The 70,779-nt window shown below is 50.5% G+C and overlaps 2 protein-coding genes and 2 non-coding genes across 4 annotated transcripts in view; 2 read left to right on the top strand and 2 right to left on the bottom strand.

The window, feature by feature from the left end:
• LOC120381458 (zinc finger protein 345-like) overlaps nt 1-7,152 on the top strand; it is a gene marked incomplete at both ends in the record, with an annotated part of 24,078 nt that extends 16,926 nt beyond the window's left edge. Inside the window, one exon of the mRNA XM_039499664.1 lies at nt 6,288-7,152. Within this exon, the coding sequence (XP_039355598.1) occupies nt 6,288-7,152 (865 nt within the window). The remainder of the gene's footprint in view (nt 1-6,287) is intronic.
• Nucleotides 7,153-15,614: 8,462 nt separating this feature from the next.
• Nucleotides 15,615-15,686, top strand: TRNAG-UCC. Its single transcript has one exon. It is a non-coding gene; the product is annotated as a tRNA-Gly (tRNA).
• Nucleotides 15,687-17,078: 1,392 nt separating this feature from the next.
• On the bottom strand, nt 17,079-17,151 carry TRNAV-AAC. The gene has a single exon. It is a non-coding gene; the product is annotated as a tRNA-Val (tRNA).
• A 14,501-nt stretch (nt 17,152-31,652) lies between these two features.
• Nucleotides 31,653-66,517, bottom strand: LOC120381403 (zinc finger protein 16-like). The gene is made up of 4 exons (XM_039499593.1): nt 66,491-66,517; nt 66,179-66,400; nt 46,333-46,498; nt 31,653-32,419 (listed from the first exon to the last, which is right to left on the bottom strand). The coding sequence occupies exons 1-4, from the start codon at nt 66,515-66,517 to the stop codon at nt 31,653-31,655; spliced, it is 1,182 nt and encodes a 393-aa protein (XP_039355527.1).
• Nucleotides 66,518-70,779: the final 4,262 nt, after the last annotated feature.

The following is a 70,779-nucleotide window of genomic DNA, read 5'->3' as shown; positions in this document are numbered from 1 at the left end:
GTCTAAAGTTTTGAGTTTAGCTATTTTTTTTTTCAAACGAGCCCTGCGAAGGTAAGTACAAGCAAAATGTACAGTCTGTTATTTGATTGTAAATATTGTAAATAGCAAATGACAAAGCACAATACGGCAATAACAGTAATAATGATAATTACTCCAGCCAGGCCAGGTGAGGCATTTTAGAACTTGTTACTCAAAGAACTGAATTTAAGCATAAGACAGAAATAAAATGATGAAATTCAGAGATCAGTTAAAAAGCTAAACTACCAGCACTGTCATCCTGACCGAATGTGAAAGAATAAAATTACAGAGACTATATGTACTTTGTGCATTTTGACAGGAGGTAAAAGGAAGTAACAACAGTAACTGAAGTGTGTGTGGTGGGGGAGTGTGAGACACACCCGCTGTCACTCCAAGCCCAGCGGCACTCACTAGTCCGAAGGCTCGTTCACACGGCAGCAGGGGCCAGCAGCTCCCACTCCTGACCCAGCAGCACAGAATCTTGTCCCCCCACCTCAGCTCAGGAGAGACTGGGCACAGAGGCAGGAGGGTGGGGCCACCACGACATCAGCAAAAAAAAACCCCCACCCCCGCACAGCACAGGAGGCTCCTGGGAGCAGCTTGGTCGGGGCAGCTCCAAGTGGGAGGGGGGGGGCAGGGCTGCAGGAACAGTTGCAGGGGAGGCAGGTGAAGAGAAGTGGGGGGAGGAGAGACAGGACACCCCTGCTGGAGGACCCCTTCAGCACGGCCCCCCTGGACCATCGTGTCATCCATAGGCGCCGACTTATATGGGGCTCTGGGGCTTTAGCCCCATGAATAAATCCCAGGCAGGGGCTCTGCCCCACCAATATTTTTTCTCCCCTGCTTCGAGCGCCGCTGCCACCGCCGCCGCCAGGGCTGCCCAGAGCCCTTTAAATCCCAGCCGCTGCGGGAAATCAGAGGGCTCTGGGCTGCCTGCTGCAGCTGGAAGCCCAGAGCCCTCTGATTCCCGGCCGCGGCTGGGATTTAAAAGGCTCTGGGCTCCCCGCGGTTGCAGGCAGCCCAGAGCCCTTTGAATCCCAGCCTCTGTCCGCTGATTGCCCCCTCCCCAGACCCCTGCCCCAACTGCCCCCCAGAACCTCCACCCCCTATCTAAGCCCCACTGGTCCTTGTTCCCGATTACCCTCCCGAGACCCCTGCCCCTAACTGCCCCTTGGGACCTCAGCCCCTATCTAAGCCTCCCTTCTCCTTGTCTCCAACTGCCCCCTCCTGAGACCCCACCCAACTTCCCCAGGACCGCACCCCCTACCTGTCCCCTGATAAACCTCTTAGACTCCCATGCCTATCCAATTGCTGCCTGTCCCCTGACTGCCCCTTCGAACCTCTGCCCCATCCAACTCCCCCTGCTCCTTGTCCCTTGACTGCCCCCCGGAACTCCCTACCTCTTCTCCCACCCCCAAACTGCTTACTGTGCCACTCAGACCAGCGTATCTGGCTCCATGCAGCTCCAGACAGTTGCTGCCATGCTCCCCATGGAGCCCACAGCCCTCTCCACCCCAGCACCTGCCTTCCAGATTTGAACACCTCAAAATTCAGGAGTGCTCATGCTCGGTTTGGGCAGCTTTTACTTCATTTCTCCCAAATCAGTTTCCCCTGCAAGGTGCCAACTGAAGGTGTTGGAGAACAGAGAGATCAGGTGGCCTCCTAATGCCTGGAAAAGAGACAAAGGCCGGAGGAGGGAGTGTCAGTGCCTGTGCGGACTTCTGGGAAGTGCACTGTGTGGAAGGGGATGCTGTGATGCTTTGGAACAACTCCATACAAAGCCAGTCAGGACTCTGGGGGAGCCTCCTCTCTCGGAGCAGACTGTCTCCAGGGCAAGAAGCTTACACCTTCCTGGGTCTGACCTCGGAGCATTCAGCATGCCCTTCCACGTCATGCACTTTCCAAAGTGAGTCTGCCCAGGCTGGTCCTGGGGCAACCAGAGGTCGCTGCACCCCAACTCTGCAGTCAGATGTGACTCTCAGCCAGACAGTAAAACAGAAGGTTTATTAGATGACGGGAACACAGTTTAAACAGAGCTTGTTGGTACAGAAAACAGAACCCCTCTGTCAGGTCCATCTTGGGGGGTGGGGAGCCCAGAACCAAGTTCTGGGTCTCTCCCAATTTCCCCAGCCAGCTCCAAACTGACACTCCCTCCTCTGGCCTCTGTGTCTCTTCTGGACAAGGAGGCCACCTGATCTCTTTGTCCCTAACACCTTCAGTTGGCATCTTGCAGGGGAAACTGAGGCACCCACACAGTATTCAGAGAAAATATTAAGAACATTCCCACTTCATCACAACAGATGCAACAAAATATAATACTGTATATTGAAGTAGGCAAGTGCTGCTTCTGACTTTCCACTTTTAATTGACCCTTGTAATCTTGTGGCACTGACGCGTTGTAGCTTCATTTTATATCGGCTTACAGGGCGGGAGCAGGGGGGCACCACCATTTTGGGCCCCACCAAAAATTATACAAACCTGCCGCCTATGGTGTCATCTGCCCCCCACTGAGTCTGGCCCCGTCCAGCTCTTCACAATGAGAACAGCACTGGGCTCCCTGCCAGCGAGCTCTCCCTGCACCCTGCCAGGGCCTCCATCTCCTGTGTCCGGCTGTGGCTAGTGGGGGGGGGATGGATCTGCTGGGAGAGACAAGGGGCTCTCGCTTCGTCCCTCCCCCTGGCGTTTCCTGGCTGCTCTGAGCGGGGTGGGATGGGACTCTGTTAACTATCATCCACCAGAGCTTCCATTTGATGGAAAGTGTGAGTGATGCAGTAGGTACTGAGTGTTGGACTCTTGCTCTTTCAGGGGCCGGTGACCTTCGAGGAGGTGGCTGTGCATTTCACCAGGGAAGAGGGGGCTCTGCTGGGCCCCACTCAGAGAGCCCTCTACTGGGATGTCATGCAGGAGAACTATGAGACGGTGACCTCGCTGGGTAAGGGTTCCTGTCCCCTTGGTTCTTGGAAGGGGAAATGAAGAGATAAGGTTCACGCCAGCCCCACAATGCTACCTCTACTCTGTCCTGTTTCAGCATCACCCCAATATGCCAGTGACACACACACACACTGCCACAGACCCTCCCCTGCTGCAGAACACTTTGGGAACAGAGCACAGGAGCCGTATCACACAGTGTCAAATAGCTCCTCTTTACTCAAGTAAAACTGGGGGTTAGGTCCAGCATAACGAACAGAAGCTTCCTACCCCCGGCCTTCTCTCAAACCGTGAGCCTTCTCTATCCAAACCAGAATGTGCTTGAAGTGTAACAAGCAGGCAGCTGGAGTCAGAGCTGCTGGTCCAGAGTTACTTATCACACAAACACTCTGTGCGTCCTTGAATGCTGGCTGAGGGTATCCAGACAGGGGATCTCCAGCAGCAGAACACTGAATCTCACCCAGGATTACAGATGACACAACTCCTCACTGCTCTGGATTGCACCCCAGCATGTGAAAATGTCCTAGGTTGGTAGTGACGTTTCTTGAGACATGCAGAGTCTTGCTCCCATATCACCAGGTGTAATAACAATAACAGGAAAGGCCGAATATGGAAAACTGCTTGTTCAGCTTGCTTTTGACCTGCATCATATTTTGCAATATATTCCAAATAAGGAAATTAACGTGCAACGTATGTGTCATTGTTTGGGGTTTTAAGCTTTAAAAGGCTTGTGTGATTTTTAGCTCAGGGGGACAGTATTCCAATAGCTGTTGCCCCCTGCGCACTTTTAACCAAGAAAAGAACCTCAGGATGAGCTGATTCAAAATCAATCGTGTGGTCGTTTTCCACAACAGCTTCAAGAGGTCCCTGTGATGGAATGTAAATGTCTTCTTCACACCTTCCCCCTGCAGGAGAATGGCTGTTTGACCAGCTGTTTGCCTTGCTGTCTCTGAGGAACTGCTCTGTGGGTGTTCCCCAGAATTGTAACTTTTTCAGTAATCTCATACTGTAAAATCTCATAACTTTACATACAGTGTTACTACACATTTTAACAGGAGGATAATATTCAGTAGATTATGCATTTTCAAATGATACCTCACAAGCCATACTGTGTACAAAATTGATTATAATTTTCTAGAAGAGTGAACACAGGGGTATAGACTGACACAGTGTCTGTGTGTGTGTTCCCAGCAGATATGTGGGTATTTCAATCCCTCATAAGCACAGTGTTCGGCATCTTCAAGGACCTGGGGAACTGGTCCTGGGAATTCACTGGTTTACCAAGTGTGACACTGTATGGAATTGTGAGACACTTTGGTATTAATAATAAAAATAATAATATAATCTGATAAATTTGCAATGAATTGTGCTAGATATGCCATGCCAGGTGTCAGTGAAAATGTTATGATTTGCCAAGTATGGTAATTTTGTTTCTATGTTTGTATCCCCTTTGTATTGTGAGTTATAGATATGTGGGGTATATCTGTATTTCCAGATTTGTGCAGTATTTCTGGGTGACACCCCCAGACATATTGGCATAAACACTGCTTAGCCTGTTTGATGGCCCATTCAGGGTCATCAGCTGTACAATGAGCCCATGGAAAGGACCAAGGGGATACACCTATTGAGTCAGCAAGACATGCCGGGGTATGCCTATGTAATGAGAACTCCAAGGCTTTTCCATGCCACGTGCTGTGAAGCTTGTGTTTGGGACACAGGAAGTACAGGCCACATGGCAAAAGGAATGTAAAGGGCAGCTGCATCATCTCCATTCTGTCTTCAATCCCCCTTCCTACATCTGGAGCAACTTCTCTACAAACTGAACCCTGGAACAAAGGACTGAATGACCCATCCAAGCTATGGATGTGTTCCAGACGGACTTTCAAGCCAGCAACTCACCAATACTGCTAAGAACCTGATATATCCATTTTGGAATGTATCTGACTGCTTTCCCATTTAACTTCTTTCTGTCTTTCTTTCCTTTAAACCTTTAGTTTAGATGCTAAAGGATTGTCTGGAAGGATGGAAATTTGGGTAATATCCAAACCTATACTGACCTGGTGATGTGGCTGAGCCTTTGGGGTCAGAAGAACACTTTGTTTATGTGAGCAGAGTTTTTAAATAACCTCTCACTGTACTGGACTTAGTTGCTGATTAGGAGCCAGAGAACTGGGATGGAATAAAGGGGGCTGCGTGATTTCTTTTTTCAGCTTCTCGATAACCCATGTGGGGGATCAGAAGCACAGTTGGTGACTGGTCGGTGAGTTTAACTTCAGTGTTAACCAGCAGTTTTGGGAGCATCTGCTCTCCCTTTTTCAGCCTGCCCTAACTTTTTGGCATTTTCAGTGAGAACTGCCCCTGGCCCACCAAGTCACACTAAGCACTGAAGTTAAATGAATAGAATGTTTTTTTATGACCAAGTCTTATGAAATCAACTGAACTCCTTTGTTTTCTTTCATCTGAGCAGGGTTTCTAGTTTTCCAGCGTGATGTGATCTCCCAGCTGGAACAAGGGGAAGAGCCATGGGTCCCAGACCTCCAGGGTTCAGAGGAAAGAGAGATTCTGAGATCTCCCTGCACAGGTGAGGAAACATTAAATCACCTCAGAATCTGTAAGTGCCTGAAGGAAACATCTGGGATACCCAACAAAGCCCATGGGGAGGTCTCTCAGTTCATTATTATCCCTAGCAGGGGTCGTATCCTCAGGGTAAATATAGTTCATGGATTCCTACAGATCCTAGCAGACACCAGGCAGTGGCTTCCTCCCTTCCCCCTGCGTATTTGGATGGGATGTGAAGGCTGAATTCATCCCCCTCCTCTCTCCTATCTGGCGGAAGAGTTTGGGGGAGTTCAGCTCCTGATTTTTATTTGACCTGTCCTCAGCACTTGTTTCTGTTTGGTCTTCCCCTTTCCATCCCTGTTTGAGGTTTCTGTCTCTGTCACAGCAGGTGATGCAATGGCATGTGAGAAAGAGGAGCAGAATTCTCAGCCTGAAAATGTTGAGCCAGTGGGTAAAAACAGAGCATTATCTCAAAGATCGAAAAGGAATGTGTCCAGGAGTCATGAGCAGGGAAAATCCTGGGAGATTCAGCACAGACCAAAAACAGATCAAGGAAACCAGCCAGGGAAGAAAGTGGATACATTTATTTCCTGTTGGGGAACTCAGAAGGTCCTCATGGAAACCACAACACAGCAGGATATTCTCAGGCAAAAGAGAAAAAATACATGCAGTGAGTGTGGAAAAACCTTCTCTCACAGCTCAGCCCTTTCTGTACATCAGAGAATCCACACAGGGGACAGGCCCTATGAATGCAGTGCGTGTGGGAAAACCTTCAATCGCAGTTCGCACCTTATTAGGCATCAAACAATCCACAGAGGAGAGAGGCCCTTTGAATGCCGTGAGTGTGGGAAAAACTTCACTAGCAGCTCACAACTTTCTAAACATCAGAGAATCCACACAGGGGACAGGCCCTTTGAATGCAGTGAGTGTGGGAAAACCTTCAGTCGCAGTTCGCACCTTTTTAGGCATCAAACAATCCACAGAGGAGAGAGGCTCTATGAATGCCGTGAGTGTGGGAAATGCTTCATTAGCAGCTCAAACCTTTCTCAACATCAGAGAATCCACACAGGGGAGAGGCCCTTTGAATGCAGTGAGTGTGGGAAAACCTTCAGTCGCAGTTCGCACCTTATTAGGCATCAAACAATCCACAGAGGAGAGAGGCCCTATGAATGCCGTGAGTGTGGGAAATGCTTCATTAGCAGCTCAAACCTTACTCAACATCAGAGAATCCACACAGGGGACAGGCCCTATGAATGCCGTGAGTGTGGGAAAAGCTTCACTAGCAGCTCACACCTTTCTCAACATCAGAGAATCCACACAGGGGAAAGGCCCTATGAATGCAGTGAGTGTGGGAAAAGCTTCACTAGCAGCTCACACCTTTCTAAACATCAGAGAATACACACAGGGGAAAGGCCCTATGAATGCCGTGAGTGTAGAAAAACCTTCTCTCACAGCTCAGCCCTTTCTTTACATCAGAGAATCCACACAGGGGACAGGCCCTATGAATGCTGTGAGTGTGGGAAAACCTTCAATCGCAGTTCGCACCTTATTAGGCATCAAACAATCCACAGAAGAGAGAGGCTCTATGAATGCCGTGAGTGTGGGAAATGCTTCACTAGCAGCTCACACCTTTCTCAACATCAGAGAATCCACACAGGGGACAGGACCTATAAATGCTGTGAGTGTGGGAAAACCTTCAATCGCAGCTCAACCCATGTTAGCCATCAGAGAATCTGCAAAGGAGATAAACATTGTAAAAATCTCTAGGGCTATCAAGACTTTCTTTTCTTTAATACTTTTCCTGATTCCCACATAGTAACTTTTAAAACTCTTTGAACTGTGTGCAGAACCATTATCCCTCAATTTGTCCAGATGAGTGGCCCATTTTTGCCTTTTGCAGTTCACCCTCTTTTGAGATGGACCTATTTGTCCTTTCTATTGTCCCACAAGTAATTGGAGTGTGCCCTTCCTATGAGGAACCAGGGAGCATCACGTTTATACCATTCCTCCTATTGCAAAGTTATTGTTAGAGTCACCAGTGATCCAGATTGTATCCTTGCCAGTTGTTCTCATGTTGCTCTGGGTTGTGCTGAAGAGCAGATATATTGGGAATTTTTCAAATTATATGTAAATGAAGAGGAGCAGGGGCAGGAAAAAAGTATAATTTCAGCTTCTGTGACACTGGAAGGAGATGGGGTGAGTCAGAGATTCCTTCCTTCCCCATCACTGCAGAACTGTTACCTTTTGCCTGAGCCAGGCAGAGTTTATCTTCATCACATTCTATCCATCCACTTCATAAGTGTCATGTGATGAAGCATTCTCCATTGTCTGTGCTTGCAGATGATGTTTTGACTTCTTTAATCCTATATCAGAGTCGCTATGACTGGAGATGAAAGTGTCAAAGACCTGGGAGGGGAATTCAAATGGATTCCAAATACAGTGTTATTGGAGTTTAAATCCCAGGTTCCATCTATTGTAAAGCCACTTTGGCAAGGTGGCTGTTTTTCCCTCATTATGGGGATCCTAGGATACTAAAAATGTTGTAAATAACATAACTGACTATTGAGACAGGGATGAGGGAAGCAGTTTTGAATGGATCAGAGGAGAATGTGATGGGAGAATCTCTTGTCCCGATACTGAATAATCAGATGTAACCTGCTCTTGAATTTCACTTGACGCTTTCTTTGTCATGTATTGTCTCTCTGTGATGTGGGTTTCTATCTTTCCTGAAGGCTGTTTGGTCACCCAATTGGATATTAGTTCAGTGTGATAGGATGTAGCTCAGATTTATTGAAGAATTTAAGACAATGACCCTTTGCTAAAGTCCTCATTTATGATTTCTGCTTTGCTTTTTCCCCATCCCTCCATGATGACATGGAGAAAGCTGAAGTGCAGTTCTATCAACAGGAGAGACCTCTCTAATTTACTGGACAGGCTAACAAAGAAATAGCAGTGATTTAAAATCTCCACTCAGAAATGGTGAACAACAGCAGAACCCCAACTAACTGAAGGAAGTGCATCTGATCACAGTGTATTTCAGTTGTTTAAGGCAATATTGTCTCCGATGATCTGGGAAGAGAATTCCACGGTAAGTGGTTTTGAACTAGGCAAAATGCCCATGTGTTTGGTTCTCAAAGCATTTGTAACCCAGGCCCTACAGAAGATCTCTCCTAGCTAATCCTATGCTATGGGAAATGCAGCCCCTCATGACACAGATGTTGAGGAAATAGAAGTGGAGTTTTTGGTGGAATTTATCCTTTGTAGGTGCTAAAGATGTGTATAAAATGAAACCAGTGTTGAAAATGTAATATCGTCAGAAAAATAGCCATTTTTTAATAGAATCTCCAGCTCTGGTAACTAACGAAGATTCTGATCCAGGCCTGTATCCAGTCCCTTCCCTGGACCTGTGCCACCGAATTAAAGAAAAGCTGGGCATGTTTCAGGAAGCCATTCCTCATTCACACTGCTGAGATTTTAAGTGGTTTTGTAAAGTATTCTACTTCAGAGAACTGTAACTTTACCCTATCCAAGACCAAGGATTTAGAAAGAGCTGAGGTTGAAAGAGTCCACACCCAGTTCTTGGTTTCTACCCCAGTAAAGGAAGCTATGGTGACCCAAGGAAAATCGTTTGTACAGCTCCACTTCCAAGTTCAGTGTCACTGATTACACTTCCAAAGTATGCCAGGGTTAGATTGAGAACAGTCATCCTTCACTGTTTGGATGCAAAGAGAGAGTGCTTCATAGGACAGTCCTTCCCTGTGGATCCCAAACTGGCTGCCTGGATGGGTAACAAGGACTTTCAGGCTGTAGAAATTATGGTAACCAATAAGGCAAAGAATGTGTCAGCCTACAATTTCAGATTTTCAGATACACGCATGTTGAGTCCTGAGACTATGGTTTTGTGTCTGACGCTGTGGCTACACAATTAAGTTGATGTTGGCACAGCTCCACCAATGTAGCTGTGCTGCTGTAGCACTGCAATAACAGATGCTGTAAGCCAATGGGAGAGATTTCTCCCATCAGACTTGATTAGTCCAGCCCCTGCAAGCGGCGGTGGCTATGTTGAGAGGAGAAGCTCTCCTGCTCATGTAGCACTATCTACACAGGGGGTTAGGGCTGTGTAACTACATTGTTCAGCTGTGTGGATTTTTCACTCCCCTAAATAATATAGTTATCCCAATAAATGTCTTTAGTGTAGACCAGAGAGGTTTCTCTTGTGTTTTATGCATTTACCTTACTTCTCTACCTCCTCCTACTTTGAAAGATTAAAAAGTGTGAAAAGAGAGGTATTTTTCTCCATGATGCAAACATTCCGACATAGAAGACCCCTTCTACCAACACACATGGCAGAAGATCCTGAGATACGTGAACTCACAGAAGTAGTTGGGACCTATGTTGGGACAAACCACAACAAGAACCAGGGTTCAGTTGTTGGCAATGGGGATTAAAAGAAAATTAACATATGACAAGAATGTGTGATCTTTGAATATGTTATTGTTACCAATTAAGAGGAAATTATACGTGAATTTATTGGTTAAAGAGTAAGAGACTGTGTGATAATCTGAATTATTTTGGAAAACTTAAAGTTGTCTTGTTTTTGTGTTCTGTTAGTTGTACAGGAAATGATGGCTAATCTTGAAAAGTTAATTAGATTTAACTTACCCTGGTTCCTCAACTGTTGCTACAGCTCTAGTACCCATCAATCCAAAGACTGAGAGAAATGGAGAGTTCCAATCATTGTCCTATTAGTATATTATTGTTCTTCTCTCTGTTTTTTGTGCTGGCCTTTCTATACTATCACTTTCTGCATTTGTTTAGTGGTAACAGTTGGTTTCCATCACTCATGTACATTTGTTTAAATCTCTATCCATGGTTAAATAAATGTTTTGCTTTTTCGATAACTGTACTCACGTGCTGTGTGAGATACAGTAGCAATGGTCCACAGTAAAACTAGTAACCTTGGGATACTTGGGGAAGAGAGGATCTGGGATTTCACTGAGTATCTGGTGATCCAAGCTGGACCCCAGAGGGGGACACATTGAAGGAACTCAGGGTTAGGGTGGCTGCTGTAGCTCAGAGGAGGGTGCTTGAGTTCCAGCAGGCTGGTGAGTTTGGTCACTAACATCCAAATGGAAAACTCCCTCTTCCTTGTGGCAGGTGGCAACAAGGAGACTCATAGCCCTCAGCACCCTGAGAAGGGTCATAATGTGTCTCTATGTTGATCCACCTGTCAAATTCACACAGGGAAAGCTCTCTATAGCATAAAACTCTGCCCTATGAAATCATGGAACATGTGCTTTTCGCTCTGTGGGTACGTCTAGACTACCCGCCGTATCGGCGGGTAACGATCGATTTCTCGGGGATCGATATATCGCATCTCATCTAGATGTGATATATCGATCCCCGAAAGTGCTCCCGTTGACACCGGAACTCCACCACTGCGAACAGCAGTAGCGGAGTTGACAGAGGGAGCCGCAGATGTCAATCCCACGCCGTGAGAACGAGAGGTAAATCGATCTAAGATACTTCGACTTCAGCTACGCTATTCACATAGCTGAAGTTGTGTATCTTAGATTGACCCCCCCAGTGTAGACCAGCCTTGTGAAAGCATGTAAAGAATCCCAAGCGCTGGAGGACAGGCTTTGGGTCCAGAGCGACCTAGACAAATTGGAGGATTGGGCCCAAAGAAATCTGAGGAGGTTCAACAAGGAGAAGTGCAGAGTCCTGCACTTAGGATGGAAGAATCCCATGAACTGCAACAGACTGGTGACTGACTGAGTGAGGGGGGTTTGATAGCAGCCTTCAACTACCTGAAAGAGCAGCAGTGTGGGCTTTCTCCTGGCCACTTTTGCTGGGCTGGGCAGGCATCCTGGAGGCCTTTCTAGAAGAGCATTGGGAACTGAGTTAGAAAAACCAATGTGAAAACCAGAACCTCAGGTTTAGACTCATTTATTTATAATATTAAATCTTCAATTCTAGTGTAACAATCAATACAATTGCTTCAGCCTGATAAGTCTTCCCTTTGGGAAACTTAACTTCTCTCCAAGGGGAGTGGAGAGAAAACACTTTTCACAGTCCAAGAGAGACAAGGCGGGTGAGGGTAAGAGCTTGCAGAGGACCAACCTCTGTTGGTGAAAGAGACAAGCTGTGGAGATAACCCCACACACTTCTTCAGTTCTGGGTAGCCTCCATAACCAGCAGTTAGAACATAAGAACAGCCACACTGAGTCAGACCAGTTCATCTAGCCCACTCTCCCGAAAGTGGCCAATGCCCGGTGCCCCAGAGGACCCTGGGACCATCATGGATACACCACCACCACAAACAAGGTTAAAAGTCAATGCACAGGGGAGAAGAATCTTGTGTTTCATTCCTTATGTTCTAGGCCCACCGTGTGGCCATTTCCATTTCTTCCTTTCTGTTAAAAGCTTTGGTGTTTTGCACAGAAACATTATTTCCCAGGAGAGACCCAGGAGTGGGGCTGCATTCCTGTGCCAAACAGTCACTGGAAGGGGGCAGACCAAGGCCTTTAGGATGAGGCATCCGTCACTGTCAAAAGATCATCTCCCTCCTGCAGGTCACTGGCAGCCTGAATTTGTTCCTTATCCTCCCAGAGTCTGGGGGCTGGAATCAGCACTACCCAGCCCCTCCGTATGTAGCAGGAACAAACACAAACCTGGTCTTTAAAACAAGCTGTCCCCTTCCTTCTCAGGGAAGATTTTTCTGTGATTGAAGTTGAGCTTCAGTTCCCCTCTCCTAGGGGTGGGGCCAGCTCCCAGTGAGATCTGTTTTCACCTTTGCTCCCTTTCAGTCACTCTGGGATGGTAACTCTGCTCCCAGCTGTCAGGCAGCTTCCAGCCCATCCACCCTGCTCACTAACTCTGTGGTCATGTGTCACCCCCTTTGCCAGCACACAGAGCCTGCAGGAAAGCGACTCCTGCCAGATGCATTGGTGGTATAGTGGTGTGTGTAGGTTCCTTCCACGCAGTTGATCTGGGTTTTATTCCCAGTCAATGCAATAATGGCTTTTCTCTTCTGTTGTTTCCTCATCTGGAAGTGGTTTAATTTCAGTCCCATTGTGTTACAATCACATTATCTATAGAATGAGACAATAAATGTGTCGAAGTCCAGCAGGTCATATAGGATGGAGGCACACAAGGGGCGGGAATGTGTCATCTGAGAAAGACAGAACCCTTGGAAACCTGCATCTCCCATCCCCTGGCCTTGCATGTTATGATTCCAGCTGTGTGAGCTGTTTGTAGGATGTTCCAGCACGATGGGGAAATGAAGTTTTGAGTCAGTTTTTCCTCCTGCAGATTCCTTTGCTGTTATAATTATAATGACATGAACAACAGGGAGGCAAAATAAACATAAACCCCAAATTGCAATACAGGTGGGGAAAGAGACGATCACGGTTAAGCCAAACACATCAAAATAAAAATTAATACTAAAAAAGGGGAGAGGGAAGAGATCAGGTATGTGGAGATCCCCTTGATATTTCAATGCACATTGTTAGAATCAAAGTTCATACTTGACACTGGAAAACCCACAACTACCTGTCTCTCTGAACACCTATGATGAGCAAGATGGAGTTGGGACACCTGTTCTGCTTCAATCATTTACTGTCTCTCTGTTCTCTCCTTCTTCTCCCCCCAATTCCTCATCTCCAATGTCTCTGCCTTTCTCCTCTTGCTCCCTCTCCCCTGCCCTTTCCCAGGAACTCACACTCTACAGCATTTAGGACAAGCCAGAGCTCCCATGTTCTGCACATGAGCCTGTGTCAGAGGACGTGTGACCCCGGTCAGAACCAGTCACCAGATCAATATGACCCTTTATGGGCGACTTCTCTGCCTGCTCTGCAATTTACATCTCCCCTCTCCCCCCCCCCCCCCCGCACACAGGGTGGGGTACAGCTCTGACAGAGGCCTAACAGGAGAAATTTCAGCCCAAAGACAAATTTGTGTGAAATGCTGAGAAGTGAAGAGCCCCCTACCCCTCCCCCCAAATCCCCAGAATTCTAGTGTCACCCCCATGGCACCAGCACCGGGAACCCAGTGAGATGGGGTTACAGAATACAAGGGGGGAGGCAGCAGGGAGAGAGGTGACAGGGAGTCTCTCTCTTTCCTTCTCTCGTCACTTTCTGTTCTTCTCTTTCCTTCCAGGAACTGCAGTCACAGCAGGGAAGGGTTTGTCTCCGTGTCTATCACGGAGGTGGTGGAAGTGATGGATTCTGTGACTTCCTGCAACCTCCGTGACTTCTGCAGTGGGCACAGTGGCTGACTCCAGGGCCACTCAATCAAGTGGCTCCAGGGACCGCCCAAGCAGCGGCCAATGCGGCTGGCCCGGGGACCACTTGACCAGTGGTCCCGAGGGCAGCAGGAGCAGCCACAGCTTGGTGGCCTCTGGCAGCACTTCTGGGGTGGCCAGAGCAGCAGCTGGCCCCCTGGGGCTCCCCCCTGCCCTAGCAGCAGCTGGAGTGGCAGCGACTCTCAGGGCTTCTCCCCTGGTAGCTGGTGCTCATTATCCATCAAATAAATCAAAACACTTCCCCCTGCAAGTGGATTTAGCCCGGGACCCTCAGAGTCAGCATCTGTTACACCCCCACTGAGCTCTCTGGCCAGGTATCCTAGTGCCAGGAGCCTCCGATGTAGATCCTAAAATAGCGTTTTTGCACCAGGGGGGCTGAAATTTTGGACCAGACATTGTAGCTCCACTGTTATTTTACTGAATTGCTTCAAAACAGCAAGTGTAGAAAGTCTCCTAAGTGCCAGGCTCTCTGCCATGGAAACAGCTGCCCCTGCTCTGCAGGAGTCTGTGCGTTCCACCCAGCAACGTACACACCTGCTCCACACTGAAGGGGGGTCAGACAGTGACGGTAACGCAAATCTTCAGACTATTAACCCAGGTCCCTTTCTTTAACCCAGGACATGCCAGTCACCTGTTAGCCATGGCGTTATCTTCATCTTCAAATACCTCTCAGGACATTGAACAGAGGGAGTGAACCCCCCCGAATGGCTCCCTGTTGAGGCGTTGTACCGAACCTGCCCCTGTAGACTGTCTGGTTTTATACTCTTAGAGCTTTTTCTCTTCAAACCCCTTATCCCAATCTCTGGGCCAACCTCCGCATTTCAGAGTTTAGAATTTACTCTCATCACCCTCCTATGGCACTTTCCATGTGAATTGGGCAAAGCAAGTGGGGGAAGCTCTGTGGCTAATGGAAACCAATGCTCTGGGTGAGGCCTGAACTCACACCCACAGCTGTATTTCCCCCTGCATGAGCCACTATAGGTGCTTCTTAGACAAACTTGGGCTGTCGGTGGTTATGTGTGTCTGTGCTTCACCACTTTGGCTGCTCTGTGAAAAGCTGATGGTTCAAACAGAAGCTGGTGGGTTTTTGTTTTGTTTTAAGCAATTAGAGTCTAGTACATTTTAACAGGCAGAAAATGTCCTATTCTGGTCTAGCCCCATTTGACTCCTTCTGTCCATCTTCTTCCTTCCCCCTCAGTGTCTTTCCTTCCCCATTGGGGACATGCAGAGATGAACCCCAGTCAGTCTGTGTCACAGAGAGTCTGTATCTCCTAAGGAATGTGGGTGAAGGATTCCAGCTGAATTAACGCCGCTCACCTGGGTTAGAAACATTTGTTTCTTTCGAGCAGATAGTGGGAAATGGGACATTAATTCAGACCCAGGAGGCAAGGCAGAGGCTTCATGCTCTTGATCTCCATGAAGGGAGAGAGGATCCCCAGGAAGGAACAGAGCTTCCTTTAGACTCAAGTTGGGTCACCTGGAAGTTGGAAAAGACCCTTGGTCACTGAGGATCTCATGGGATCGTGCTGCTCCAGAGGCTCGAGAGTCCTGGGTGCGGGGAGGGTGTCACTGCACAGTCTGAAATGGAAGGGAGGACCCTGGAAGGGAAGGGGAGGAACAGAAAATGGAGAGGAATGAAACAGAATAAACGCCTCTTCTGTCTCCCATCCCCAACCCAGCAACAACTGTTATCAGTGGGGAAACTCCCCACGATGAATGGCAGAGACCACAGAGACATTCGCCTCATGCTGAGAAGTAAGGTGACCAATCACCAAGTGTGAAAAATCAGAGACTTTCACCAGATGCATTGGTGGTATAGTGGTGAGCATAGCTGCCTTCCAAGCAGTTGACTTGGGTTAGATTCCCAGCCAATGCAATGATATGATGATTTCTCCACTGGGAACTGGTTTAATTTCAGTCATGTTGTATCAGTTTATCAATGGAATGAGAGAATCAGTGTCCCAAATCCCAACAGGTCATTAAACACCCAGTGGAGGAAGAAAGGGGTGGGACTATATAATGAGCAGTTGGAGTCATCCTGGTATTACAATGCTTAGTTTATTTTTTTTTTAAATTCCTTTACTTCCCTCTCCCTTTTAGACTCAGAGCCTTTAAGGTCAGAAGGGACCAGTGTGATCATCTAGTCTGACCTGCTGCACCTTGCAGGCCAAAAGACCCCACCCACCCACTCCTGGAATAGACCCGGGAGGGGAGGCAGCTCTGTGCACTGCCCCTACCCCAGGCAGCACATGGAGGCCCTCTGCTCCCCTCCCCAATGGGTGTGCAGAGATGTGCCAGCAGCACTAAGGTGGCTCCATGCCCACTCTACCTCCGTCCCTCCGTGCCGCTCCCAGAAGTGGCTGGCATGTCCCAGCATCCCCTGGGGTGGGGGGAGTGTCTCCACGTGCTGCCCCTGCCCCGAGCACCGACTCTGCAGCTCCCATTGGCCAGGAACTGTAGCCAATGGGAGCTCTGGAGGCAGCGCCTGCAGACAGCAGCACATGGAGATCCCCTGGCCCCACTCATCTAGGAGCTGCTGCCAGAGGGTTGTGTGTACCGGTCACTTTGGGAGCTGCACCACCCCTCCTGCACCCCACCCCCACCCCCAGCGCAGAGCCCACACCCAAATTTCCTCCCAGAGCTTTGCTTGTCTTTCTTTCACCAGAACCATCCTTCTTCTCCTGGGCTGCAAGTAGCCACCCCTGGGAAGCCAAGAGGCAGGCACAGGATTCTGCAAGGTAAGTGTCCCACAGCGCCGCGATGGACAGTGCGATGAAGGTAAGTCTTCCTGAGGCACAATGAACTGCAATGCAGCGAACCACTGGCCAGGCAGTCCGGGCGAAGGGCATTCACTGGAGGTACAAGCTTGTGAGTGACTCCTGAGCACAGGGCCCCTTCCCCTTTTAAGGACCTGCTCCTCATGGCCTGCGACTAGAGATGACTTGGCTGCATCTGGTGGGTCACACTCCACCTCAGCCAGTGTCCATGCTCTGGGTGTGTGATCGCTGCCTAATGAGAGTCCCAGACACCTTGTCTATCTAGGAGCTCTTCTGATCTTCCAGCTGTTCAACCAGCCCCTTCATCCCACAAGCATTGCAGGAGGGAGCGGGAGGGGGAGGGGGAAAGCCACTTCACAGGCATTCAGAGAGGGAGAGGAGACAAAAATGGGAATGGGGGAAGTATAACAGACCTATTGAGCATAGAAATCACTGCTGCTCCTACAACAGCAGGGACAGGCCACTAGGAGCTGGGAAAAATTAAGCCATCATGTTTCTGCCTGGTTTTGAACCAGGGACCTTTTGCGTGTTAAGCAAATGTGATAACCACTACACTACAGAAACTCTATTGCAGGGCTCTGCCCCTCCCTTCATAAGAACAGAAGAATGGCCAGACTGGGTCAGACCAAAGGTCCATCCAACCCCATATCCTGTCTGCCAACAGTGGCCAATGCCAGGTGCCCCAGAGGGCGTGAACCTAACCGGAAATGATCAAGTGATCTCTCTCCTGCCATCCATCTCCACCCTCTGACAAACAGAGGCTTGGGATACCATTCCTTACCCAGGCTGCCTAATAGCCATTAATGGACTTCACCTCCATGAATTTATCTGCAAAAATAATGAGGAGTACTTGTGGCACCTTAGAGACTAACAAACTTATTTGAGCATAAGCTTTCGTGGGCTAAAATCCACTTAATCAGATGCATACAGTGGAAAATACAGCAGGAAGATATATATATACACAGAGAACATGAAAAAATGGGTGTTGCCATCCACACTATAATGAGAGTGAGCAGTTAAGGTGAGCTATTATCAGCAGGAGAAAAAAACCTGTAGTGACAATCAGGATGGCCCATTTCCAACAGTTGACAAGAAGGTGTGAGTAACAGTAGGGGGACAAATAAAGATGGGGAAATAATTTTACTTTGTGTAATGACCCACCCACTCCCAGTCTTTATTCAAGCCTAATTTAACGGTGTCCAGTTTGCAAATTAATTCCAATTCAGCATCTCTCGTGAGAGTCTGTTGTTGAAGGTTTTTTGTTGTAATATTGCGACTTTTAGGTCTGTAATCGAGTGACCAGGGAGATTGAAGTGTTCTCTGGCTGTGTTTGAATGTTATAATTCTTGATGTCTGATTTGTTTCCATTTATTCTTTTATGTAGAGACTCTCTGGTTTGGCCAATGTACATGGCAGAGAGGCATTGCTGGCACATGATGGCACATATCACATTGGTAGATGTGCAGGTGAATGAGCCCCTGATGGCATGGCTGATGTGATTAGGTCCTATGATGGTGTCCCCTGAACAGATATGGGGAGAGAGTTGGCAATGGGCTTAGTTGCAAGGATAGGTTCCTGGGTTAGTGTTTTTGTTGTGTGGTTGCTGGTAAGTATTTGCTTCAGGTTGGGTGGCTGTCAGTAAGCAAGGACTGACCTGGCTTCCAAGATCTGTGAGCGTGAGGGATTGTCCTTCAGGATGGGTTGTAGATCCTTGATGATGCACTGGAGAGGTTTTAGTTGGGGGCTGAAGGTGACGGCTAGTGGGGTTCTGTTACTTTCTTTGTTGGGCCTGTCCTGTAGTAGGTGACTTCTGGGTACTCTTCTGGTTCTATCAATCTGCTTCTTCACTTCAGCAGGTGGGTACTGTAGTTGTAAGAACGCTTGATAGAGATCTTGTAGGTGTTTGTCTCTGTCTGAGGGGTTGGCAAATGCGGTTGTAGCTTAGAGCTTGGCTGTAGACAATGGATTGTGTGATGTGGTCTGGGTGAAAGCTGGAGACATGTAGGTAAGTACAGCGTTCAGTATGTTTCCGGTATAGGGTGGTGTTTATGTGACCATCGCTTATTAGCACAGTAGTGTCCAGGAAGTGGATCTCTTGTGTGGACTGGTCCAGGCAGAGATTGTAGGTGGGATGGAAATTGTTGAAATCATGGTGGAATTCCTCAAGGGTTTTCTTTTCCATGGGACCAGATGATGAAGATGTCATCAGTGTAGCACAAGTAGAGTAGGGGCATTAGGGGACGAGAGCTGAGGAAGCGTTGTTCTAAGTCAGCCATAAAAATGTTGGCATACTGTGGGGCCATGTGAGTACCCATAGCAGTGCCGCTGACTTGAAGGTAAACATTGTCCCCAAATGTGAAATAGTTATGGGTGAGGACAAAGTCACAAAGTTCAGCTGTGACATTATCGGGGATACTGTTCCTGACGGCTTGTAGTCCATCTTTGTGTGGAATGATGATGGAGCGTCTACACAGCCAGACAATCCTGCTGTCAGGGTGCCAATGCCTGAGATGATGGGGCATCCAGGATTTCCAGGTTTATGGATCTTGGGTAGCAGATAGAATAACCCTGGTTGGGGTTCTAGACTGTCTTATTGCCAAGGGACGGAGAAACTCAGCCAGCCGCAGGGGGTGCAGAACACCGCCCTAGTGTGGGGGTGACAGCGCCTCCAAGATCCTGACACCCCTATTGGTTCCACTGCTGGTTGTTTTCCTTTTCCAGTGGGACTTTGGGCAAGTTGCTCCCCCCTCTAGGGCTCCGTCCCCAGCAAGCAAATGGGGATTTAATACTTTACCGCTATTGGAAACTGCTGGGAGAATCCCCCAGCCAAAGCTGCTCTGACAGCGCTAAGCAGCATCTGACCATTCAAGGTCAGAGCGCACTGCCCAGGAGGAGGAGTGTTTGGCTCTGGGGTTTCACTTCAGCCCAGTCTAGAGAGAGGGGCCTAGCCATGGGGTTTGGATCAAGAAGACCAAGTCTCCAATTCATTAAGGGAGTTTTGAATTCCAGTCCTGAGCTCCAAAGTGCTTGGTGTCATTTGCACATTTTAGAAGCATGATCTCCACTCCATTTTCCAAATCATTCATGAAACTATTGAATAGTACTGGACCCCGGACTGATCCCTGCCGGAACCACGAGGTGCCCCCTCTCCGTTGGGCAGCCAAACCTGGAGAAGGGCCCTTGGAGTCTGGGCTTTCAACCAGCTCTGCACCCACATGACAGTGATTGCATCTAGACCGCATTTCCCTCGTTTGCTTGTGAGAATGTCCTGCGGGACTGTGTCAAAAGCCTTAGTAACCCCAAGATAGATCCCATCTACTGTTCACCCACCTCCACTAGGCCCGGAACCCTGCCAAAGAAGGAAAGAGGCTGGGTTTGGGATGATTTGTTCTTGACAGATCCATGCTCACTCGTCCTAAGAACCAAATTCTCCTGTAGGTGCTGCTGACAAACTGTTTAAGAATGTATTGCAGTATCTCTCCAGCTATGGAAGTGAGGCTGGCTAGTCTGTAAGTCCCAGGGGTCTCTTTGTTCCCCTTTGAAAGATAGGTCCTGTCTTGTTCATGGATGGGAAGATGTTCTTTTTCAGGGATCTCAGATGAGAACTGGGGCACAACACCTGGTTTGTTAAGGCCACAAAAATGGAGGCAGGAACCTCTTCTCTCCTGCTGGCAAAGAACCCCAGGTACCTGAAAGACAGGGACTCACACCCCTGAATGGGCTTTAGAAAAGGCAATGGTTAAAAAGTTTGGCCCGGCCATTTCTTGTTTCTGCAGACTAGACATTTTAGCAAACTTTAGAATTCCTTGGTGTTAAACACCATGAAACTCCCCTTTCTCCTTCACAGAGGGCTTTAACGCCCCTTATCTCACTCAGGCTCACGACTGCCCAGAGTTTGAGAACTGTCCCTGTTCCCATTGGGCAGATGGGGAGGAGCCTGAGGTATAGAGAAGGGAAGTGACCCGTCACCAGATGGATCAGACTGAACAGGTTTCAAACCTCCAGGAGGTTCTTACCTTCTAAACAGGGATGGCTGTTTTCTAGTAAAATCACTAAAAGGGAAGGAGAAAACGCGAAAGAGGTTCCTCCTGGTGCTCACGTCCGTGAACCCGAATACTCTCCCAGTCCTCAGAGAGAGACCTGGAGAAGGAGACTTGCTGCAGCAAAGCCACAGGGGTCTCTGAGGTTTCCCTGGCCCCTCGCCCCTGTCCTGCCTGGCTGATGTCAGCATCTCTCTGTGAGGTCACCACCTCCCCACCACCTTGGACCAATAGTCTGAGGTCCTGCAAAAGGCCTTTGTGATGTCACTGCCACACCCCTCCCTTGCTGTGCCAATGTCCTGCCCCTGGCCAGGCACTTTGCAGGTTTGAGCTACTCCCTGGGGATCACCCCACTCAAGGAGCGTTCGTTCTAGGCAGCAAGCCGGCTAGACAGGGAAACATCAGACGCTGCTCCCAATGCTACACTCAGTTTTTCAGAAATTAGTCGACTTTATGGCCAGAAGAGACCATTAGAGCATCTAATCTGACCCCCTGCGTATCACAGGCCTCCTGTAGGACACAAGAGCTACTTTTGGGGCAAACACATTCCAGAAAGGCATCTAGTCTTCATTAAATGACATCAGGAGATGGAGAATCCACCACTTTCCTTGGTAGCTTGTTCCTGTGATGAATCATCCTCGCTGTTGAATATTTGTGCCTTAGTTGTAATATGAATTTGTCTCTTTTCACCTTCCAGCCATTGGGTCTTGTTATGCCTTTCTCTGCTAGATTAAAGAACCCTTTAATACCCAATCTTTTCTCTCCATTAAGGCACTTCAACACTTCAATGAAGTCACCTTTCAATCTTATTTTGATAAGCTAAACAGGTTGAGCTCTTTCAATAGCTCACTAGAAGGCATTTTTCTCCAGCCCTCAGGACATTTGGTGGCTCTTTGCTGCCCCAGCTCCAGTTTCACAACATCTTTTTAAACTGAGGACACCAAAACTGGAGGCAGTATTCCACTATCAGTCTCGCTGATGCCATGTCACCTCCTGTGATGTTATTGACATAATCTGTAACTGTATAGATCACCGTTGCGACCACTGTGCTATATTTGCAGCCAATATTGTAGAAAGGTTGTCATGTAAGGGGTCTATGGAGAGGTTCTGATCGGCTGATTATAATGATGCTATCTCTAGATGTGTATCATTTTTGTAGTTGACGTTATAAGTATTGGCTCTGTTCTGTCCATATTTCAAACTTGTGCTCTGCTTCCGGGGAACACCCCAGACAAGTTGGAGTCAGTTCTGCCTAGCCTGCTTGATGGCCCATTAAGGACCATCAACTATACAATTGACCCACTGAGAGAAGGCAGATACGCCTTGTGACTCGACTCAGCAAGGTATGCAGGGACCTGCCTATGGACAGAACTCTAATATTTTTCTATGCTACGTGCTGGATAGAGTGTCCTTGGGACAAAGAAAGCAAAGACCACATGGCAAGAGACTATAAAAGGCTGATGCCTCGTCTCCATCTTGTCTTCAATCCTGCTTCATACCTCTGGAGGGACTTTGCTACAAACTGAAGCTCTAGACAAAGGACTGAATGACCCATCCCAGCTGCAGATTGACTCCAGAGACTTGATTTGAACTTGCAGTTTATTCCATCATTGCTACAAGCCTGAACCAAGAACTTTCCCATTACTGTATGTGAAGGGTTCAAATCCATGTGCATTTTATATAACAACCTGGTCTAAGGATTGTGCCAGCTCTTTTCCAGACCCGAAGTCCAGACTATGGTCTAGCCCACTATGACTGTTTTGATGGTTTAAATTACACTCACAGGCACTGATGATATTACTGAAAGTTTGGGAGTTAGGAGCTGGTAGGTCAGTGGCCCAGTCCCCTCACAGATGACCCCAACCCTCTGGGACAGGGGCAGGTCTGAGCTCTCACACCAAATGCTCATTGTGGTTGCCAGAATCTATGGGCGGCTCATTTAGTTTACACTGAGGGTTGAGTCCTGCTTCGTGCACCATGTGTGAGAATGAAAATCCTAAACCGCCCTTTGAAATAACGAATGCAGCAGGATGTGTTATTGTCCCTGCCCCAAAGCAGACAGACCGATGGAGAAATGCCATTGAGACTAGGGTAATACTCCACTGCCGTTCTACCTTTTTTACTTGCTACACTCCCTCCCAGCCTTGTGGGGTCTCAGAGCCCGTTATTGAGCCTGAGCCGAGATGTCTACACTGCAAATTTACCACCCCACAGCCCAAGCCCTGGGACCCTGAGCTGGTATGGGGCAGCCCTGGGTGTTTCATTGCAGTGTGGACATAAGCCTATTGTGTTTCATTTCTTAGATTCTGCTGCCATCGTGTGGCCATTTCCTTCCCCTCCTTTCTGTCAAAAGCGCAGAGCCCAGTTCCTCCAGGGGGAGAAGGACGTCTTCCTTCTTCCCTTCCTCAACAGCCCCCTTCCCTGGAGAGCCCTTTGCTGGGGTATGGGTGGGGAACAGCCGTTTCTTAGGATTAATTTCATATTAATGGTGTTGATCTATAGATTTTACAGCCAGACTAGATCACTAGGTACCTCTGCTCTGACCTGATTCAGAACAGAGTCCAGAGATTTTTACCCAGTGACTCCTACATCCACCCCAAGATCTTCTGGCTGAACGAGGAGGGTTCATTCAGAAAGTCATCGTGTTTGGGTGTAAAGGTGTGAAATGATGGGGAAATTGGCCCCTCTTTCAAGTTTAAACGTTGTAACTTCTACACCTAGACCGGGGTGGCCAACCTGAGCCTCAGAAGGAGCCAGAATTTCCCAGTGTAACTGCCAAACCTGCACCTTTGTATGCAACTACTGAGTCAATTGTGAACCTTCCCATCATTGTCCTTTGCTCTTAATCCTTAATCCATCATGGGCCCATTTCCCGCCTCTCTTTTCATACAGAAGCACAATTTTCTTTGCACAGACACAGGAACAGCAAGATCTTTCTCTGTCCCTTGTGCAAAGCAGGGGGCCAAATTCCATGGAAACAATGGACAAGCAGGGGGCTCTGGGCACATCCAGCCCTGGCCGTGAGATGTTCCCTCCCACTCTTTCCCTCCCACTATGGACCCTGCACCATAGTAACTCTATCTCAGGAACTAATCCATGCAACAAACCTCGATGCCAACTCTGCCCACATATCTACACCAGCAACACCATCACAGGACCTAACCAGATCAGCCACACCATCACCGGTTCATTCACCTGCACGTCCACCAGTGTAATATATGCCATCATATGCCAGCAATGCCCCTCTGCTATGTACATCGGCCAGACTGGACAGTCTCTAAGGAAAAGGATAAATGGACACAAATCAGATATTAGGAATGGCAATATACAAAAACCTGTAGGAGAACACTTCAACCTCCCTGGCCACACAATAGCAGATCTTAAGGTGGCCGTCCTGCAGCAAAAACTTCAGGACCAGACTTCAAAGAGAAACTGCTGAGCTCCAGTTCATCTGCAAATTTGACACCATCAGCTCAGGATTAAACAAAGACTGTGAATGGCTTGCCAATTACAGAACCAGTTTCTCCTCTCTTGGTTTTCACTCAACTGCTAGAACAGGGCCTCATCCTCCCTGATTGAACTAACCTCGTTATCTCTAGCTTGCTTCTTGCTTGCATATATATACCTACCCCTGGAAATTTCCACTACTTGCATCCGAAGAAGTGGGTATTCACCCACGAAAGCTCATGCTGCAAAACGTCTGTTAGTCTATAAGGTGCCACAGGATTCTTTGCTGCTTTTACCTTCCCTCTTTCTTTATGCTGCTGTTGTTATTTCATGGATTGTCTGGGATGGGGAAAAGCTGAGTTCACTCCAGGTGGAGGGGAAAAGAACCCTGAAAATCTCAGGACCCAACCCTGCTACCAGGATCACTGAGGTGCTGGGAATCTGCCTGGGAAAGGGACTGTGTGAATTGTCAAGGTGGGGAATGAATAACAATCTACAACTAGATCCACCTCATTAACCACCGACACAGGCTAATCCTGCTGCCGATAGAAGGGAAACTGGGAGCCATTCTTTGCTCTTCAGCCATGGAAACTGACCCAATTGAACCGCAGTGAATGTGCTGGGGAAAGCTGGAGTTTACAGGCAGGTGGAAATAGCAGATCCTAGAAACACCTGGAGCTCCGCACACCACTTCTGCCACCAGGGTGAGGTGTTGAGCTGCTCACAGCATCCCCGACCATGACCTTGCAGCAGGCGATTGCAGCACCCCCAACCCAATGCAGGGGAGATGGCTGAGTGTATCTCTGCACCCTGAGACCAGGGCATCCACTCTCTCTGCCCCACACATAGAATCTGGCCCTGCTGAAAAGTGACCCCTATGATCAAGTCACCTCCAGGAGAGCAGGATTGGTCCTCAGAGAGGGGAACGGGCTTCTCGTGAAGCTTATAGGTCACTGGATGCTCTGGAAACAGGAGGGCTCTGAGTGTAACCCATAGCAAACACAACCTGCTAGGGGATGTAGCTCAGTGGTTGAGCACATGCTTTGCATATATGAGGCCCTCGGTTCAATCCCCAGCATCTTCATGATCATTTTTTCACCCTGCTGCTTTGCTCATGCCCAGAGGGGATGTGGCCCACTAGTCTCCCTGCACCAGTTTCAGTCCTGCTCAGTGAGGGGCAAGTGACAATTGCATGGAAGGTCTGGGGGGGGGTTCTGCTCCTAAGTCACCTCGGTACGTTTAAGATTCCCACCCGCTGTGCTGCTTGGGACAATGGTAGATGAGAAGGGTGAATCCTCCAGCACTGGAGGGAAAGGTCCCATCTGCACAGCCTGAGAGGCAAGGAAACAGAGGGGCAGTCAGTGCTCAGGGAGGAGAGGGGTCAGTGATTTACTCCCAGCAGGGGACACTGTCTTTTTGAGTATCAGAGGGGTGGCCATGTTAGTCTGGATCTGTAAAAGGCAACAGAGTCCTGTGGCACCTTCTAGCCTAACAGACGTATTGGAGCATGAGCTTTCATGGGTGAATCCCCACTTCGTCAGATGAATGGAGTGGGAATTCTGTGCCTGGCTAGCCAACTACAAAAGCAGTTTCTCCTCCCTTGGTGATCACACCTCAACTGCTAGAAGAGGGTCTCATCCTCCCTGATTGAACTAACCTCCTTATCTCTAGCCTGCTTCTTGCCTGCATACGTATACCTGCCCCTGCAAATTTCCACTACATTCACCTGACGAAGTGGGTATCCACCCACGGAAGCTTATGCTCCAATAGGTCTGTTAGTCTGTAAGGTGCCATGGGACTCTTTGTTTTTTTGAGGCGAGTGCTGCTGGCTTGGGATGGTGCTGACGATGGATAGAAAAAAGGCTGGAGTCAATGACAGATGGGACCACAGAAGGGGAAGGGGAATGGCAGCCCCACAGAAGGTCCTGGGTGCTCAGATGCCCCCAGTTATTGCACCCAGGCCTGTCCTAGAGAGAGAAAAGACACAGAGGGACCCAGCCCCCCTACAGTGATCCCATGGACAAGAACCTGGTTAGGAGTGGGGTGAAGGTTCCCTCTGGGCAAAGGGGAGCTGAAATCCCTCTGTGTCCTGGAATTTAAGCAATGAAAGCTTCAAACACTGCACGGTTGTGGGCTGAGGTGCATCAGCAGAAGATTGGGCTGGACAGGGGTGGCAGGTTTGTATAATTTTTGGTGGTGCCCAGAATGGGACCAAGTCCTGCCCCACCTGCCACACACACCTGCCTAAGGCTCTGGGAAGGAGTTTGGTTGTGGGAGGGAGAGGGGTTGGGCTCTGGGAGAGTTTGGGTGCAGGGTCTGGGCTCAGTCAGGGGGTTGTGGTGAAGGAGGCAGTGTGGGGGGCAGGCTCTTGGAGGGAGTTTGGATGCAGGTGTGGGGTCTGGGCTGGGGCAGGGGGTTGGGGTCGCAGGAGAGGGTGAGGTGCAGCATTTACCTCGGGCATCTCCCGAAAGCAACCCGCAGCCCCTAAGCTGGAGGGCCGGGGGCGTCTCTGCGCACCGCTGCCCGCAGACTCCACCCCTGCAGCTCCCATTGCCACAGTTGGCAGAGTTGGCAGTTGGGGCGGGGGCAGCATGTGGAGACCCCCCCACCACCACAGCTGTTCTTCTCACAGCTGGCTGATGGGGGGCAGCAGGGGATCTCCCCAATCTGGGGGGATCTCTCTGTGCCCCACTGTTAGTTCTCCATCCTGTCTCCCCCTAACCACGCACACCACTCCCCTCCTCATTATCAATGTTTTAGAGAGACCCCTCCCTCCCTTTATGGGATACAGACTCTGTGACAGAGACTGACTGGGGCTCCTCTCTGCATGGCCCCAGTGGGGACGGAAAGAGACTGGGGAGGAGAAGATGGGCAGAAGGAGTCAAAAGGGGCAAAGCCAGAATAGAGGAGATTTTCTTCCTGTTAAAATGTACTGGAGTCTCATCGCTGAAAAGCCGCATCTTGAGTTAAGTTTGAACCAGCAGCCTTTCAATTACCAGGCAAAGGTATGAACCACAGAGACTGATAACTGCCTGCTTCCCAAATGTGTTTAAAAAACATCTACAGGGGTGCAACTGGTTAGTGCAGAGGGACCATCTGTTGGGGTTATGAGTTCAAGCTTTCTCTCAAGACCTTGTTTCTCTTACTTGTGTAGTTTGTTTTGCCTAATTCATACACAAAGTGCTATGCTAGAAAAAGGAGAGTAAGTTCTAAAATGTAGAGGTGGGTGCATACTTTAGAAACATCGCCCCTGTGCTGCCATTAGTTCCAGCAGATTGTTCACTGGAAGGGCAAATTCATTTCTTTGCTGCTGAGAAAGATGCCAGGACAGGTCTGTGGGCACCAGATCTCTCTGCTTCTTCCAGCTCCTTCCCTGCTCCAGTCACTGCTGTAGGAGGATCCTATATGCACTGAGCCTAAACATTTTCCTGGGCCTTCTTAGCATAGTTGGCAGCATGTCAGTCTCGTACTCAGTAGGTCCTGAGCTCACACCTCAGAAAAGACAATGGTTTTCTGCTCCCTGCTTCAGATTTTCTAAAGGAAATCAGACAAAAGAAGCTATAGGAGAGTGGTTCCTAGACACTCTAACACACACAGATTTTTCTAAGGCATTAACTTTTCCTTCTCTGTGGAGTTTGTATTCTCCATAGAGCAAAATAAAACAAAAACATGCAAGTCTAAGACTAATACAGTATGAAACTCAATACAGATAAAATCTCACCCTCAGAGATCTTCCAATAAGCTTCTTTTGCAGACTAGACTTATTTCTTGTCTGGGCCCAATCTTTTCACCTGGTATAGTCCTTGTTCCAGCTCAGGTGGTAGCTAGGGGATTTCTCATGACTGCAGCCACCTTTCTTCTGTTCCACCCCCTTATACAGCTTTGGTACAAGGCAGGAATCTTTTGTCTCTCTCCTGGGGAAAAGCCCCAGGTTTAAGATGGATTCCTGTACCAGGTGACATGGTCACATGCCCTGTGAGACCCCAAGCCTTCATTGCTCCTGGCCTGACTCACAGATGGTGCAGGACAGAGCCATCTCCAGTCAATTGTCCTGGTTAATGGGAGCCATCAGGAGTCCAAACCACTATTAATGGCCCACACTTTGCATCATTACAACAGGACCTCAGAGTTATAGCTCATATTTCTAGCTTCAGATACAGGAATGATCGGTTCATACAAATAGGCTGAACACACACAGTAGATAATAAGCTTTGTAATGATACTGCACAAGAGACCTTTTGCATGAAGCATGTTCCAGTTACATTATATTCACACTCATTAGCATATTTTCATAAAATCATCAACATCACAGCAGGGAAAGGGTTTTACTGCGGCACCTGGGAGCAGTTGAGTTTCATGTTCAGGCTCTGCTATGAGTTCCTCCAGGTTTCCCATAAGCACACAGGGCCCTTAGTGGGTACTCTCGATACAGGAATGGCCCAGATACAATGAAGTGATGGGAATTGCATTTTCCTTTTTAATTTTTGAATTTCCAATGACATTTCTGTTTGTGATTTTGTTTTGCTTCATATAACTGTGTTTTCTCAGGGACTTGATATTTACCAGGCTAACTAACAGCTAATAACGGGAGACTTCCAAGCAGGGCGTGGGTGAGCAGAAAAGAACTGTAAGAGATGCTGGTTTTCGACCTTGTGTTAGATAAGAATAGAATGCAGATTGTAGCAGAAATTGCTGAGAGAAGTAAGCTATCAGAAAGGAATATGTACAAACAAAATGCAGTTGTTGCTCCTCAGTGTATGTCGCAAGAGGTATAAATGCTTGCCTTAATTGTTTATCTAACCGAGACCTACCTCGGGAGGAAACTCTGCCTGTCTGTACTCTCCCGAATAACTGCAGTTGCTCGAAATAAACGGCATAATATAATAACATTTAACATCCCTGTGGTGGGAAGAACATCTCAACAGCCCAACACTGTGGCATTTGATTTCAAAAAAGGAGAACTATACAAATATGAGGGGGTTAGTTAAACAGAAATTAAAAGGTACAGTGACTAAAGTGAAATTCCTTTAAGCTGCATGGACACTTTAACGACACCATAATAGAGGCCCAACTTAAATGTATACCCCAATTTAAGAAACACAGTAAAAGAACTAAAAAAGACTCACTGGGGCTTAACAACCATGTAAAAGAAGCAGTGAGAGACAAAAAGACTTCCTTTAAAAAGTGGAAGTCAAATCCTAGAAAGGAGCATAAACATTGCCAAATTGTAGGTGACAAATCTGAGGAACTGTCACAGACTGAAGTGTCACTAGAGGAGGTTTTGGAATTAATTGATAAACTCAACATTAACAAGTCACCAGGACCAGATGGCATTCACCCAAGAGTTCTGAAAGAACTCAAATGTGAAGTTGCGGAACTATTAACTATGGTTTGTAACCTGTCCTTTGAATCGACTTCGGTACCCAATGACTGGAAGTTAGCTAATGTAACGCCAATATTTTAAAAGGGCTCTAGAGGTGATCCCGGCAATTACAGACCAGTAAGTCTAACATCGGTACCGGGCAAATTAGTTGAAACAATAGTAAAGAATAAAATTGTCAGACACATAGAAGAACATAAATTGTTGGGCAAAAGTCAACACGGTTTCCGTAAAGGGAAATCATGTCTTACTAATCTATTAGAGTTCTTTGATGGGATCAACAAACATGTAGACAAGGGGGATTCAGTGGACATAGTGTACTTAGATTTCCAGAAAGCCTTTGACAAGGTCCCTCGCCAAAGGCTCTTACATAAATTAAGTTGTGATGGGATAAAAGGGAAGGTCCTTTCAAGGATTGAGAACTGGTTAAAAGACAGGGAACAAAGGGTAGGAATTAATGGTAAATTCTCAGAATGGAGAGGGGTAACTAGTGGTGTTCCCCAAGGGTCAGTCCTCGGACCAATCCTATTCACCTTATTCATAAATGATTTGGAGAAAGGGGTAAACAGTGAGGTGGCAAAGTTTGCAGATGATACTAAACTGCTCAAGATAGTTAAGACCAAAGCAGATTGTGAAGAACTTAAAAAAAATCTCACAAAACTAAGTGATTGGGCAACAAAATGGAAAATGAAATTTAATGTGAATAAATGTAAAGTAATGCATATTGGAAAAAATAACTCCAATTATACATAAAATATGATGGGGACTAATTTAGCTACAACAAATCAGGAAAAAGATTTTGGAGTCATTGTGGATAGTTCTCTGAAGATGTCCACGCAGTGTGCAGAGGCGGTCAAAAAGCAAACAGGATGTTAGGAATCATTAAAAAGGAATAGAGACTAAGACTGACTATATTATTACCCTTATATAACTCCATGGTATGCCCACATCTTGAATTCTATGTACAGATGTGGTCTCCTCATCTCAAAAAAGATATACTGGCATTAGAAAAGGTTCAGAGAAGGGCAATTAAAATGATTAGGGGTTTGGAACGGGTCCCATATGAGGAGAGATTAAAGAGGCTAGGGCTTTTCAGCTTGGAAAAGAGGAGACTAAGAGGGAATATGATAGAGGTATATAAAATCATGAGTGATGTGGAGAAAGTAGATAAGGAAAAGTTATTTACTTACTCCCATAATACAAGAACTAGGGGCCACCAAATGAAATTAATAGGCAGCTGGTTTAAAACAAATAAAAGGAAGTTCTTCTTCACACAGCGCACAGTCAACTTGTGGAACTCCTTGCCTGAAGAGGTTGTGAAGGCTAGGACTATAACAGGGTTTAAAAGAAAACTGGATAAATTCATGGAGGTTAAGTCCATTAATGGCTATTAGCCAGGATGGGAAAGGAATGGTGTCCCTAGCCTCTGTTTGTCAGAGGATGGAGATGGATGGCAGGAGAGAGATCACTTGATCATTGTCTGTTAGGTTCACTCCCTCGGCTTCTTCTGCTCTACAGCTATAATTGTCTTTTTACACCAAAATCACTAACTTGAGCACCCAATTCCATGTACAGTCCTAGTGGATGTAAGGCACAGGTAACTTTTGCCTCAGGGTAGCTTTTTGGCATCAACCCTCTCTCCCCCACATAAAGCTGATGAAATTCCTGGCTGGAGGGACACACGCTCCTACAAGTCAAAAGGAAAGGAGCTGATAGAAAAGATCACAGGACTGACCCCAAAGACGGGTGAGCTGCAAAAGGCAGAAGCAGGCAACTCATCTGGCAGAGCTGAGAGACCACAGTGAAGATGGTGCAAAGATCACTATATTGGAATTAGCAAATGTGATTTTTTAAAAATCACATTTGCTAATTCCAATATAGTCTGCTTGCATCCGAAGAAGTGGGTATTCACCCACGAAAGCTCATGCTGCAAAACATCTGTTAGTCTATAAGGTGCCACAGGATTCTTTGCTGCTTTTTAAAAAACAAATCTTTGGGAAGCCCCAACAAAGGCATTTCTTACAGTTCTCTCCGATTTGGATTTTCTGATCTCTAATAGGGAATGACATCTGACTGAAGCTTTTCCCAAATGCAGAGCATGTGTAGGGTCTCTCTCCACTGTGGATTCTACGATGTCTGACAAAGTCTGAGTGCTCAATGAAACTTTTCCCGCACTCAGAGAATGTGTAGGGGATCTCTCATGTGTGGATTCTCTGATGTCTGATAAGGTGTGAGCGCCGACTGAAGCTTTTCCCGCACTCAGCGCACATGTAGGGTGTCTCCCCTGTGTGGATTCTCTGATGTCTGATAAGGTGTGAGCGCTGACTGAAGCTTTTCCCGCACTCAGCGCACGTGTAGGGCGTCTCCCCTGTGTGGATTCTCTGATGTCTGATAAGGTTTGAGTGCCGACTGAAGCTTTTCCCGCACTCAGCGCACATGTAGGGTGTCTCCCCTGTGTGGATTCTCTGATGTCTGATAAGGTGTGAGCGCCGACTGAAGCTTTTCCCGCACTCAGCGCACGTGTAGGGCGTCTCCCCTGTGTGGATTCTCTGATGTGTAATAAGTTTTGAGCGCCGACTGAAGCTTTTCCCGCACTCAGCGCACGTGTACGGTGTCTCCCCTGTGTGGATTCTCTGATGTGTGATAAGGACTGAGCGCCGACTGAAGCTTTTCCCGCACTCAGCGCATGTGTAGGGCGTCTCCCCCGTGTGGGTTCTCTGATGTCTGATAAGGTTTGAGCGCTGACTGAAGCTTTTCCCGCACTCAGAGCACATGTAGGGCGTCTCCCCTGTGTGGATTCTCTGATGTGTGATAAGGTTTGAGCGCTGAGTGAAGCTTTTACCGCACTCGTGGCCTGTGTAGTTTGTCTCTTCCAAGTTGATTCTCTCATGTGTAATAACGTCTGAGAGGCTACTGAAGTTCTCCCCTGGCCTCTGCTGAGTCTCAGAGGCTTTTACTGTTTCTCGGAGTGCACAACTCCTGGAAACATTCCCTTTGGGTCTTCCTGATAACGTCCCATGTGGTGCTCCTTGCTCAACATCTTCCTGCTGGGGTTTCTGCTCCTCATTCTCACGCACCATCCTATCACCTGATGGGAGACAGAGAGAATCCAGACATAGGTCACTCCCTGTGCCTGAGAAAAGGAAATCTCAGAGACAGGAATTTTAAAAGGGATGAACAAACCAAAATATGTGCCGGAGAGATCAAACCTATCAGGAGCTGATTTTCCCCAGAGAAGAGAGGAAGGGATCAGTTTTGGTCTGCATTTCACCAGAACATGCAGGGGAAAGTGGGATCAGGTAGGGATCTGCTGCCAGTTGTTAGTCAGGATAGGTGGGAAGCCATGAGTGACATCTGCCTAATTATTCCACATCTGCAGGGAACAATCCTGAACTTGGAGAGCTCACAAGGTCTTTATGCGGCATCCCAAATGTTTCCTGTATTCACGGACAGTTTTTGACTTGCTTTAACCAAGTCCTCACCTGTGCAGGCAGCTCTTGGAAGCACTTCTTTCTCAGAACCCTGGAGGTCCAGGACCCACGGCTCTTCCCCTCGTTCCAGCTGTGAGACCACATCAGGTTTGGAATTTAGAAACCCTATGTCAGACAAAGAAAACAAGGGAGGTCGGTGGAATTTGTGGGATACTTGTCACAAAGAATATTCCATGGTTTTAAGCTCAGATCATTTTTAAGCAGTAACATCCCAAGACCAGCTTCCTTGGCTCCAAGTGGCAGGAGAGTTATTATTATTATTATTAATCATACGCATTACCTTAGTGCCTAAGGACCAACTAACAGTGTGTCTCCGTTGTGCTAGGCACAGTACAAATGCAGAATAGTAGATGACCCGTGCTCTGAAGAATTTACAGTCTAAATAGACAAGACAGACACAGCATGGGGGAGGGGGTAGAACCCTCTGTTAGAATAGAGATATTCAGGCCTGCCTGCAAAGCCTAGACTTTAAGAACTTAGGGGTATTTTTATCACTTAGCTAGTTACAGGAGTATGAAAACAAAGAATCAAAATCACAGTGTGCCTGTGTCTGGGCCTTCTCTCACTAGGATAGCCTGAGGCCTTGTTCTTAGGCTAAGGCCTTTGGCTAAGCACCAGGGGCAGCCATAAGCTGGGAAGTGAAGGGTCACATCCTCACATCCCAAACCAGTCACACTGAAATAAGGTGCTATTGGGCTCTTAGGAAGATGATCCTGTCTGGATCTTAAGATGGTTAAAGAAACCTTAATTTGATACTAGCCTGTCTGGCAAGAAATCACTTATCAATGGTTGTGGTTGTGAAACCCTCATTTCTGTATTGCTTTATCTTTATGGCCACCACTTTTACATTGTTAATCAGTCTGGTTCTCTAATTGTTTCTCTCTCCTGTATAATTAATGTTGCCAGGTGTAAGTTAATTAGGGTAGTGGTTTATAATTGGTTAGAGCAGGAGTAGGCAACCTATGGCGGCACACGAGCTGATTTTCAGTGGCACTCACACTGCCCAGGTCCTGGCCACCGGTCCAGAAGGCTCTGCATTTTTAATTAATTTTAAATGAAGCTTCTTAAACATTTTAAAAACCTTACTGACTTTACATACAATAGTTCAATTATGTATTATAGACTTATAGAAAGAGACTTTATAAAAACGTTAAAATGTATTATTGACACATGAAATCTTAAATTAGAGTGAATAAATGAAGACTCAGCACACCACTTCTGAAAGGTGGCCGACGCCTGGGTTAGAGAATTATGTCACAATATGTTAGAATTGGTTAGTTAAATTTCAGCACAATTACTGGTTAAGGTATAGCTGAGAATATTACTCTATAAATGGGGTCAAACAGGAGGAGGAAGGAAATTGGAATAATAGAATATCAGGGTTGGAAGGGACCTCAGGAGGTATCTAGTCCCACCCCTGCTCAAAGCAGGATCAATCCCCAACTAAATCATCCCAGCCAAGGCTTTGTCAAGCCTGATCTTAAAAACCTCTAAGGAAGGAGATTCCACCACCTCCGTGGGGAACTCATCCCAGGCCTTCACCACCCTCCTAGTGAAATAGTGTTTCCTAATATCCAACCTAAACCTCCCCCATTGCAACTTGAAATCATTACTCTTTATTCTGTCATCTGCTACCACTGAGAACAGTCTAGGCCTGGTCTACACTGGGGGGGGGGGGGGAGTTCGATCTAAGGTACGCAACTTCAGCTACACGAATAGCGTAGCTGAAGTCGAATACCTTAGTTCGAATTACTTACCTGTCCTCACGCCACGGGATCGACGTCCGCAGCTCCCCCATCGACTCCGCCACCACCGTTCGCGGTGGTGGAGTTCCGGAGTCGACAGGAGCGCGTTCGGAGTTCAATATATCGCGTCTAGATGAGACGCGATATATCAAACTCCGAGAAATCGATTGCTACCCGCCGATCCGGCGGGTAGTGAAGACGTACCCCTAGATCCATCCTCTTTGGAGCCCCCTTTCAGATAGTTGAAAACAGCTATCAAATCCCCCCTCATTCTTCTCTTCTGCAGACTAAACAATCCCAGTTCCCTCAGCCTCTCCTCAGAAGTCATGTGTTCCAGTCCCCTAACCATTTTTGTTGCCCCCCGCTGGATGCTTTCCAATTTTTCCACATCCTTCTTATAGTGTTGGGCCCAAAACTGGACACAGTGCTCCAGATGAGGCCCCATGAATGTTGGTTAGGGGGCGAACGGGAACAGGGACACAGGCCAGGCTCTGCGGCATCAGAGCTAGGAAGGGAACACTGGGGAACAGACGGTATTGGCGTATAGAGATAAGCCCGACTGGTGTGAAGGGCTTCGGAATATGTAATCTTATAGGAGTAAAAATTGTACAGACTATACCAGCCTGTGACATCATCAATGAAGTGCCCATTTGTGCCTGGGTAGGGGCCCTGCTCTGGGAGGGAGGATGCAGCAAGGACTCAGGATCGGTGGCCGGGGTCGCTGTGCATAGGAGATGGGGAGGTTATGTGAGGAGGGGGGTAATGAGTGGGAGAGGGAGGTCAAGAGTTAAAATAATAATATTTGGGGAAAAAAATGTATAATAAAGTGAAACTGAACAGAAATAAAACTGGAGTGGAGGCTCTAAAGCAACAAGGCTTCGGTAGGGATTTGGGGTTAAAGGTCTGGGATCCCCCACAGCTCCAGATCCCCAAACCTCTCCTCCCTCCCACTGACCCACCCACCCCACTTCCTGGGTGCCCTTCCCCCACACTTCCCTCCCCTTCTTCCCATTACTCTCAGTCAGCACCACCTCCCGGCAACTTGAGAACTTCTTGTATTTTCTCCTTGTCTCTCACAGTCTCCTACCTCCCTGCTGCTTCTTAGCTCTAAGCCTGCACACACCCGCCCCATGTCCTGGCATATCTACTACCCCCCGTCTCCGTCCCTCCCACGGCTCGCTTATCCCTTCACCCATGGGATCCTGAATGGTAACATTACACGCTCTCCTAAAAGAGCTCATCTGACTGTCACACAAGCCATGCATGAGTCACACACCTATTTACTCAATTTAGAATTCTACAGGCAGCATATTTTCCTCTTAAAATGAGGAAAAGGCATGAAAGCGACAGTTATTAATGTAGTTATGAATGTATTCAATAAGGATACATTCAATGCAATTTTAAAATGACTGACGGCACCAAAAAGGCACATGTCCAAAAATGATACTAGTGGGTGGGAGATAAGGCAAAAAAAGGGGGGGCAAGGAAACTTGTCAAAACTTGTATGATGAACAAATGTATACAGTTATTACTACTCAGGTTCTTCAGAGACCCCACAGCTTCTAATAACCCAGGGGACAGGACTCCTTACCCAGCGAGGTCACCGTCTCATAGTTCTCCTGCATGACATCCCTGTAGAGGGCTCTCTGAACAGGGTCCAGTAGTGCCCATTCCCCCTTGGTGAAATACACAGCCACCTCCTCGAAGGTCACCGGCCCCTGAAAGAGCAAGAGTCCAACACTCAGTACCTGCTGCCCCACTCACAACCCCACTATTCACGGAACAGCAGCACCAGGTAAATGGAAGTTCTGGGAGGCACATGTTAACAGAGTCCCACCCCACCTTGCCTAGAACAGACAGGCGGCATCAGAGGGTAGAAAGAGAGAACCTTTGTGTCTCCCAGCTGACAGACAGAGGCAGGGTCTTCACGTTTATCACATACCTACTAGCCAGAGCTTGATATAGGAGATGGGGCTGGCTCTGGACCCTACTAATGGCTCCCTGGTAGGAAACACTCTCCAAATAAAATATAAGAAAGAAAAGGGAAGTCAGTAGTAAAGAATATTAGTTAGAACAGGGGTAGGCAACCTATGGCATGAGTGCTGAAGGCAGCACGCAAGCTGATTTTAAGTGGCACTCACAATGACCGGGTCCTGGCCACCAGTCCGGGGGGCTCTGCATTTTAATTTAATTTTAAATGAAGTTTCTTAAACATTTTAAAAGCCTTATTTACTTTACATATAACAATAGTTTAGTTATATATTATAGACAGAGAAAGATCTTCTAAAAATGTTAAAATGTATTACTGGCACTCAAAACCTTAAATTAGAGTGAATAAATGAAGACTTCTGAAAGGTTGCTCACCCCTGAGTTCGAAGGTCAGAATTGTAGAAAATTGGTAAGGGAAGTGTGACGTTATTGATATAAATTGGGACCATATAGAACATGGGTTGCAACCAAGGTCCTGTAGTGGCACCAAATCTGATGTAAAGGGGGTCGATATGAGGTGTCTAAGACCAGGTTATGGGTTGCTGGTTATGATTATGCTGTCTGTATGTATGTATCATTTTGTAGTTGAAGTTATGAATATTAGCTCCATACTGTCTGTATTTCAAGCTGGTGCTGTGCTTCTGGGAGACATCGCAGACAAGTTGGTGTTAGCTCTGCCTAGCCTGCTTGATGGCCCATTAAGGACCATCAGCTACACAACTGACCCATGGAGAGAAGGCAGACACCCCTTGTGACTCAGCAAAGTATGCAGGGACTGGCCCATGTGACCCCAGACTCCATTTTGCTGTAATTTTCCACAGTAAGGACAAAGAGGTTCTTACACCTGGAAAAGCCTATATAAGGCTAATGCCTCATCTCCATCTTTTCTTCAATCCTGCTTCTACCTCTGGAGGGACTTTGCTACATGCTGAAGCTCTACACAAGGGACTGATGACCCATCCCAACGGGGGATGTTCTCCAGAGACTTGATTTGAACCTGCAGTTTATGCCACCACTGCTACAAGCCTGAACTAAGAACTTTGCCATTACTGTATGTAATTGATTCCATTTAACCAATGCTACCTCTCATCTCTACCTTTTTCCTTTTATGAACATACCTTTAGATTTTAAAGGATTGGCAACAGCGTGATTTGTGGGTAAGATCTGATGTGTATATTGACCTGGGTCTGGGGCTTGATTCTTTGGAATCGAGAGAACCTTTTTCTTTTATTGGGGTGTTGGTTTTCATAACCATTCCTCCCCGGGACGGGTGGCACTGGTGGTGATACTGGGAGACTGGAGTGTCTAAGGAAATTGCTCGTGTGACTTGTGGTTAGCCAGTGGGGTGAAACCGAAGTCCTTTTTGTCTGGCTGGTTTGGTTTGCCTTAGAGGTGGAAAAACCCCAGCCTAGGGCTGTGACTGCCCTGTTTGAGCAAGTGGTCCTGAATTGGCACTCTCAGTTGGGTCCCGCCAGAACCGCCTCGTCAAGGAAGCTATCAGAAATCAATGACCAATCAATGAAAATAAGAAGGAAGTTTTGAAAAGTATATTAATCCTAACAATGGTAGTGATAAATTACTAGACGGAAATGGCAGAATTATCAAAAATAATGCAGAAGAGGTAAAAGTGTTCAATAAGTGTTCTCTCCTGGATTTGGAGAAAAACAGATGATGTACTCGTATCATAAGATGTTGACGACGACACTCCTTCCATTCCAACAAGAACTCACAAGGACATTAAACAGCAGCTATTACAGTTAGACATGTTTAAATAAGCAGGTCTGGATAACTTGTATCCAAGAGTTTTGAAAGACCTGGTGGAGGAGCGTGGTGGACTATTAATGTTGATTGTAATTAGGACTTGGAACACAGGGAAAATTCCAGAAGACTGGAATTAAGCTAATGCTGTGCCAATTCTAAAAAGTGTAAAAGAGATGACCCAGCTAACTACAAGAGTGTCAGTCTGATATCAATACTGAGCAAAATAATGGAGCAGTCGATACTGGATTTCGTTAATAAAGAATTAAAGGAAGGTAATATAATTAGTACCTGTTAACAAAGGTTTAGAGAAAATAAGGATATCCTTATTAGATGAGATCAAAAGTTTGGTTGCAGTTAATATTATTGATGTAATATATCTAGACTTCTGTAAGGCATATGACTTGATTCAGCACAATATTTTGACTAAAAAACTAGAATGATACAAAATAAACACGGCATACATTAAATAGATTAAAAACTGGGATTGTAAATGGGGAACCATGGTCAAGTGGATTTATTTCTAGCGGGTTCCCACAAGGATTGCTTTTTGCCCGTGTGCTATTTAACATTCTTATCAATGACCTAGAACAGAATATAAAATCATCACAGGTGAAGATTGCAGTACCACAAAGATTGCGGGTGGTGGTAACTAATGAAGTGGCAGTAGATTCAGGCTCCAGCACTGGGAGTCAGAGAAGTTTTCCCAGCCCTGGCTGGAGGGTTATTTCCTGTTCCACAAAGAGGAGAAGTTCCATTCCCAAATCCCTTGAAATTAGGCCCTATCTGACACTACACCCCCATATTCATCATAGTGGTATGGTTATAATATGATTAGGACATAATTATGATGCATTTTGTGCAAGATGTGTCATGTGCTGAATATGATTATCCTATTTGTGTGCATGGATCATGTTTGTATTTGAAGTTATGGATATTGACTCTGTATCTGTATTTCAAAGGTGCTTACTCTGGGTAACACCCACAACGAGCCTTTCAGGTACAACAATGAAGAAGCCAGACAGAGCTGATGGCTTATCAACAAAGAGAATGGATCGTGGAAGAGCTTAGCCTTCCTGTGAATGTTTCAGCCAGCCTATGAGTCATGGCTACTATGACTCAGCAGGACATGCTAGGACATGTGACTAGACCACATGACAACGAACTCCATTTTGGTACCTGTATTTTTCCACAAACTGGACTGGGAACTGAGTTTGGAACAAATGGTTCCTGCCATATGGAAAAGCTACATAAGGTGGGGTGTGACATCATCTCTTGGCCTCATTCCCCACACAAGAGAACTCCTGGAAACACTTGAGGAACAAAGACTGAACTGGGGGAACTGCTGGTCCCAGGGTAAAGGGATTTCTAGCTTGTGTATGGAAACTTGGGGGACTGCTTCTATCATCAGTCAGGGTGAGAAATTGCTAATTCAAATTCTATCCATCTAGTATGTTAGGCTTAGTTTGAGTTTTTGGTTATCTGCTAAGTAATCTGCTTTGATCTGTTTGCTATCACTTAGAATTGTTGGGATACGTTAGGGTTCAGTAAAACAGCTGGGAAGCTGCTAATGTGCTGCCATGCATTGGGGACAAAGACATAAGCAGGCAGGAATTCTTTGCTTAACAAATAAGTTGCCATATTTTTCCTTTCTCTGTTGCTTGTAAGAATTGACATTGATGCAGCTGCATGAGAAGTGTAGTTGCTGGAATGAATGTCCTTTGTGTGAAAGAAAGTAAAAGAAATGTTATCTCCCCCTTCCCCTTCCTTTCCCAGCTACATAAACAAGCCCTGGCTTATGGCCCCTTCCTCCCTCCCCGAGAACTGCTCATTGATCCTTCCTCCATACCCCGAGAACTGCTGTTTAGGGAAATTTGTAGCAACACGTTATTGCAAAGAACGGTATTTTCAAGGTAAAAATGCCTCTATGATATGTGTAATACTGTGATAGTGGATAGGGGTGGGTATACTAATTGTATGAGTGTTTACTACTTAATGAGGGGTTTTGGCGTGTTGTAACGTATGTAGGTGTTTACATACAAACTTAGATAAAAGGCATGTGATGTAACTTATCCAGTACTTACTCGATAGTTGGGTCAAGGGGAACAAGTAACACAATAAAGAAGCCTGTATTCATATCCGCCTCTGGATCAACCGGCTCCTTTTTTGTTCTAACAATAATTACTTAAAATCTACCTTTCTGCCATTAATAAATTTGTTTTATGCTTTATCTTAATCAGTGCATTTTGAATGAAGTGTTTGGGGAAAAGCTGAGCTTGGTTAGCACAGGCTTGTTGTGCACATCTTTCCCATATCGAGGGGAAGGCGAACTATATTAATGAGCTTACATTATACAGATCCCTGTGCACTATAAGATGGTATAATTTACTACAGCAGGTGTGCAAGGTTGGGGAGCTGGGAAATTGGCTGTTGTCGTCTATCTGTCCTTGAGCGGCTTAGGTAAAGCACTCAGGTAGCTTAGTTGGATGCATGGCGCCACCTGCTGTCGTCTTGGGTGATAACAGGCCCTGGAGAGGCTGGCTGAATCTCCAGCAAAGCAGTGTGAGAAGGGCCAGCCCAGCTTGAGGGTTAGAGGGCGCAGCGGTTCCCAGAACCATCCCAGACTGCACCCCGGGGTGACAACCCATCACACCCTAAATTACATAAGTTTCAGCAGGTTTGTCACATCCTGTCCCCTCCCTTTCTCCACCCGAGATATTTCCTGCCTCCCACCACCTCCAGCCGCTCCTACCCTCCTATGCATTTACTGCTCCTCTCCCTCCAAGCAGAACCCACCACCAGCTCCCTGGTAATCCTTTACCTGAACCAGCTCCATTGCAGCCATTTCCTTCCCTTTGGGAGGATGAAATGATCTGGCGCAAAACGTGGACGTTAACCTGCAGCCTGCCAGGACGAGAAGGGCAATGTGAGAGAATGCAGAGGGGGCTTTTGTCCATTCCACATGCTGATTCCCCCCTGATTTTTCCCTGTTAATGGACACTCTAGGTTCTGCCACACTGTGAAGCACAGAGTGACCTTATTCCAGTACAGGCCTAGCCCCCTCCCACCATGGTGTAACCCTCTGAGACACGGTGAAACCCTCCCAGTAACATCCTCTGTTATACTTACCAAGTTTGCAGACAATACCAAGCTGGGAGGGGTTGCAAGTGCTTTAGAGGATAGACCAGGGAGGGAGAGCTCAGTGGTTTCAGCATCGGCCTGCTAAACCCAAGGCTGTGAGTTCAATCCTTGAGGGGGCCATTTAGGGATTTGGGGAAAAAATCTGTCTGGGGATTTGTCCTGCTTTGAGCAGGGGATTGGACTAGATACTCCAACCCTGATATTCTATGATTAAAATTCAAAATGATCTGGAGAAAAGGCCTGAAGTAAATAGGATGAAATTCAATTAGGACAAATGCAAAGTGCTTCATTTAGGAAGGAACAATCAGGTGCACATGTACAAAATGGGAAATTCCTGCCCAGGAAAGAGCACTGCGGAAAGGGAGCTGGGGGCCATAGCGGATCACAAGCTAAGTATAAGTCAACAGTGCAAAAGGCAAACATCATTCTGGGATGTATTTGAGGGAGTACTGTAAGCAAGACACAAGCAGTAATTCTTCCACTCCACTCTGTGCGGATTAGGCCATAACTGGAGTACTGTGTCCATTTGTGGGTGCCACATATGAGGAAAGATGTGGACAAATTGGAGAAAGTTCAGAGAAGAGCAACAAAAATGATTAAAGGTCTAGAAAACATGACCTATGAGGGAAGATTGAAAAAATTGGGTTAGTTTAGTCTGGAGTAGAGAGGACATGATAATAGTTTTCAAGTACATAAAAGGTTGTTACAGGGATGTGGAAGAAAAAATTGTTCTTAACCTCTGAGGATAGGAGAAGAAGCAACGGACTTAAATTGCAGCAAGGGCAATTTAGGATGGAGATTAGGAAAAAACTTCCTAACTGTCAGAGTGGTTACACTCCAGAACAAATAGCATAGGGAAGTTGTGGAATCTCCATCATTGGGGATTTTTAAGAGCAGGCTGGACAAACACCTCAGGGATGGTCTAGATAATACTTAGTCCTGCCTTGAGTGCAGGGGACTGGCCTAGATGACCTCCCAAAGTCCCTTCCAGTTCTATGATTCTATGAAAAAAGGCCAGAGAAGAGCAGAATCAAAGGAGTCACTCTGGGGATTCTCCCTGTCACTGTCCCCAAGGCAGCTCTCTCAGGTTTACAAAGCTGTTGGATGCTCCAGCCTTTATCCAGTCTCTCCTGGCAGTGCCCCCTTCATGGGCTGGGCCTAGTTTTAGCTTTTGGGAAGCGTGACCCCGGGGGCTCTGAGACTGGGCCTTCTTGCCTCAGCACATCTTGTTCCTTTCTGTGGCTCCCCAGCGAGTCCCACAGCCTCATACAGACTGTGAACATAAGAAGGGCCCACTGCCTCAGACCAATGGTCCGTCTAGCTCAGTGGCTAATGCCAGGTGCATCAGAGGGAAAGAACAGAACAGGTAACCATCAACTGGCCATCCTGTCACCCATTCCCAGCTTCTGGAAACAGAGGCTAGAGACACCATCCCTGCCCAGCCTGCCTGTGACACTGGCAGATGAGGTGTTAGCTCTTACACAAGCCTGTGTGTCTTAACTGAACATGGACAAACGCACAGTGGAATCAGTCTGACTCACCTGTGTTAGTATTGATAAAACAGGTATTAGGATTATAAGAACATCTTTAGACTTCATTAAATGCTTGTGAGTTGCTGCCTGGGTTAATATCTGACTAGTTGCATTGTGAGCCTCTGAGGCTCTGTAAATCACCAGACAGGAGAGAGACTTTACCTAGGTGAAGTGCTGATTGGCAACCGAATGCATTACACCCTGCCTGGCAGGAAAGGTCCATCAACACCAGAGACACTATTATGGGACGTCAAAGAAGACACAAGACTGTTGTTGTGCTCTTGACTTTCCATTAGCTGAGTTTCCAGGACAGAGCACATGGCAGGAAGGGGATGAAAAACCCCATACAGAAGGAACTGATGATCTGTATGCTGCTTGGACTCGGGGGGGCAAAGTTTTTATGCATCAGCACGAGATCCCCAGCTGCCTAGCCGGGGTTAGTCCTAAAGAATATGCAGAGCTTGCTTATTATAGAAGCTTCTATTACCATTTGAAATTTCAGACTGTAACTCATCTGCATCTATAGGATTACCTGCTTTAACTTTGTAAACAACTCTCATTTCCTTTTAAATAAATATTAATACAGGTTATGACAGGACTGACTACAAGTGTTGTCTTTGTTGGAAGATCTAAGAGTCATTTGACCTAAGGAAGTGACTGGTCCTTTGGGACTGGCAGTAACCTGAACATTGCTGTGATTCATAGAATCATAGAATCTCAGGGTTGGAAGGGACCTCAGGAGGTATCTAGTACAACCCCCTGCTCAAAGCAGGACCAAACCCAACTAAATCATCCCAGCCAGGGCTTAGTCAAGCCTGACCTTAAAAACCTCTAAAGGAGATTCCACCCCCTCCCTAGGTAACCCATTCCAGTTCTTCACCACCCTACTAGTGAAAAAGTTTTTCCTAATGTCCAACCTAAACCTCCCCCTCTGCAACTCGAGACCATTACTCCTTGTTCTGTCATCTTCTATCACTGAGAACAGTCTAGATCCATCCTCTTTGGAACCCCCTTTCAGGTAGTTGAAAGCAGCTATCAAATCCCCCCTCATTCTTCTCTTCTGCAGGCTAAACAATCCCAGTTCCCTCAGCCTCTCCTCAGAAGTCATGTGCTCCAGCCCCCTAATCATTTTTGTTACCCTCCGCTGGACTCTCTCCAATTTATCCACATCCTTCTTGTAGTGTGGGGCCCAAACCTGGACATAGTACTCCAAATGAGGCCTCACCAGTGCTGAATAGAGGGGAATGATCACATCCCTTGATCTGCTGGAAATGCCCCTACTTATACAACCCAAAATGCCATTAGCCTTCTTGGCAACAAGGGCACACTGTTGACTCATATTCAGCTTTTCGTCCACCGTAACCCCTAGGTCCTTCTCTGCAGAACTGCTGCCCAGCCATTCGGTCCCTAGTCTGTAGCAGTGCATGGGATTCTTCCGTCCTAAGCAGGGCCGGCTCTACAGTTTTTGCCGCCCCAAGCAGACTGCTGAATTGCCGCCCTGGGCTGGGGGGGGCAGTCCGTGTGCCCTTAGGGTGGCAGACGCGTTTAAAGGGCTCTGGGCTCCCCGCCGCGGCGGGGAACCCAGAGCCTTTTAAATCCCAGCCGTGGCCGGGAATCAGAGGGCTCCGGGCTGCCCGGGAGCCCAGAGCCTTTTAAATCCCAGCCGCCGCTGGGAATCAGAGGGCTCCGGGCTGCCCACCGTGGCGGGGAGCCCAGAGCCTTTTAAATCCCAGCCGCGGCTGGGAATCAGAGGGCTCCGGGCTCCCGGGCAGCCTGGGGGGCCGTGAGCAGCTTTCAGGGGGCTGCCTAGCAAGGCCGGCATTGGACTCGCTGAGGCCCAGGGCAGAAAGCTGAACTCCCAGCGCATGGGGCTGAAGTCAGGGCCCTGAGCCCCACCACCCGGGGCTGAAGCCAAAGCCTAGGCCAGGGGTCTCAAACTCAAACGAGCACGAGGGCCACATGAGGACTAGTGCATTGAACCGAGGGCCGCATCACTGACACCCCCCTTTGCTGCCTCTGGCCCCGCCCCCACTCCACCCCTTCCCTGCCCCAATCCAACCCCTACCCCGAAGTCCCCACCCCAACGCTGCCCCCAGGGGGTGCAGAAATGGTGCAGGGTGCGGTGGGGGCTCAGGGCAGGAGGTTGGGGTGTGGGATGTGGCAGGGGGCTCAGGGAAGGGAACTGGGGTGCAGGAGGGGTGTGGGATGTGGCAGGGTGCTCAGGGAAGGGAGCTGGGGTGCAGGAGGGGTGTGGGACGTTGCAGGAGGCTCAGGGAAGGGAGCTGGGGTGCAGGAGGGGTGTGGGATGCGGCAGGAGGCTCAGGGCAGGGAGCTGGGGTGCAGGAGGGGTGTGGGATGTGGCAGGGGGCTCAGGGCAGGGAGCTGGGGTGCAGGAGGGGTGTGGGATGCGGCAGGAGGCTCAGGGCAGGGAGCTGGGGTGCAGGAGGGGTGTGGGATGTGGCAGGGGGCTCAGGGCAGGGGGTTGGGATGCAGGCTCCAGCCCAGCGCCGGTTACCTAGAGCGGCTCCGGGGTGGCAGCAGCAGGCACCGGGGCCAAGGGAGGCTCCCTGCCTGCCTGCCCCGGCCCCGCGCTGCTCCATGTCCCTGCAGCCTGGGCGGGGGCGGGTCAGGACTCTGGGCGTGCGCTCTCTTGCCGCTCCTCTAGGTACCTCCCGCGATGCTCCCATTGGCCGCGGTTCCCTGTTCCCGGCCAATGGGAGCTGTGGGGGGCGGTGCCTGGAAGGAGGCAATGCAGGAGCCCTCTGCCTCTTTCCCCCTCCCCGGCCAGGAGGGGCGAGCTGGGACACAGTGTGGGCCAAAGGGTCTGTGGTCTCCACCAAGCCCCCGTTCTCCTCCACTGCACATCAGCATCCCAGCAACCTTCTAGGAGGGTCCAGGCTGCCACCCATCTCCAGCACAGCAGCGCCCGCGCCCCATCACCCGCCTTGTCTCCTCAGAGGTGAGTGACGGAGGGTGCACAAGGGGTCCGGTTCGGGGAGGGATAACAAAACACACCCTGTGGGGTCACCCCTCAGGAAGTGACGGTGACAGGCCCTGTGGTGGCAGTAAAGGGGGAGGGGAGGGCGTGGGAGCAGCACCCTCAAAGGCAATGCTGGAGACCCAGTAAACTCTGAAGGGGACTGAGAGTCTCCCAGGGCCCCATATCCTGTTGGGATCTGTCCAAAGTCCCCCCCACTTCTTTTCTTTCATTCCTTTATTTACCCTTGTTTGCTGACAGTCGACTCCTGTGCTGTTTCACCTGGTGCCCCGAGAGAGGAAGAAGGTGCCCCGCGGCCTCAGGCAGGGTTGACAGCTTAGAACAGGGGTCCCCAACGTGGTGCCTGCGGATGCCACAGCGCCCACCAGGGCGTCTAAGTGCGCCCGCATACTGGCCGGTGAACAGAAAATCAGCGGCATTTTGCTGGCAACGCCTCTGGGTGTGTCCCCTGGGTCATGAGAAGTCAGTGTCCAGCCCTGTGGGGCTGTGCTCCTGGCTCATACCTCCAGCACTCACTGCTGCCCCTCCCTTCCCAGCTGCACTGTTCAGCCAGCCCCAGGCCTCTGTGAGGTCACTTCCCCCCGCCCCCACCACCTCAAACCTTCAAACTGAGACATGGCGCACCAGTGCCAATCAGAGCGCACTAGTGTAAATTCTGTCTGTACTAAGGGTTTGCACTAGTGCCGAAAACACCAGGGTGGCAGAGACCTTCAGAAACAGCAGTACGGTGGCACTAGAACCTATTTCTAGCTCGGTCACAGACAGCCTGGGTGACCTTGGACACGTCAATGTTTCTCCTCCCAACTTCAGTCTCTTTACCCAGCTGCCACTCACTGGGGGCTCCTCTCTCTCCAGAGCTGCTCACCACTACAGTCTGTGTGGGTGTCCCCAGAGCTAAGGCAGGTCAGCTCGGGAATAGTCTTACAAGGGGGGCTGGGGAGTCTCTGTCCCTGGAAGTTTTTAAGAACAAGTAGGACAAAGCTCTGTCAGAGATAATGTACATATACTTGGTCCTGCCTCAGCAGAGAGCTGGACTTGATGACATCTTGAGGTCCTATCTAGCCCTACATTTCTTGGATGCCATGAAATATATACGTATAAAACACAACATCCAGAGTAAAACCCACCACAACATAATGTCAGGAAACTCAGAAAAAAAAAGGAAAAAAGAAACAACAAAAGCCACAGCATAAAATGACAATACAGAGGAAAAGAAAACACGATGCAAACTAACACCCCCTAGGACAATATTACACAATGAAAAAAAAAAAAAAAAAGAGCTCATCTCAAACCAGCACAACACAGGCACCAAACATGCTGAGGCAAAACAATGCACCATAAAACTGCTACACAACATGGTGCGATCACAGTTCCAAATGGCACCATGCAAAACAGCTCAGCGTAGAACAGGACACAGCACAAAGAGAATTATTTCATTGTAGGCCTGGAAGGGATCTTGAGAGGTCGTCTCCTCAAGCCTCCTGTGACGAGTCAGGACCAAGTATCCCTAGACATTCCCAGACTGGTGTATCTCTAACCTGGTCTTAAAAACCTCCAATGAAGGAAATTCCACAGCCTGTCTTGGAAGCCAATGCAAGGCAAACACAGACCAAAACAACGCTGCACACACACAAGCTGGGCTTGGGGTTAAGGGGAGAGGCAAGAATTCAAACAATCTGGGTTCAGATCCCAGTTTTGCCCCAAATTCCCCATGCAAACTTGAGCAAATTACTTCAGCTCTTTGAGCTTCAGTTTCCCCATCTGTAAAATGGAGAGTCGCCTCCCACCATTGGCCTATTTAGCCTTTGAGCTTTTTGTGGCAAGGCCTCTCTGTCCCTGTGGGCATGTCCACACTGCAGTCAGACACCGGCGGCTGGCCCGTGCCCGCTGACTTGGGCTCACACGGCTCAGGCTGTGGGGCTGTTTAATTGTGGTGTCTATGGTCCAGCTGGGGCTGCAGCCCAAGGTCTGGCACCCTCCCACCTCGCAGGGTCCTACAGCCTGGCCCCAGCCCAAGCCCAGACACCTACACTGCAATTAAACAGCCCCTTCGCCTGAGCCCGTGAGCCTGAGTCACCTGGCATGGGCCAGCTGGGGGTTTTTAGTGGCAGGGTAGAGATACCCTTGGTGTCTGTTCAGCACTTGTCACAATGGGGACCCTGATCTTGGTCAGTGTCTATGCAGAGCCCTGCAGAACAGGGGGCCTGACCTCAGCGGGGGACTCTGCAACTCCCAGCATTGCAGGATCTCTGATTTTGTTCGGGTTCCCTGCAGCATCTGGCAAATTGTGGGGGCAGGATCTCTGTCAGGGTCTGTGCAGTGCCCAGTACAGTGATGGGGCGTGATCTGGGTCGGGATCAGTGCAGTGCCAGACCCAACAGGGACACAGATCTCAGTCGAGGTCTCTGAAGTGCCCAGCACAATGGACGCAGCAGTTTGGGTCACAGTCATGCGCTGCCTGGCACAAGGGGGGCCGTGATCTCAGTCCAGGTCTCAGTTGTACCTGGCAGAATGTGGGGTCTGATCTCACCTGGGGTCTCTTCAGTGCCTGGCAGAACAGGGCCCAGATCTCAGCTGGGGTCTCTGCAGCAGCTGTCAGAACAGGGCCACGCTCAGTACAATGAGCCCTGATCCCAGTCACACACCTGGAGAGAAAAGTGGGAAGATTTTTGAGCATTCGATATCAGTATTTCAGAACTGACGAGAAAATGGGGCACAAACTAAATATTTGCCAATATAAGGGACAAGCATCATGTGGGGAGATTTTATGTCACCATTCAACCACTCAAGAGGAAAGAGGGGAAATTTGAGGGGATTATACAGCGATATTAAATCAACAACAGAATGGAATGGATTCTTCTTGCCTCACATTCACATGGCCGGCAGGGATCCCTGGGTGATGTGGCTTTCACAAGGAAGAGGAGTGGGGCTGGAGTGAGGTCACTGGCTATGGGGAGGGGCTGGCAGTGGGGTCTGGGAATGTGACTAGTACAGGGGTCAGCAACCTTTCAGAAGTGCTGTGCCGAGTCTTCATTTATTCACTCTAGCTTCAGGTTTCGCGTGCCAGTAACACATTTTAATGTTTTTAGACAGTCTCTTTCTATAAGTCTATAATATGGAACTAAATTACCGTTGCATGTAAAGTAAATAAGGTTTTTTAAATTTTTAAGAAACTTCATTTAAAATTAAACTAAAATGCAGAGCCTCCCTCAGACCGGTGACCAGGACCAGGCAGTGTGAGTGCCACTGAAAATCAGCCATAGTTGCCTACCCCTGGACTAGCAGTTGGTGGGTTGAGGGGGGGCTGCTGGGTTGGGCAGGTTGGGGGAGGGGAAGTAGCTGGGACTGGGAAACCTGGGGCTGGGTCGTCTCCATGGGGGACACTTGCTCCTCCCTCCCCTTCCTGGCCCTTCCCAGGCCCCGTTGCCAGCAGAGAGTGGCCCCCCCAGCCCAGCCCAGAGGTGTCCCTGTCTCAGGGCCCCCCCAGCCTCTGCCCATTCACCCTCTGCCCAGCTCAGGAATCCCTCGGGGGAACCATTTCCCACCCGCACAAGGACAAATCCCTGCAGGTGGGAATGGGGGAAACCCCCAAACCTGAGACCTGAACTGGCCCCTGGCGAAGGGGAGAGAAAATGGGGCACAATCGGGGACAGGAACTTCTCAGGGGTTGGGGAGGGGGTCACCCGTGGCGCTGCTCGTGGCTCTAGGGAGAAAAGGGGCAGGACGGGGGAGGAGGGGGGTCCCCACGGGAGGGGGCAGCGGTAAATCCGAGGGGATCTCAGCCCCCCCCTTTCTCTCCCCGCTCCTCGGGGGTCACCCGCCCCCCCCTCGGCCATGTCCGGGCTGCACCGACATTTCCCGCCCGGCCGCCCCCGGCCCCACGCAGGGACCCCAGGGTTAATGCAGGGCTCTCCCGCCGCGATCTGCGCATGCCCAGAGCCCCACCGGCACCAACCCTTCTCCGGCCCGGGAGAGGCTCCAACGGCCCCGCGCGAGCCAGGCAGAGCCGCAGCGCCCAACGCTCCTTCGCAGCCCGGCTCCGGCTTCCCCGCTGACATCACTTCCGCTTCCGGGAGAGTCAGAAACTACAACTCCCAGCCTGCCCCGGGGCCGCTTCCGCTCTCTCCAGCCCAGGGAAGGGAGGGTTCTAACCGCTGTTACTGCGGGGTTTCTCCATCTGGGCCCCGCCCCCCGGGCAGCCCCGGGCTCTGCCCGCCCCAGCCCCGCCCGGAGCCCCCGGGGAGTGAGAGACCCCGGGGGGGGGGCGCTGGGGGGGCGGGCACGTGACTCTGCCCCGGGAAACCCGGGAGAAGCCTCGGAGCCGCCTTGGCCCCAGCGGAGCCGCAGCAGGATCCGCCCCCCCCGCGCTGGGATGGGGGGGCCCTGCGGGGGGGGCGAGGCATTAAATCGCTCCCAATGGCCCTGTGCTGCTCCCGGGCACTGCGCATGCTCAGTAGCAGCTGCTGAAGCCGCTGCCCTTCCCCCCGCCCGCATCAGCCGGAACGTTCCGCTGGGGCGGGGGGCGGGGACTGAGCAGGGAATTGATGCGGGGGCTAAAGGGAAGATCCGGGCGGGGAGCAGGAGTTGAGCTGGGGGCGCAGGGGAGCCAGGGTTGCAGGGAAGGTGGGGCGGGGCTGGGGGCTGAAGGGAAGATCGGGGGAAGGTCATTGGGGCGGGACATTTGAATTGTTTTGTGCAGCCAGGAAATTCCCGTGGGGAGGGAGTTCACTGAATCCTGCCCTGTGTGTGCCCCGTCCTCCCACCTACAAAGTCTCTCCAGCTTTGCCCCTTTTCCCCCATTCTCACACGTGGATAGAAAATCCCGGGAGATTCCCCCCCCCCCCAAATGATGAGCTCTCTAACCACCCCCGATTTCCCCTGGTCTCTCCATACTTCTCAAGTGTCCATTTAAAATCTCTCCGATGTGGCAGCTTCCCCCCCCCCCCCACGTTATCTGCCGTGGTTTGTGCTCATTTAGGTGGGAAATTGTTGGCCTGTGTCATTCCCCAGCATGTGGCTGCCCTGGAGTGGGGGTGGGAGGAGGTGCCCGTTCTCTGCCAGGGCGGGGATGGAAAAGCACGTGTCCCCCATGGAGACTGCCCAGACCCGAGTTTCCCAATCCCACCCACTGACCCCAAACTACCAACACAGTTTCCCCCAGCCCTCAGTTGCCAGTCACCTGCCCGTCCCCCACTTCCGCCCGCTTCCTTTATCCAGGGAGCCTTCCAGCTCCCCCCGCCCCTTAAATCAGCTCCTCCCAGGCTCCCTGCTGCCCATGTGAATGGTGGCAGTGGGGGGGAACCATCACTTTGTGTTTATATATTGGATAGTCTCATAAAATGCAGTCAAACAGTCTCCCTTTTCCCTCTAGTTATTTAATAGCAACATAAAATCCCCCTCAGATCTTGGTATTTTTCTCTCATGTTATCAATTGCTTAGCTTGTGGCTTCTTTTCTCTGCAAATCTCAAAGACTGATATAAAATACTCTAAAATTTGCCCCACTTTTCTTTAGTTGTCTAATTCTAAGTGAATATCCCCTGAGATTGTTTTCCTTGTCTCTCTCATGATAAAATACAAAGAAAATCTCAGATTGACACCTTTCCTCAGATTCTTGAACATGGATATAAAATGTTTGCAAATGTTGCCCATTTCCTCTTTATTCATTTATCAAATATTGATGTGAAACACTCAGATTTTGCCTCCTATCAACCACTGATATAAAATCCCTCTGATTTTCCACTTTCCTCTCTATAATTTGCAAAATGGATCCAAAATCTCTCAGAGTTCCACCCTTTCTCTTTCATTTCCGAACGTTGCTCTCAAAGCTCAGGATTTCCCTCTTTCTATGTCATTATCAAATGTTAGTTAAAAATCCTCTCGGGTTTGGGGCTGTTCCCCGTGTTTCTAAATCCCACCAACTTCTTCCTTCGAGGGAACCTGTTGCCCTGAGTTCTTCTCCATCCTGGATGTTGTAGGGAGTTAAATTGCCCAGAGATCATCTTTCCCGACTCCTTTGAGAATCATTTGTTCCCTCCTTTACCTCTGTTAAAATGTTTGCTGAAGAAAGAGACCAGCCAGATATTTAATTACCCATCAAAGCCAGAGGCCTCCCCCTGTTTGGGGATCAGTGGTTCCCAGCTGGTAACAGGAGAGTTGGCTGGACCCTTTTCTTTTCTCCAGCTAGCATGGGATGAGGAGGTCACTCTGAGTGCAGTGTGGGTCCAGAAGTATCCTAAACCCCATGACAAATGGTCTCTGTGATGTAGCCACATCTGGGGTGGCTCCATGGTGACCATTATTTGCTAGTGACAGGGCATGGACATGTCTTACCTCTCTGCTGAAGGGCCGGCGGGGGTCCTAGGAGGGCAGTGGGGGAATCCCAGGAAGGCAGTGAGTTCCTAATTGGGGTCCCTCGCTGGTGGGGGCTCTTGGTGGGATTCCCAGCCTGGCAGTGAAGATCTGGTGGGGGTTCTCGGGCCAGTGGGGCTCTGAGGGGTATCTAGGATCTCTCTGGCCAGGGATTCTGGGAGTTGGGTCCCAGGAAATATCTGGTGGGACCCTGGCTGGGGGGATCTGGGTTCTGGGTACTGGGGGTGTTGGGGGCCCCTGGATGGAGGCTCTGGGGGCTGCTACTAACCATGTTCCTTCTCTCTGATCAGCTTGTGCCAGAATCCTGGCTCCAAGCACTGCCCGACATTCCCTGGCCAGGCCCAGTCACTGTGATAACTTTCTAGCCACTTATCAAACACTGTGAGGTGAAATGACAGATTTTGCATTTCTCCCCTCTTGAAAACTGCAGGAACTTCCAGTTCCATTGGGAAAACTCCTGCCCGATTCCTTGTCCTAGATCTGGAGGGTGAGGGAAGGGGGAAGGAGTGCTACACTATGGCACTATCTTCCACAGCATTCTGGACTCGTGATCTCTCTCCTGCCGTCCATCACCCCCCTCTGACAAACAGAGGCTAAGGACACCATTCCTTACCCAGCCTGGCTAATAGCTATTAATGGAGTTAACCTCCATGGATTTATCCAGTTCTCTTTTAAACCCTGTTATATTCCTAGCCCTCACAACCTCCTCAGGCAAGGAGTCCCACAGGCTGAGTGTGCGTTGTGTGAAGAAATACTTCCTTTTGTTTGTTCTAAACCTGCTTCCTATTAATTTTCATTTGGTGATTCCTAGTCCTTGTGTTATGAGCAGTAAATAACACTTCCTTATTCACTTTCTCCACGCCAGTGATGATTTTATAGACCTCTCTCATATCCCCCCTTTGTCTCTTTTCCAAGCTGAAAAGTCCCTGTCTTTTTAATCTCACCTCATACAGAAGTTGTTCCATACTCCTAATCATTTTTTTTATTCTTTTCTGAACCTTTTCCAATTCCAATATATCTTCTTTGAGATGGGGAGACCACATCTGCACGCAGTATTCAAGATGTGGGTGTACTATGGATTTATAGAGAGGCAATATGACATTTTCTGTCTTATTATCAAACCCTATCATAATGACTCCCAACTTCTTGTTTGCTTTTGACAGCCACTGCACGTTGAGTGGATGTTTTCAGAGAACTATCCACAGTGACTCCAAAATCTCTCGAGTGGAAACATAATTTAGACCCCATAATTTTATGTATAGTTGAGATTGTTTTCCAATGAGCTGCACTATGTGTTATCCTGACATCTAGTACTGCTGAGATCCTGCAATCAGTGATATCCCTGCCCTTCCTGTTCCCTTTCTCCCCTGAACCCCACCAGCCCATAGTTACTGTTCCCAGCTTCCCCAGGACTCTCTCATTGTCTCTGGACCTGTCTGTCAGCAAGAAGCAGTGCCAGGGAGACTTGCCCTCTCTCTAGAGACTTCGATTTCTGGGACATGGATTTACTTTCTATGTGTTCTAGGAGACTCTTTGAAATTGAGTGTCTGTGACATTAACCATAGTGCAATCTGGACTGTTGAACAGCTGTGAGACTCAGTTCCCAAGCTGGGGTGCCTTTTACACTGCTTTACTGTGAGAACAGCCACTCCTGGGCAGGTAACACACAGTCTCCAGCATGTAACTCGCTCCCAGCTACACAGTACTGAGTGCTGCTAGTCAGCGACTCTCGAATTACAGTGCCCCACAAGAGAACAGAAAATTCTCTGCTCCCAGACTTCTCCCAGAAATGTGCATCTTGCACTGTCCAGCACACTACTGAACAATGGGAGCTCATATGAAATCTGTCATTTCATCAGTGGAAAATGACATGTGCCAACCTTGTCATTCCAAATGGAGTTTCCAACACACTTGAATCCAAACACACTGGTTAGGTAAAACAATAAAACAAAATTGTTAACTGCCGGAAAAAAATCTTTTCAGTGTCTAAGGGTAATGAGGCATAAAAGTCAGAATTGTTTACAAAAGAAATGCAAAGATAAAACACAAATTAATGTCTAAGTTAACAAGCTAAAATGGATTCAAAGCAAATGTTTCTCTCTCCATGTGCTGAGACAGGCTGGTTTTCCTTTCAGCCAGGACTCCCCCGTAACCTGCCCCTGCCTCCCAAGTTCAGTTCTTCAGGATTTGTCATGGGCAGAGGGAAAGGGGCGAGAGAGAGTCCCAAGCATTTTCCTCACCTCTTTTATAATTCAGTCCTTTCTATTAGAAACAACTTCAATTCTCAGCTGAGTCATGGTGACAGGCTGTCTGTTGGAGATATGAGTTTCAGGTCTCCCTCTGATAGAATGTAAATGTCTTCTTCACACCTTCCCCCTGCCAGCGAATTGCTGTTTGCCTTGCTGTCTCTGAGGAACTGGTCTGTGGGTGTTCCCCAGAATTGTAACTTTTTGTAATATCCTACAGTAAAATCTCATAACTTTACATACAGTGTTGCTACACATTTTAACAGGAGGATAATATTCAGTAGATTATGTGATTTCAAGTGATACTTCACAAACCATACTGTGTACAAAATTGATCATAATTTTCCAGAAGAGTGAACATAGGATTACAGACTGACACAGGGCCTGTGTGTGTGTTCCCAGCAGATATGTGGGTTTTTCAATCCCTCCTAAGCAAAGTGTTCTGCATCTTCAAGGACCTGGTTTACTAAGTGTGACACTGCATGGAATTGTGAGACGCTTCCTATTATTATTACTTTGCAATTTTATCATATTGGTATTAATAATGAATTGTGCTAGATATGCCATGTTAGGTGTCAGGGAAAATGTTATAATTTTCCAAGTATGATCATTTTTTTTGTTTGTATCACCTTTGTATTGTGAGATATAGATACGTAGGGTATATCTGTATTCCAGACTGTGGACTGTGTTTCTGGGTGACACCCTCAGATCTATTGGCATCAGCACTGCCTAGCCTGTTTGATGGCCCGTCCAGGGTCATCAGCTGTACAATGAATCCATGGAAAGGATCAAGGGGATACACCGATTGAGTCAGCAAGACATGCCGGGGAATGCCTGTGTAACGAGAACGCCAAGGATTTTCCAGGCCTGTAACACTCGCTTCCTCCCCTCTGCAGAAACGGAGCCTTAGAGCAGCCCGGATCCAGCATGGGAGCTGAGACTCCACGGGGCCCTGGGAGCTGTAGTTCGTTGGCCAGCTCCCTGCCTTGGAGCAGGGAAGGAACTACATTTCCCAGCATTCCCTTGGCTGCTATCAACAGGAAAGGGAGGGGGGAAGCTGCGAGACTCCATGCGCTGCAGCTTGCTGTGGCTGGGGAGCTGGCTGCTAGAAGGGGGTGGCAGTGTGAATGGGGAACAAGTGTGCCCAAGGAGTAGAAGGCTTTGGCCCAGGTAGCACCCTCAGAAGACTTCCCCAGACTGGCTTAGGGATGCTGGTGTGACCTCGCCTGGCAGCCCCCAAGGAAGGAACTGGGTGGACTAAATGGACAGTGTCCCCTTCTATCTGAAGCCTGGCAAGGGAGGTATGTGGATCCCACCAGAAGTTAAAATGGTAAGTAAGGGAGGGGAGGCTTTACTAGAGGACCTGGGCAGCTTCAGAAACAGCACAGGAGGATTTCCACTTCTGAGCCATGAAAATAGAAATTGACTTTTTCCTTTCCAGATTTAGCTAATGTTCAGAAAGGGAATCTAGTGCCTGCCTTCCAGATTTGAACACCCTCAAAATTCAGGAGTGCTCAAGCTCAATTTGGGCAGCTGTTATTTCATTTCTCCCAAATCAAATATGCTGATCCACTATCATTTGCTGTAGAAAAAGTAGGATAAAATTGAGCAACAAATGCTGGGATCTTCCCAGTGCTCACTAGGGCTGGAATTGCTATTTTCAACAGCCATTACCATTTTTTTTTTTTTTTTTTTAGTTTTGCTTGTTTAAAAGGAAGACAGTGACATTGCACTGGCAAATCCCCCATAGAAACAAAGAGTGGAACAAAAGAATCATAAAGGCACCTCAAGTTTTCCTCTTTTATGTAGGACAGTCTTATAAGATGGATCCAGACATCTTCCAATCACACAAGCTGAAAATTATTCCACTTTACTGCAGTAACCATGCGGGAACCAGTCCTGTCTGTGTTCTGTGCGCATCCAAAATCCCTGCTGAACTCAGAATCACCATCTCACCTGATATGTTCAGCCCTTGTAAGGGAAGCAGGTTCACATTTAGTAATTGGGTGGGAAGCGTCTCAGAAAAAGTTAGGTGCTGTAGGAGGTGTTGCTTATTCACTAGTGTAACCTTCCTGTTACACTAGTAAACCAGTGCTACACAGCAGGCACTTTGCTCCTGGAGTCTAGAATGGGGCCTTTGCGTCTACACAGAGCCCATTAAAGACAATGAAAAGCCTCCCACTCACTTCAACAGGCTTTGGCCAGAACTGGTTATACACAGGGTAACCCCACTGTCTTCACAGGGTCCTGGTCTCACAGCGGAGGGGGGGCATGTGAGCTTGTTGCAGAGCTGCTGCTCCGGGACGGGAATCTCCTGGCACCCCAGCCTCCAAAATCATCCAGGCTTCACTTTCTGCACGACGAGGTGCTGGCTGAGGGGGGCATGGGAATTGGTGGCCTTTGCTGCAGGTGATGGGAATCGCAGGTATTTAAAGCCATGGCCTAGAGGAGGGAAGTGCCTAACTGCAGAGTCTGCAGCTGCCTAGGGCCAGGGCTGAGGATTTAGAGTCCCTAGTGCTGCCGTTGCAAGGTTCAAGCAATGCCGTGACTGGTGACATGGGGGGGTGGGTACTGGAGACATGGCTAGAGAAGGTCTGAATGAGGAAGGAGATAAATCTGTGGGGAGTTTCCTTGATCACTATGAAAGTTCTGCTCACTGTGGACACTGGTAAACCCACATGGGTGTACAGCTCAATAAGAAAACCCGGGGGCTGAGGGAGCTGTGTATGGCAATGCGTACAGTCATGGAGAGGTGTGTGATCAAAATGAAAAATGTCTGAGGTTCAGTAGCGGGTATCCTATGGCACCGCCCCACCAGGCCCACACTCGGAGCCCACAGTGACTATATAAGGGCCTACAAATATGTTTGGTACCAGGACCCACAGAAGGTTAATCTGGTCCTGACTGCCTGAGCACTATTTCAGTCCCACATTTTTGGGTGGACCTCCCACAGTGGGAGCTGCAGAGCCCTCCCCCGCAACACACCCACCCACCCCATCCTACCTCCTGGTGTTGGGAGGGGAACAGGAGAAAGGACAAAAGAAGCAAGAGAAGAAGCGAAAGGAGGGAGGAAAAGGAGAAACAAAAAGGACAAACCCTAATGTCCCCGGTGATTCTAAGGGACAAAATCCCAGGTGTGCAGTAAAATTCTGCCTCCTTAAGCTCGTGTTTTCCATGCCTAGAATTCAACTGTCACCCCATGGATCAGACTGAACAGGTTTCAAGCCTCCAGGAGGCTCTTACCTTCTAAACAGGGACGGCTGTTTTCTAGTAAAATCACTAAAAGGGAAGGAGAAAACTCGAAAGAGGTTCCTCCTGGCGCTCACGTCCGTGAACCCGAATACTCTCTCAGTCCTCAAAGAGAGACCTGGAGAAGGAGACTTGCTGGAGCAAAGCCACAGGGGTCTCTGAGGTTCCCCTGGCCCCTGTCCTGCCTGGCTGATGTCAGCATCTCTCTGTGAGGTCACCACCTCCCCACCACCTTGGACCAATAGTCTGAGGTCCTGCCAAAGGCCTTTGTGATGTCACTGCCGCACCCCTCCCTTGCTGTGCCAATGTCCTGCCCCTGGCCAGGCACTTTGGAGGTTTGAGCTGCTCCCTGTGGATCACCCCACTCAAGGAGCTTTTCTGCAGAGCATCCTCAGATGTCTGAGCACACGAGTGCCATGGCAACGAACTGACACACGTGACACCAAAATGAGATCATTAATATACTAACCTAGAGGAGAAGGACACTGCAGCATTAGTAGGGGAGAACCCCCTACTGAACATGCATTACACCTGGCAGCGTCAGCAGAACATATCGGCTACACAAGTAAAGAAAGGGATTTGCACGTGGCTGTAGACCAGTGGCTCCCAACACGGTGCCCGTGAGCGCCATGGCGCCCGCCGGGGCATTTATCTGCACCCACCTACTGCCCAGCAGGGGAGAAAAGCTGTGGCCCTGCACCTGACGGGGACAGAAAACTCAGGCTGCAGGCGCCGGTGCTCTCTGTCCCTGGCAGGCGCGGGGCTGCAGCTTCTCTCCGGCTTCTCCGGGGCTGCAGGCGCCGGTGCTCTCTGTCCTTGGCAGGCGCGGGGCTGCAGCTTTTCTCCAGCTTCTCCAGGCGCCGGCGTTCTCTGTCCTTGGCAGGCGCGGGGCTGCAGCTTCGAAGCTGGAGAGAAGCTGCAGCCCAGCCCCGGCTGGGAACAGAGAACTCTGGGGCTGCAGGCTTCAGTCTATGTTAAAGGAAGGATAATAAATATATTTGGACCAGCAGTTCAGCAATGTTTTACTTTTTTAAAAATAAAGAAGATGAAAACTGCTTATGATATTTATTTTGTAAAATATTTTGTAGATAAAAAAGAGCAAATTCACATGGGAAGGTGAAAGAGTAATTGCCGAATAATTTAGTTAATACCTTTTTCATGTAAAATTAACGTTTTTATCTTATGGATTCATATATTATGTAATATTAAATGACTTTTTTGTATATTTAATGTAAAAACAGAAAATAAGCCTTGAAAAATGGTTGGCGCCCACCACACTCTCTTCTGAAAACATGAATGTGCTACTGGCCACAAAAAGGTTGGGAAGCACTGCTGTAGCCAGATCAATGCAAAGCTCCACTCACGGCACAGCGGCCAGCAGAAAAGCGAACGTGTTCAGATTCACAAGGAATGGGATGGAGAATAACACGGAACATTTGTATATAAATCACGGGGGCAGCCTCGAATATCCTGGGCTCACCATGGCTACTACAGCACCGCACACGGGATATTTTAAATCTATCCTTGAGAACTGGGGAAGAAATAGGTCTAAAAAGAAATATTTGCTAATGAGAGAAAAGCACCTGGTTCTGAAGAGATTTTATACCAACTAAGTGACAGTGTGATGGGATTGTATATGGAAGTTCCATAAACAGACAGTAATAATTTCCCCCCCCACCCCCACCCTTCACATGGGCAGCAGGGAGCCCTTTGGGGAGGTGCTTTAAGAGGGTACGTGAGGGGAGTATGGAGCAGGAAAACTCCCTGGCAGTGGGGAGGAGGCAGCAGCAGGGAGGGGGTGACTGGCAGCTGGGGAGACGCTGGGCAGGGGGCAGCAGCAGCAGGGTGGCGGCTGACTGGCAGCTGGGGCGCTGGGCAGGGGCACCAGCAGCAGGGGCGGGTGACTGGCAGCTGGGGGACGCTGGGCAGGGGCACCAGCAGGGGCGGGTGACTGGCAGCTGGGGGCGCTGGGCAGGGCAGCAGCAGCAGGGGGCGGTGACTGGCAGCTGGGGGCGCTGGGCAGGGGCAGCACCAGCAGGGAGGGGTGACTGGCAGCTGGGGTGCTGGGCAGGGGCAGCAGTAGCAGGGTGGGGTGACTGGCAGCTGGGGGTGCTGGGCAGGGGGCACCAGCAGGAGGGGTGACTGGCAGCTGGGGGCGCTGGGCAGGGGCACCATCAGGGCGGGGGTGACTGGCAGCTGGGGGCGCTGGGTCAAAGGCAGCAGCAGGGTGGGCGGGTGACTGGCAGCTGGGGCGCTGGGCAGTGGGGCAGCAGCAGCAGCGGGCGGGTGACTGGCAGCTGGGGGCGCTGGGCAGGGGCAGCAGCAGCAGGGGCGGGTGACTGGCAGCTGGGGTGCTGCTGCTGCCCCTGCAGCTGGGGGCGCTGGGCAGGGGCAGCAGCAGGGTGGGCGGGTGACGCAGCTGGGGGCTGGGCAGGGGCAGCAGCAGGGGGCGGGTGACTGGCAGCTGGGGGCGCTGGGCAGGGGGCAGCAGCAGCAGCAGGGAGGGGGTGACTGGCAGCTGGGGTGCTGGGCAGGGGCAGCAGCAGCAGGGAGGGGGTGACTGGCAGCTGGGGGCGCTGGGCAGTGGGGCAGCAGCAGCAGGGGCGGGTGACTGGCAGCTGGGGGCGCTGGGCGGGGGCAGCAGCAGGAGGGCTGACTGGCAGCTGGGGGCGCCGGGCAGGTGGGGCAGCAGCAGCAGTGGGGCGGGTGACTGGCAGCTGGGGGCGCTGGGCAGGGGGCAGCAGCAGGGGCGGTGACTGGCAGCTGGGGGCGCCGGGCAGGGGGCAGCAGCAGGGGGCAGGTGACTGGCAGCTGGGGGCGCCGGGCAGGGGCAGCAGCAGCAGGGCGGGGTGACTGGCAGCTGGGGGCGCTGGGCAGGGGCAGCAGCAGGGGCGGGTGACTGGCAGCTGGGGAGTCGCTGGGCAGGGGCAGCAGCAGGGCGGGGGTGACTAGCAGCTCGGGGGCGCTGGGCGGGGGCAGCAGCAGGGGCGGGTGACTGGCAGCTCGGGGGCGCTGGGCGGGGGCAGCAGCAGGGGCGGGTGACTGGCAGCGGGGCGCGGGCGGGGGCAGCAGCAGGGGGCGGGTGACTGGCAGCTGGGGGCGCTGGGCGGGGGCAGCAGCAGCAGGGCGGGCGGGTGACTGGCAGCTGGGGGCGCGGGGCGGGGGCAGCAGCAGGGCGGGCGGGTGACTGGCAGCGGGGGCGCTGGGCGGGGGCAGCAGCAGCGGGGGCGCTGGCGCAGCAGGACCAGGCCGGTGGAACCTGGGGCCGGACAGTCTCCAGGGGCACTTTCCTCCGGTCCCTTCCCGGCCTCGCTGCGGGCAGAGCACGGCCCCGCCTCCCCCCCACAGGCCGCTGCGTCTCGGGCCCCGCGAGCTGCTCCCGGGATCTCGGGCTCTGGCGCGAGGGGGACGCGCCGCGGCCGCGGGCAGGGACCGGCACATGGGAGGGGGCGGGGCTGGGGGCTCCGGGCGGGGCTGCTGCTCCTGGGGCGGGGCGGGGTCTCTCCGAGGGGCGGAGATGAGATGGGGCCTCCCTTACCTGGGCTGCGGAGGGCGGAAGCGCCCTCGGGGCAGGCTGGGAGATGTAGTTCCTAACTCTCCCGGAAGCGGAAGTGACGTTGGCAGAGGAGGCGGGGCCGGGCTGCGCAAGAGTGTTGGGCGCTGAGGCTCTGCCTGGGTCGCGCGGGGCCGTTGGAGCCTCTCCCGGCCGGAGAAGGGTTGGTGCCGGTGGGGCTCTGAGCATGCGCAAATCGCGGCGGGAGAGCCCTTCATTAACCCCCCCGTGCCCGGCCCGGGCCGGGCGGTGACTCTGCCCCAGTTCCCGGGGGGGACCCGGCATCTCGCAGCGCCGGGATCTGCTCCCGGGGGGCAGCGCCCGCGGGAGGCTCGGAGCTGCTGCCCCCGCAGGAGCCCAGCGCCCCCCGGGCCCGGCCAGGCTCTGCCCTGGGGCCCCGCGGGGGGTGCCGGGGGGAGGGGCCCGGCCCCACTGGGGTCCCTGCGTGGGGCCGGGGGGAGGCGGGGCGGGCGGGACATGTCGGTGCAGCCCGGACATGGCCGGGGGGGGGCAGGTGACCCCCGAGGAGCGGGGAGAGAAAGGGGGGGGCTGAGATCCCCACGGGTTTACCGCTGCCCCCTCCCGTGGGGACCCCTCCTCCCGTCCTGCCCCCTTTCTCCCTAGAGAGCCACGAGCAGCGCCCAGGGTGACCCCCCCTCCCCCAACCCCTGAGAAGTTCCCTGTTCTCCCCCCCCCCGATTGTGCCCCATTTTATCTCCCCTTCGCCAGTGGCCAGTTCAGGTCTCAGGTTTGGGGGGTTTCCCCCCATTTCCACCTGCAGGGATTTGCCCTTGTGCGGGTGGGAAATGGTTCCCCCGAGGGATTCCTGAGCTGGGCAGAGGGTGAATGGGCAGAGGCTGGGGGGGCCCTGAGACAGGGACACCTCTGGGCTGGGCTGGGGGGGCCACTCTCTGCTGGCAACGGGGCCTGGGAAGGGCCAGGAAGGGGAGGGAGGAGCAAGTGTCCCCCATGGAGACGGCCCAGCCCCAGATTTCCCAGTCCAGCTACTTCCCCTCCCCCAACCTGCCCAACCCAGCAGCCCCCCGCACCCCATCTCCTGCTAGTCACGTTCCCAGACCCCACTGCCAGCCCTTCCCCACTGATAGTGACTTTCTCACTCCAGCCCCCTCCTGTATATATTGAATCACATCCTAGACATGTAGGGCTAGATAGGACCTCAAGATGTCATCAAGTCCAGCTCTCTCTGCCGAGGCAGGACCAAGTATCTGTAGATTGTCTCTGACAGAGCTTTGTCCTGCCTGTTCTTAAAAACTTCCAGGGACAGAGACTCCCCAGCCCCCTTGTAAGACTATTCCAGAGCTGACCTGCCTTAGCTCTGGGGACACCCACACAGACTGTAGTGGTGAGCAGCTCTGGAGAGAGAGGAGACCCCAGTGAGTGGCAGCTGGGTAAAGAGACTGAAGTTGGGAGGAGAAACATTGACGTGGCCAAGGTCACCCAGGCTGTCTGTGACCGAGCTAGAAATAGGTTCTAGTGCCACCGTACTGCTGTTTCTGAAGGTCTCTGCCGCACTGGTGTTTTAGGCACTGGTGCAAACCCTTAGTGTAGACAGAGTTTACACTAGTGCACTATGATTTGTACTGGTGCACCATGTCCCTGTTTGAAGGTTTGAGGTGGGGGCGGGGGGAAGTGACCTCACAGAGGCCTGGGGCTGGCTGACCAGTGCAGCTGGTAAGGGAGGGGCAGCAGTGAATGCTGGAGGTATGAGCCAGGAGCACAGCCCCACAGGACTGGACACTGACTTCTCCTGACCCAGGGGACACCCCCCAGCGAGGTGGTTTGTCCATGGATGCACAAGCTGTCTTGGCAGGGCAGCTCAGCTGCAGTCCCTGCACACCTCTTCCTGCAGCCTAATACAGTGTGCTCGGGGGACCTTTCCATGCTGCGGGTGACGGGGCTCTGGCATTAACAGGGTCTGTTCCTGGCTCTGTCACGGACCTGTTCAGTGACCGTGGGGAAGTCACAGCCCCTCTCTCTGTAACGTTGTCTTCAGTGACTTGAGAGCACGAGCACCAGCCTCAGGCAGACTGGTAAGAAGCAGGGAACAAACCCCAAATTGGGTGTGAGGTCTGTATGGAGATTTCACCAACCAAGTATCCAGTGTAAACGCTTCAGGCACTGTAACAGCATTAACATGGAATCACAGACAGTCCCCTTGGGTGATCCCATATATCTCACCATGCAGGTGAGCTCACCTTCGTGACAGATGATCCCTTACTCCAGGGGTTCTCAACCTTTTTCTTTCTGAATCCCCAGTGATGGAGATTCCACAACCTCTCTAGGCAATTTATTCCAGTGCTTAACCACCCTGACAGTGAGGGAGTTTTTCCTAATGTCCAACCTAAACCTTCCTTGCTGCAATTTAAGCCCATTGTTTTTTATCCTGTCTGCAGAGGTTAAGAACAATTTTTCTCCCTCCTCCTTGAAATGACCTTTTATGTACTTGAAAGCTGATCATGTCCCCTCTCAGTCTTCTCTTCTCCAGACTAAACAAACGCAATTTTTTCATTCTTCCCTCATAGGTCATGTTCTCTAGACCTTTAATCATTTTTGTTGCTCTTCTCTGGACTTTCTCCAATTTGTCCACATCTTTCCTGAAATGTGGCACCCAGAACTGGACACACCATTCCAGTTGAGGCCTAATCAGTGTGGAGTAGAGAGGAAGAATTACTTCCTGTGTCTTACTTACAATACTCCTGCTAATACATCTCAGAATTATACTTGCTTTTCTTGCAACAGTGTAACATTGTTGACTCATGTTTAGCTTGTGATCCACTGTGACTCCCAGATCCGTTTCTGCAGTGCTCCTTCCTGGGCAGTCATTTCCTGTCTTGCATGTGTGCAAGTGATTGTTCCTTCCTAAGTGGAGTACTTTGCATTTGTCCTTATTGAATTTCATCCTGTTTACTTCAGACCATTTCTCCAGTTTGTCCAGATCATTTTGAATTTTAATTCTATCCTCCAAAGCACTTGCAACCCCTCCCAGCTTGGTATCGTCCACAAACTTGATAAGTGTAACACAGAGACTCTGTTACTGGGAGGGTTTCACCATGTCTCAGAGGGTTACAGCCTGGTGGGAGGGGGCTAGGCCTGTACTGGGATAAGGTCACTCTGTGCTTCACAGTGTGGCAGAACCTGGAATGTCCATTACCAGGGAAAAATGCTGGGGGGAATCGACATATGGAAAGGACAGAAACCCTGTCTGAATTCTCTCACATTGCCCTTCTCGTCCTGGCAGGCTACAAAATAACGTCCACATTTCGCCCCAAATCATCCCCTCTCCCAGCGGGAAGGAAATGGCTGCAATGGAGCTGGCTCAGGTAAGGGATTCTCAGGGAGCTGGTCGTGGGTTCTGGTTGGAGGGAGAGGAGCAGTAAATGTATAGGAGGGTGGGAGGCAGGAAGTATCTTGGGTGGAGAAAGGGAGGGGACAGGATGAGACAAACCTGCTGAGACTTGTATACTCTAGGGTGTGATGGGTTGTCACCCCGGGTGCAGTCTGGGGCTTCTGGGAACCGCTGTTCCTCTAACCCTCAAGCTGGCCCGGCCCTTCTGTCACGGAGTGTGGGGAGTCCGGTCCTGCACCCTCTGCCTGGGACTCAGTGACTCTCAGCCAGCCAGTAAAACAGAAGGTTTATTGGACAACAGGAATGCAGGTTACAGCAGAGCTCGGAGGCACAGCCAGGACCCTCAATCAAGCCCCTCTGGGGTCCAGGAAGCTTAATCCTTAAATTCCAACCACCCAGCCCAAAACTTAACTCCCTCCCTCCAGCTGGACCCTTCCTTTGTCCACCTTCCCAGGCAAAGGTGTTGACACCCCTGCCTGCTCCTGGCTCAGGTTACAGGCTGAGCACTTGTCTCTCACCTAAAGTAATCCCGGCTCTCCCATCTCCCACACGGATAGCCCCTACTCCATCACAGCTCTTCCCTTCGAGACTGAACTGAGCGGGTCACTCTGCCCAGTGACCTGAGGAAGTTCAGGCTCCTCTCCGGGACAACGCTTCCGCTATCAGGTTGGCACTTCCCTTCATATGGACCACGTCCATGTCATAGTCCTGCAGGAGCAGGCTCCACCTCAGGAGCTTGGCATTGGCTCCTTTCATCTGGTGCAGCCAGGTCAGGGGAGAGTGGTCGGTGTACACGGTGAAGTGTCGCCCAGAGAGATATGGCTCTAGTTTCTTAAGGGCCCACACCATGGCCAGGCATTCCTTCTCGATGGCCACGTAGTTCTGCTCCCGGGGTAGCAACTTCCTGCTCAGGTACACGATAGGTGTCTCTCCCCTTTTCATTCTCCTGCATTAACACCACCCCCAGTCCCGTGTCTGAGGCGTCGGTGAACACCATAAAGGGTTTGTCAAAATCTGGGTTTGCCAGAACTGGGCCACTAACCAGAGCCTCCTTCAGCGCCCGGAGAGCCTGCTGGCACTGCTCGGTCCAGACCACCTTGTCTGGCTTCCCCTTCTTGCACAGCTCAGTGATAGGGGCGGCTATGGCCCTAAAGTGGGGCACGAACCTACGATGGTACCCCGCCATCCCAATAAAGGCCTGGACCTGCTTTTTGGTTTGGGGAGCAGGCCAGTCTCTGATTACCTCCACCTTGGCTGGTTCTGGCTTTAGGCAGCCTCTCCGCACCTGATGGCCCAGGTAAGCTACTTCAGCCATCCCCACCTTGCACTTCTCAGCCTTTATGGTTAGCCCAGCCTTCTGGAGTCGGTCCAGCACTTGTTTAACCTGGGACACGTGGTTCTCCCAGGTCCGGCTAAAGACGCAGATATCGTCAATATACGCCATGGCAAAACTCTCCATCCGCTGCAGGAACTGATCCACCAGGCGCTGGAAGGTGGCCGGCCTTCCCTTGAGGCCAAAGGGCAGGGTCAGAAACTCGTAGAGCCCCAGAGGGGTGATAAAGGCCGATTTCAGCCTATCATCTGTGTCCAGCGGCACTTGCCAGTAGCCCTTGGTAAGATCCATGGTTGTGAGGTACCGAGTGCCTCCCAGCTAGTCTAGGAGCTCGTCAGGCCTGGGCATGGGGTAGGCATCAGATACGGTGATGGCATTGAGCTTTCGATAGTCCACACAGAACCGGATCGACCCATCCCTTTTGGGGACCAGCACCACCGGCGAGGCCCAAGGGCTGGAAGACGGCTGGATCACCCCCAAAGCCAGCATGTCCCTGACCTCTCTTTGTAGGGCCTGGGCAGTTTTCCTGGTGACCTGAAAAGGGGAACATCTTATAGGGGGATGTGACCCAGTCTCCACCCGGTGGACAGTCAAATTAGTGCATCCAGGCTGGTTGGAAAACAGCTGTCGGTATAGATGCAGCACCCTCTGATCTCAGCATGCTGGGCCAGGGTCAGCTGATCAGAGAGGGAATTGCCTCCAGGGGGGAACCAGCTTTTGTCCCAGGGAATAGATCCACTAAAGGGTCATCTCCCTGCTCCTCCCAATGTCCACACATGGCCAACACCACATTCCCCCTGTCATAGTATGGCTTCATCATATTCACATGGTACACCCGGCGGTGGTGCGTCCGGTTCGACAGCTCCACTACATAGTTTACCTCATTTAGTTGCTTGACAACCTTGAAGGGCCCTTCCCAGGCAGCCTGGAGTTTGTTTTTCCTCATGGGGATGAGAACCATCACCTGATCCCCAGTGGCGAAGGTGCGGGCTCGCGCCGTGCGATCATACCAGACCTTCTGCTTCCTCTGGGCTCTGGCCAGATTCTCCCTTGCCAGGCCCATGAGCTCGGCCAGTCTTTCCCGGAAGGTCAGGACATACTCCACCACTGACTCTCCATCGGGAGTGACCTTCCCTTCCCATTTGTCTCTCATCAGGTCCAGGGGCCCCCTTACCCACCTTCCATATAACAGTTTGAAAGGTGAAAACCCAGTAGATTCCTGGGGTACCTCCCTGTACGCGAACAGCAGGTGAGGTAAGTACTTGTCCCAGTCCTGCGGGTGCTGGTTCATAAATGTTTTTAGCATCATCTTTAGCATCCCGTTGAACCTCTCCACCAGCCCGTTGGACTGGGGGTGATACGCTGAGGCCCAGTTGTGCCGGACCCAACATTTCTCCCACAAGCACCGGAGCAGGGCCGACATGAAGTTGGACCCCTGGTCCGTTAAGACTTCCTTGGGGAACCCCACCGGGCTGAAAATGGTCAGCAGCGCATCTGCCACGGTGTCTGCTTCGATAGAGGACAAGGCCACCGCCTCAGGATAGCGAGTGGCGAAGTCTACTACCACCAGAATGTATTTCTTCCCCGACCGGGTCGCCTTGCTGAGAGGTCCCACTATGTCCATGGCCACCTTCTGGAAAGGTTCTTCTATAATGGGTAAAGGCCTCAAAGCTGCTTTCCCCTTGTCTCGGGCCTTCCCCACCCGCTGGCAGGGGTCACAGGATCGGCAGTACTGTTGAACATGGGTAAAGACCCCAGGCCAGTAAAAGTTCTGTAGCAGCCTCTGCCTGGTGCGTCAGATTCCCTGGTGCCCTGCGAGAGGGATGTCATGGGCCAGGTACAGCAGCTTGTGGCGAAACTTCTGGGGAACCACCAGCTGCCTCCTGATCCCCCATGACTCTACTTCCCCTGGGGGAGCCCATTCTCGGTACAGGAACCCCTTCTCCCACAGGAACCTCTCCTTGCAACCTCTCCTCATGGTCTGTACCGCACTGAGGTTAGCCCGTTCCCTGGGCTTCCGCAAGGAGGGATCCTTCTGCAACTTGGCCTTGAACTCAGCAGCTGGGACAGGGATGGGGACCTGCTCTCTCTCGCTGGCTGGGTCTGAGGCCGCAGCCTCTCTGAGCCGTGTCCCTGGGCGTTCCCTGCCCACCAGGTTAAGGTCCTGCCCCTCGGGCAGAGTACCTTCCCCGTTGTCAGGGCGCCGTGCCCTTCGCTGACTCTGACTACAGGTCACGACCAGGGCACCCCGGGCATTGCTGGGCCAGACCTCCAGGTCCCCCACCATTAACACCTCCGTGGGCAAATATGGGTGTACCCCCACGTCCTTGGGGCCCTCCTTGGCCCCCCACTTCAGGTGTACCCTCGCCATGGGTACCTTGAATGGGGTCCCGCCTATGCCCCTCAGGGTCAGGTAGGTGTCGGGCACCATCCGATCTGAGGCCACCACCTCGGGCCGGGCCAGCGTCACTTCTGCGCCCGTGTCCCAGTACCCAGTGACCTTTCTGCCATCTGCCTCCAGGGAAACAAGGCACTCGCTCCGCAGGGAAAGCTCCGCCCCCACCCTGTAAACCAAAACCTCGGAGCCTGGAGCATCCAGCCCCCCAGAGGAACTGGCCTGGGGCCCTCCTCCCTCCTTCGCCGGTGGTACGCGGCCAGCCTCCCTTTCCTGGGAACGCTGCCCCTCGTCCAGCTGGGTCTCTACCAAGTTAATCCGGTGTGGGGTCGGTCTGCTCAGTCTGTCCTTGAGCCTGGGGCACTGGGATCGTATGTGGCCCCTCTGGCCACATTGATAGCAGCTCATGTCCCGTTGGTCCCCTCGAACTGGTCGGTTGTCCCTGACGCTGGGCATTCCCCTTGGGAGGGGGTTCTCCCGATTCCCCCTTTGGGTGGTCCCAGGATGACTCTCTCTGCATCGCAGCAGGCCTGTTCCTTTGGGACTCCTTCCTGCCACCCCCCAACCGGCTCGTCACAAAGTCATCGGCCAGCCGCCTGCATGTTGTGGGTTCTCCGGCTTTTGGTCCCTCAACCACAGCCTCAGGTCGGATGGGCACCGCTCATACAGTTGCTCCAGTACCAGCAGTTTAATCACGTCCCCCTTCGTCTGGGCTCCATCTGCCCACTTGCTGGCGTATCCCTCCATGCGGACGGCTAGTTGCAGATAGGAGACCTCAGGGGTTTTATACTGACTCCGGAACCTCTCCCAGTACATCTCAGGAGTCAGCCCAAACTCGCGCAGCAGAGCCTAGTTGAATAGTTCGTAGTTCCCTTTCTCCTCTTCTCCCAGGTGGCGGTACAGTGCCACGGCCTTGGGGTCCAGTAAGGGGGTGAGAACCTGGAGCCTGTCCACAGGATCTACCTGGTGCAGCTCGCAGACCATCTCAAAGGCATCCAGGAAGTCATCCATGTCCTCCCCCTCCTTACGCTGGGCCAGGATGCATTTATCAAAGCTCTGCGCAGTCCTGGCCCCTCCCTCACTCACCGCAGCCGGGGGCTCACTGCCCCTCAGCCTCACCAGTTCCAGCTCATGATGATGCTGTCTCGCTTTCTCCTCCCGGTCATGTTCTCTCTGTTTCTCACGATCCTCCAGCTCTCTCAGTTTTAGCTCCTTCTCCCATTCCAGCCGCTTCCGCTCCACGGATGCCGAGCGTCACCGGGACGATCCCCTGCTGGGGGGTGAGCTTCGCCGGGAGGATCTCCTGCTGGCTCGGGGGGTCACAGTGCCCTCGGTATTCACTGGGCTCCTCCCGCCCTTCCCCTAGGTATAGCTGCCGGCTGACCACTCCCAGCTGGGACAGACACTGGGGCCTGCGCTGCATCTGCCAGGCTGCTTCCCTCAGACACAGGGATCAGTTCATTCAAGTGGTCTCCCTCCTCCAGCTGGGCAATCAGCTGGTCTTTGGTGAGGCTCTCTCTGCGCAGCACCCTCAGCTCCACCAGCTTGCACTTACGCTGCTTGGCATATATCTTCCTGCTGGCCACTCACAGGCCGGGGTGCTCACCGCTCCCCACGGTTTCCAGTGAGACCCCTAGTGCACCAGCCCTTCTTGAGGTCACCACCTCTCTGCCAGGGTCGAGCCACAGACTCCTCCGCCCGCTCGCTGCAATCCCCCGGGGGACCCTGTTACTGCAAATTCCTTCTCTCTGGTCACACACTCCCAGGGGTTAATTACCCCTAAACTCGTCCCTTTCTTTTACTGCTCCCCAGTCACTTACTGCAGGAAGCGCCGTCCATGGGGTGCAGTAAATCCCACCTCTGCCACCAGTTGTCACAGAGTGTGGGGGAGTCTGGTCCTGCACCCCTCTGCCTGGGACTCACAGTGACTCTGAGCCAGCCAGTAAAACAGAAGGTTTATTGGACAACAGGAATGCAGGTTACAGCAGAGCTTGGAGGCAAGCCAGGACCCCTCAATCAAGCCTCTCTGGGGTCCAGGAAGCTTAATCCCCTAAATTCCAACCACCCAGCCCAAAACCGAAACTAAACTCCTCTCCCTCCAGCCGGCCCCTTCCTTTGTCCACCTTCCCGGGCAAAGGTGCTGACACTGCTCCCTGGC

Source organism: Mauremys reevesii, linkage group 14 (assembly GCF_016161935.1).
Source record: "Mauremys reevesii isolate NIE-2019 linkage group 14, ASM1616193v1, whole genome shotgun sequence".
Taxonomy (NCBI): Eukaryota; Metazoa; Chordata; order Testudines; family Geoemydidae; genus Mauremys; species Mauremys reevesii.
The sequence above is the reverse complement of the archived record's forward strand: the minus strand, read 5'-3'. Positions and strand labels throughout refer to the sequence as shown.

Excerpts from the sequence above, each read along its gene's own strand:
- LOC120381403 (XM_039499593.1), bottom strand. The coding sequence starts at position 66,517 with ATGGATCTTACCAAGGGCTACTGGCAA. Across the intron at positions 66,401-66,490 it reads TTACCAAGGGCTACTGGCAA|GGAAGGCCGGCCACCTTCCA; the intron begins GTGCCGCTGGAC and ends TTTGGCCTCAAG. Across the intron at positions 46,499-66,178 it reads TAGCTTACCTGGGCCATCAG|TATGCGGGCGCACTTAGACG; the intron begins GTGCGGAGAGGC and ends TTCACCGGCCAG.